Raw genomic sequence first — 72,089 nt, 5'->3', positions numbered from 1 at the left:
AAAATATACAAAGTTTTCTCAGGTACTGGGTGTGACAGAGACAGATGAAGTAAACCTGAAATTAAAGACATAAAAAAACAGCTTCATTTTTATTCCAAGTATTTGTGAAAAGATCTCATGAAACATGAAGGTGACAGGATGCATTTTGTAGAAGAAAATAATGTATTTAAATATTTCTACATAAGTTAGCTTTTTAAATGTAGAATTTTGGGGTGATCTCTTTAAAAAATATATTTTATATACTTTTTAGATAAAGAGCTGTTTCTTAGTCTTTCAGAACTCAGGTGAACAAAGGTTAAGTTAACAGTAAATTAAAGTTCCATAAACTGTGACCTTATGCTGAGATTTCTGTGAAAGGTTCTATAACTGCGGCACTGTTCATTTACAACTCTACAAATCACATTGCAATTTTCAGCTTTATATAGCAAAACTTCTATGATATTAGAGACTAGATTGCAGTTCTTACAGCAATACTGGCATTACAAGTTTCTCTCTTCTCTTTCATTTTGTAATTTTTAACTCATGGTGACTAGTGGTAAAATGTTCTCATAATATAGCATAAGATTTTTTTTTTCAAGCAAGCTTTAGCAAGTTAGAGCAACTGGTATTACTATATGCACAGATTTGGCAGCAACTACAAAATTCTAAACAAATATTCATGAAACAAACTAACAACTTTTAGTTACATTCTTCAGTATACTGTCTGACATCAAATTGGTCGGGAAATACAGTAGCATATTCTAGGTGCAGTTGCCTGTAAAACTTTATCTTCCTGGCTGCAGACAATAAAGGATGATCCAATATGCTGCAACTGACATAAGGAGTTTTCTACTTGACAGCTAGTCCACATTTCAGTTGAAGTGATGCACTTTCTCTCATACTGCAAACTGTAAAGCAGTTTCAGTTTCACACACACAATGTGTTTTAGATTTGTGGCTTGCTAATGTTGGAAAAATATACTTACAATGGTACAGTGTGATGTATTGTGGTTTCAGGTACTACGTAACCTTAGTTAACCCTACATGTTCTTCTACAGTGTATGGTAATAAATCAAAAAGCAGTCTTCATTTAAGCTTCTTCTCTTTCAACAACCTTATTCTTGCTCTTGCATTCTACATAGCCTCTCACGGTACTCTGCTTTTCTCTCTTGGTTTTTCCTTCCTCATTTTCTTTTTTCTACCAGACACTACACTGCAGTTACTTCATACTTTTTTCTCTTCTGGTCCTCCAAAGCATGTAGCAGAGAATGATTTTTTCTAGCTTGTCATGGTTTAACCTCAGCTGGCAACTATGAACCACACAGTTGCTCACTCACTTTACTGATGGATGTATAGGGGAGTGAATTGTAAGAGTACAAGTGAGAAAACGTGTAGACTGAGATAAAGACAGTTTATTAGGCAAAAAAAAAGATACACACATAAGCAAAATAAGACAAGAATGCTTTCCCCACTTCCCATGGGCAGGCAGGTGTTCAGCCATGTCCAGGAAAGCAGGGCTCCATCAGAAGTAATGGTGACTTGGGAAGACAAATATCATCACTCTGAACATCTCCCTTCTTCTTCCAGCTTTATCTGCTGAGCATGACATCATACAATATGGGATATCCCTTTGGTCAGTTAGGGTCAGCTGTGTTCCCTCCCAACTCCTTGTGCATCCTCAGCTTCTTTGCTGACAGGGTGGGGTGAGAAGCAGAACAGGCCTTGGCTCTGTGTAGGCGCTGCTCAGCAGGAACAAAAACATCCCTGTGTTATCAGCACTGTTTTCAGCACAAATCAAGAACATAGCCTCATACTAGATACTTTGAAGAAAATTGGTTCTATCATAGCCAAACCCAACACATATGTGCATGAGAGATAGCCTCTATTGAACATACTAATATAAACTAGTCCCCTCAAGTTTTTGTTTTACACAAAAGACAGCTTTTTGTCACATCAAATTTAACTCATTTTGACTTATAGGGCTGAACCTCATAAAAAATACTTTGAAGAATGATTCAGTATCTGAACACTTTCTACCACACATCACCCAGAAATCAAGTGTACATTTCAACTACTTTTCTGAGACTGCATGGTTGCTAAGTCTTATGATGTCTGTACTTTACCAGCTGATGTGCTTATTGCAATGGAGTAGTTTTCACTGAGTTATTTCAAGGCTTCTGTTGAGGTCTGCTACTCATATGCCAATAATTCTGCCTCCTAAGGCCTCCTCTTGTCATGATCATGCCTATGAAGCCCTCACCGTGAGAAAGTGGAGAAGAGTTAGCTTTCCCAGTTCAAGTTGTATTTTTTGTATATACGCTCTGAGCTGTTGGTAATATGATGTCAATGCAGACAGAAACTTAAGGTTGAGTGGGTATAAAGGAAATAAATCATAAATAGTTTAAGCTTCATACTGGAACAGACTTGCTGTCATTAATCATTCAGTCAAGAGACATTAACAAACATTCAAGACCTGAAGGAATAACCAGTGCCAAGCACTGTGTATGTGCCAGACTCCCTGGTATCTATCCTGCAGCAGAATAATTCAGGAGCACAGCTATGATAGAATCCAATGCTTACCAAGTAGCTGAAAAGTTTAATTTAGGGTACATTGTATTTATGTATGTGGTTGGTTGGTTGGTTTGTTTGAAGAGCAAAATACAGGTTAGATGCACACAGTTAAGAGAAAAGAATTATTTGAAAGAGAGAATGCAGTCACTCTGGACCTGCCAACCATTCCAGGACAATATAAAAGCATGCTACAAGAACAGTAAAATATAAAGAAAATAAGAAATTTGAAGTAGAAGCCTCCTTGTAATCTGCAAGATCGCTAACATGTAGAGATCTATTAACTGTGAAGGAATTCTTATAAACATTATTACGGATGTTCTGCTAAAGATAAAAACATTGAAGGGAACATTGAAAAGAAACCATAGTTTAGTTCTCCACTGACTATGATCTGGGACATAACATCTGTTTCATGCAGTTTGAGTACTCACTTTTTCTGATGTACCATATAGGCTGTATCATCCAACATAAAAGTACTTCTCATGAACAATGTCAAGTTTACTGTATACACTGGCGAGTATCTCTCTGTATTAAGGGGTAAATGGAGATCTTGTGGACCTGGATTGAATACAATAATCACTATGCACATGTGGAAAATCTAAATCATGTAAAGCACAAGTTGTATGAATGTTTTAGAGAATCAAGATTGCAAAGAGACTAAAGAGATGGTTGAATGAAGCCAGAAGTAAAATCAAGACTTAGAAAGTGTCCCTGTAAGCGACTGATCTGAGATGGGACAGTCAGGCATGAAAATGTATGTGTGTGTATATATGTATATACATATATATATATGTGCATACATGCAATAAGACCAAGTCTAGACAAAAAAAAAGGAAACTACAAGACAGATACAAGCACATTACTGATATCAATAAAGCAAATAATTACTAAAATATTCTCCTGGTTTCTCCTGAGATAAGGTTAATTTTCACAAGAAGCTTGGAGGGGACACAGCCAAAACAGCTGACCCCAAACTAGACAAATAGGAATCACATAACATATGATGTTGTGCTCAGTATAAAAAGAGTCAGGCTGGGGAGGAGTGGATGCTGTTTGAGGGTGGGCTGACCATTGGACTTGGGATGAGCAAATTGCATTGTATATCACCCACTTTGTCTATTCTTGTAGTTTTGTGTGGCTGGGTTCTGGTGGAGAAGGGTGGGGGTGGTTTGCAGGAGTGTCACAGAAGATACTGTGACCCTCGTTGGAGCAACCCTCTGACAGATGGAGGTGTTCATGGAGGACTGTCTCCCAAGGGTGTGACACCATGCTGAAGTAGGGTAAGGGTGTGAGGAATGGCCCCCCAGCTGTGAAGGAAAACAACTCTTATGGAACTGACTGAAACCCTGCATTCCCTGTCCATTTCCCAGCCCTCCCCATGACACAATGTGTGCGTGGGGGGAAGAAGAGAGTGAAATCATGACTAAAGTGAAGTCTGATAAGAAGGAATAGGTGGGGGGAGGTGCTTTAAGATCTGGTTGCACTTCTCTTTATCTGGATCTGGTTTCACTGGGTGTGTAGTGCAATAGTTTTCTTTCCTTTATTCTGTGTGAGTCTGTTTTGTCCATGACACTAATTGCAGAATGATCTCTCCCTGCCCTTATCTTGACTCCTAAGCCTCTCAATATATATATTTTCTCCCCTGTCCAGTTAAAAAGGTGAGTGATGGAATAGCTTTGGTGGGGCGTCTGGCCTCCAGCCAGGGTCAAACCACCACAGTCCTTTCATAAGTAATGTTATTTTTCTCTTTCTTTGCTGTCCTAGTAAACCGTTCGTATCACAAACCAATATTTTTACCTTTTTTTTATGATTCTGCTCACCATGCCACTGGGAAGCTGAACACTAAGTGAGCGGTTGTATGGTTCTTAGCTGTCAGATGGGGCTAAACCATGACAAAGATCAAGAGATGAACAAGCTACCAAAGAATCAACCAGTTCTTTAAAGAATACATGGAATACATATGATAATGATTGCAAAGGTCATTCCTTGAATATGAACTATAATAAACTTTTCTTCTCATTAATTTGCAACCATTATATAAAAAACAGCCAAAAATATCCTAACAAAACCATGATAGGATATATCCAGACAGTGTTTGGATGAGGTACCAGAAAATTAGTCTAAGTACAAAAATCAAAATACAAGCATACAGGTTTATGTAGTCAGTACCTAAGGCCTTTACTGCCTTTGCTGGTAAAATAAGAGAAATTACAAGAGGCAACGGTATACTACTGAACATGGTTTCCTTCCCATCTGCTTTGAAGCTTTCTTGTTGCCCTGAAGACCTCTTTTCCTGGAACTACTTTTTGTTCCTACTTTCCTTTCTGTGCATTTTCTTTATTCTTTTCTTTCTTTCAAAGCAAAGAACGACAATTAGTATCCTTGTGCTAGATAAGAAAAATTGTCTGACTTTCTCACTTTAAACTTGAACTGATGGGGTTTGAAGATGAAAATTTCCTCTCTTGAAATATGACAAAATTGTAAAGCAGCATATTCACTCCACTAGGCTGAATGAGGACAGATGACCTATTAATCAGATTCAGACTGCTAGTGGTGCTGTCAAATACTGTCTTCCTTTTGAAGAGTATCTTCCTTGTCTTCTGCAGTGGTCATTTCTTTCAGAACACAGACTATGTAGATGCATGTACAAATTTCAGTCAATGACAAAACTTACTTAGATTTCTTGGGGTCATAATCTTCTTCTAGATGGACATAACAGAGTATGAGGGCTGGGATGTTAATAAATGCCAGCCTAATTGCCATATTTTACTTTTGTGGATCTATATAGAAACAAGCTGATACTTGAAACCTTGCAAGCATACTTTTGTAGCTGAAATATTTCTGACACTTTTTGTTCAAAGTGCTTTCAGTGACAATTGTGATAAGAGTGTATAATAATTTTATGTTCATAGGTATAATCCTTATAATAGCTTTTGATCCATGAGGTACTTGGGTTTTCATAAATCAGACATTCTGTCTCTAGGTCAGCCTTAAACATAAGCAATCTGACACACAGTAATCTGACTCTGTAATCTGAGCTCTTTAGCAATAGAACCCCATCAAGCTCTTATACTGTTCTGATTTAAAGTCAAAAGCATTTCTCTGGTGGCTTTAGCCTTTTCTCTAAGACAGGGCTACATGTTTCTTCTGGATGATCTGAGGCACTCTTCATTTGCTGAGCTATGAAGAAAAACTGCTTCAACAAGGTGAAGGCATCCCTCTCTGTGAAAAACGCTGACCTGCCAGTTTGGACTAAGAACAAGGAGTGTTATATCTGGTAGTGTTAGATATTCCAAAGGTAAAGGCTCATAGTCATCCAGGTATGAGTTTTAGGCTGTGATCACAACAGTCTAACTCTTAGATTAGAAAAGAAGTAGATATGTGTTTGTACAAGTAGGCCCAAAGGGAAGAATTAAGAGTTTACTCTAGACCAGGCTTTGTCTCAGACACCTCTCTCTCCATCACAGACTTTTGGCTGAGAATGCAGGAAAAACAACAGCAAGCTGGAACATCCAACCTGTAACTTTCTGTACTGGAAGTGACAAATATCGTCCCTGTTACTGTCTGGAATTCATATGTGCCTAGCCTAGCACAGATAGAGCTCTAATATATATAACACCTAATTGCACCAGCCCAATTATCTTGACTGTCATTAGTCAGGAAAAATTCTCAGCAAAAAGGTGTAGCAGAGAAAACAGAGTGAGCTGCCACAAGCATTGGAGACCTGATTCCAAGTTCTACTCTACAACTTTTAGAGTGGATAAGTGATAAAACATTGTATAGAATATGATTTTAGGCACTGATGTGATAGAATGTATGTAAAATAAAACCGATAGCACTAGTGGAAGTTTAGAGAGAGAGAATGTTATTACTTATACTGTTGCCCACCTGTATGGCTTTTGTTGAGATACAAACTGTCAAAACATAGTTTTACCCTACTCTTGTTTGCATGCCTCAGGAAAATGATAGCCACTTGTTAATATCATAAGCAAATGAAGTCCGGGCACATAAGCATACATGAAAGAATTAGCACACTGTCCAGGCAAGTCCAGGAAAACAGTAAACCATAACTAAAGATCTACTGTCAGAAAGTCCAGCTCTCCCAGTGATTCACCAGTAGTTAGTAGTTATTTTACTTTGCATTTTGCAGAGAAACAAGCTTAAACCAACAATACCATAGCAAATAATTGTGCTGTTTATTTTTCTTTGAGGTTTGTTTTTTTTTTTCATTTTTCTAAATATCATTGATATTTTAAACACATGCATACAATATTTCAGAACTGCACACATTGTTAAAAAATAATTTTTAATTTCAGGCTTACACAAGTTCAATCTGATTTTTTGTAAGTTCCCACATTATTAAAATATGCTTAGGCAGCATTTCAGGCCTTATGATTACATAACAATTGATTGCCACCTTTCTAGTTAATTAAACCAATCTCTGATAGCTGTGTAAGAATGCGAAAAGATGGGACAAAAACGTTAGACCAGGGATTTAACCTTGTCTCTTTTATCCAAGAGCACAAGCAGATGTACTTATTGAAAAGTGTAAGAGGACAAATCTAAAGTGATTACTTGCTCTATTGTACCTTTTAACTGCTTGCAATAAGCAAACATTCATAATAATCTTGATGTACCTTTTTCCCATTAATTACCTTTTAATTTAATTTATATTTCTGAGACTTAAGACACTAAGAATGTGAAACACATTATATGAAAATTTACAATCTTTTTATTTTAATTTTCTCCTATAAATTTCATTGTGTGTGTGCTGGTTCTTGCATTTGAAGAAATACCAATTGTTCTGGATTCAAATTCTTTGTAACTTTATTGATTTTGCAGACCAATGTCACATCTCCCTTTTTATTCATCTATTTTATTCACCATACCCCATTTAATCTTAACTTAATCTTTACTGATCCTATACTTTCAATTATCTACCTTACCCTTCTCTTTGCTTTTGTGGTTCATTGTCTCTCTGTCCTTGGGTGACCTTGGGAGATGAGATAAGAAGAATTACATTTGATATTCAAGATGTCAATGCATTATGGGCTTATATAGGGAAAGGAGGTTTGTGGGGAGTTTGTGTACACAGTGGACCAAGTTGTCTTCTCAGAAGATTACCTCTTTATGATATAATAAAAGAGAGGAAACTAAATACATGGTAATGGTAAGAGCAAGTTCTTAACTAGTTTTTAATCAGATCTTGTGTCTTAAAAAGCAGAATTTCTTGTGAAAGAACTGAGGGCAGGATGTTAATGGGAAATAGAGTCTGGTCTTCTTACTTCACAAACAAAATCTGTATCATAAACAAAGTAATAATAATGGTCAGTGACCTGAATGCACTTACAAAAAATCCCATGGACTGTCTGAAGAAACTTACATGGTAAAAGACAACATCCACATTCAGAAAAAAAACCAGTTTCTTACCTAAGGACATATAAAATAAAGAGTAAAATGCATCAAATGAGTAGAACTTACTTAGAGTTACTGCAAATCCAACTTAGGTGAACATCAAGTGAATTCTCACTAAGCCCATATCTTTCAGAAAATGTTTCTCTATAAGGACATATACGAATACTTAATATTCAAAATATTATCACAGAATCACTAGAATGGAAAAGACCTTTGAGATCATTGAGCCCAACTTCACCTGTCCTGTGTTAAACCATATTCCTAAGCACTTCATCTACCCATCTTTTAAATACATCCAGGGTCAGTTACTCAGACCCCTCCCTGGGCAGCCTGTTCCAATGCCAGATAACCCTTTTGGTGAAGTATTTTTTCCTAATGTCTAACCTGAACCTGTCCTGGTGCAGCTTGAGTCCTTTCCCCCTCATCCTATCACCTGTCTCTTGGATGAAGAGACCAACACCCACCTCTCTACAACTTCTTTTCAGGTAATTGTAAGCAATGATAAGGTCTCCCCTCAGCCTCCTCCAAGTTAAACAACCCCAGTTCCCTCAGCTGCTCCTCGTAAGGTTAGCCCCTTCAGCAACCTGGTTATCCTTCTCTGGACAAGCTCTAGGACCTCAATATCTTTATAAACATAAATATCTAACATGTTTATATTAGATATTGACAGAATATAAATATTGACATATGATATATTGGTTAGAGCCCTTTTTGTATAATACTGTTGTGTATTTATGCAAAATCTTCATGTATATGCACAACATATTCTTGAGCACTCGTGGACCAAGTAGTAATTTATGTGAAATGTAGCAGTGAAATTACTCTAATGATCAATAAACTCATTTAACCCTCCAGTGTTGACTGAGCGGTAGCAGCTTTGCTGCTTTCCAGCTGGTGGAAATCTCAGCTGGCAATATGCTCCCTCATTCAGTGTGCACTTTCTCTTCAGGTGTGTGATGCCAAAATTGGTGCTGGCATTTGGATTTTCTCTGCTTAGCGCAGGAGGGAAATGAGATTAGGAAAGATTTCACAGAGGGATATAATGTTATGCTGCAGATGGATTTCACTGCTCTTAAGGAAAAAGTATCCCAGCAATCAGAGATGACTCAAAAGAAACTACCTTGACTAGAAGGTTCCACGATGAATTTTATAAGACATCAATTGCATATTTTCATTATTTTTTCCATGTTTATTTGGGTTTTATGCAGAAATTGATCTTCATTGATGTGATAAGATCAAGCCACATTTTTTCAGTGTTTCCACCCAGTACTTCCAAAAGTGTGGTGGTTTGACACTGGCTGGAGGCCAGATGCCCACCAAAGCTGCTCCATCACTCACCTTTTTTAGCTGGACAGGGGAGAAAATATATATATACAGGGAGAGATCATTCCTCAATTAACATCATTGGCAAAACAGACTCAATACAGAATAAAGGAAAGAAAACTCTCTAATTTATTATACTACACTACTCACCCAGTGAAACCAGAGCCAGATAATGGGAAGTGGAACCAGATCTTAAATCACCTCCCCTCACCTCTCCCTTCTTATCAGACTTCAGTCATGACTTCGCTCCCTTCTTCCCCCCCAAACTTTGTAGCACGGGGAGGGTGTTGCAGAGGGGATAGATAAGCACTTCACTCTTAAGAGAGGCAACAATATGTTTACTGATATAAAACAAAGGGTGTAATGATGTTTGATGATAAACATAACAGTGATTAAGGTTTGATGGTAAGGTAATCTTGATTATTTAGTGCATAGAGTATAGGGTCATATGAATCTGTTAGGGAGATCCTCACATTGAGTGCTGAGGTTCAGAAAGGACCCCCTTGCTTTCTAAACTCCTTCTCAGAGATGAGCCTAGGTGTGGCTGGATCCAGTCTTAGTTCCAGACTTTGTCAATGGTTTATATCTAAAGGATTAGATATGCAGAATCAATCCTTTATACTTGTTAGCTAAGATCACGAAGTGTAGTGTAGTTATTCCCTTACCGAGGTTCTGTTGTGGCAAGGATTCTCTTGACCTGGAGGAGTAACCTTGAGAGGAGTCCCTTTCAAGGGGAGATCCTGACATGCAGCCTGCTGTCATCTCAGGAGAGCTCAAAGGGCTCTTGAACTGCTCAATATTAATGGAGTAAGATGGTTGGCTCACAGTCATATTTACATACCAATAGGTGCCTGTGAACACTGCGCAGTGCTCTGTCCAGGTGGGCAAATTATCATAGATAGCCCTTGGCTATTGTGTTATTATCTGTCTTCCCCAAATCACTGTGAGACAGATGCAGACATCACAATCATCACCAATGGTTATCAATTAATCCAGATTTACAGGAAAAAGTCTAGCAAAGGTGGGGGCAGCAGGGGAAGCATACTGTCACAGAGGGGCAGGGAATGGGGAAATGGGGATTTCAGTCACTTCCACATGAGTTCTTTTCATTCTTAGCTGGGGGGCCATTCCTCACACCCTTCCCCTGGTAGCAATGGTCTGTTGACAGGCTGAAAGTACGAACTCTGGTAATACTCAGCCATGACTTTTATGTCCTGGAAGAACTGCACCTTTCCTATGGGACCCAGTATGGTCATTGCAAATGCTGTTCTCCCTGAGTCCTCCCACACCATGGGGAGAAACTACAATGGGGTACAGGTTAAAGTAGTGAATTATTTCATGAGACTCATGAAATTTAGCTTAAGGTAGCAGGGAAATGGATTTGCTAGGGACAGAGATGCAAAAATGTATAAGCAAATAACGATCAAAGCCACTGACTAAATAGCTTCCCCCTGTGTTCACACCCCATTGTAAAATATATGGAATAGATGAATACGTAAGCTACACTTTTAAAAGTTATTGACAGATGTTTTCAGATGGCCTGAAAAACTTACAGTTTTGTTCCTGATAAGGAATAGCCAAAGTCTTTCTTAGGCCTGCAGAGAGCATTAGGTAACATGACTAAAGCATGCCAGGGTCTGACGCCAAAGGCACAGAATCATAGAATCACAGAATGTGTTAGGATGGTAGGGACCTTTAAGGTCCTCTAATCAAACCACCCTACAGTAAGCAGGGGCATCTTTACTACCTCTCTGGGCAACATGTTCCAGTGATCCACCACCCTCATATTGAAGAACTTTTTCCTAATATCCAACCTAAATCTACCCTTTTCTTGTTTAAAACTGTTACCCCTTGCCCTATTGCTACCCGCCCTTATGAATAGTTCTTCCCCAGCTTTCCTAAAGGCACCTCTTAGCTATTGGAAGGCTGCTCTAAGGTGCCCCCTGGAATCTTCTCTTCTCCAGGCTGAACAACCCCAACTCTCTTGGCCTATCTTCATAGCAAAGGTGCTCTTTAATCTTTTTGTGACCCTTCTCAGGATGCGCTTCCATCAGGTCCATGTCCTTTTTATGTTGCGGGCTCCAAAGCTGGATGCAGTACTCCAGGTGGGGTCTCACCAGAGCAGAGTAGAGGGACAGGATCACCTCTCTTGATCTGCTGGCCACACTTCTTTTGATGCAGCCCAGGATGCAGTTGGTCTTCTGGGCTGCAGATGCACATTAGTGGCTCATATCCAGCTTCTTATCCATGAGTACCCCGAAATACTTTTCCTCATTGCTGCTTTCAAGCACATCATCTCCTAACCTGTCTGGATAACAGGGATTGTCCAGACCCCGGTGCAGGACCCTGCACTTGGCTTTGTTGAACCTCATGATGTTCACCTGGGTGCACTTCTCCAGCCTGTCCAGGAACCTCTGTATAGCATCCAGGTCCCTCTGGATATCATACTGATCTAGCAGAAGGGAACAGCATTTATAACCAGGGACATTTAGCTCCTTGTTTCCTTACCCCAGTAGCTCAGTAGTCACAGGCTTGGGGCAGCCTATAAAACAAATAGGTCAGGAGGCTCAGACTGAGGATTGATATCCTCCCTTCACAATCTTTTTAAGTAATACAGTTATATCAAAATTAAAAGCTTTCAGTCTTACTGTCAGAAGCTTAATGGCTGAGGTACAACTAAATCTTTGCTAATGCAAATGAAAAATTATAGTGTACATTTTAAATGCTTTTCAGCAGCTTTTTTGTGCATGTGCATATTGGATGTGTATGTTCCTATTGGATATCCATGTCCAGGTTTTGGCACTGGGGAGGCTGCAGTGGTCTCTCTGAGGAGAGGCTAGTGCCTGTCTCATGCCAGACACAACTGTTTCCAGCCATCTCTGATGGACCCACTGCAGGACAGAGCTGAACCCATCACCCAAACTGGTGGCACCTCTGTGGTAACATGTTTGAAAATGGGCCAAAACACTAGATAATAGAGAGGAAAAGAAGTATGAGACGGAACAGGGAAAACACCAAGGTCAAAGAAGGAGGAACAGGAGGTGCTCCAAGTGCTGGAGCAGAGATTCTCATGCAGCCTGAAGGAGGGACCACAGTGGAGCAGGTGCTTCCCTTCAGACTGTGGAGAAGTCTATGGTGGACCAGGTATTCACTCCACAGATCACTCTATTTTAATTGACAATGAATGAGATTAATTTTCCCCAAATCCATTTTGCCAGGTATGGTAATTTTTTACTAATCTTCCTGACTTCATCTTGGACCATGAACTTTTATGTCTTATTTGCTTGTCCTTTGGAAGAGAAGACACGAGAGAGAGACAGAGCAGCTGGGTGGGCATTTAATAACCCGCTCACCTTGTAAACAAGGCTTAAAACATCTCTTACAACCTAAATATTCACCATACAATTTCCAGCCTTTGCATAGCCATTCCTCTTTTGTAAAACTCCAGGGAGGAGTTCAAACATATTTTTAAAAGAATCAATCTGTAGACTGTTAAAATTCAAAGTTATTAATTATTGGCAGATGGCAAAGAAGAGGCAGCATGATTCTTTAATCTGTTGGGGATTCAGATTTTTTATCTTGACCTTAGTATTCAGTGTTTCTAATTGTGACTTGGATTTTTTTCCAGATTAGTGTTTAGTATCCTGAAGATTTTTTTTCCCCTAGCTTTGTAATAAGCTACTTTATAGGTATTATAGGTGTCACATTATTGAAGGACAAGAAACTAATAATAATTTTAAAAATAGCATTTAATTCCAAAACTTATATCCCTCTACACTAGTGACAACTAGTACTGCAAGTTTCTAAACAATGAGAAGTCAAAACTCTATAAAAAAACCTGCTTTCACTGTCCTTTGAGTTAAACCTTCCCATCATGCCAGTCCTGTTTTTTTTCACAAAGTAGGGAAGTCAGAGCTTTAACATCTATATTTGATATAGAATAACATTTTGATTCGTTATGGTATGTACTAACCCTATAATCCCTGGGCGTCTCTAAGTCTGGGTTCCTCCCACTTGATTATTTTCCCCATTTTTGTGAATGGAGTTTTTTCTTTGCCATCAAATTTGGCTAAATATTTATACTGTAGCGGAAGTTTATAAAATACACAAGTGAAGGAAAAAGTGCTGTTTTACAACATGCTGTTTTGTAATAACTATTTCAGTAAGAAAAATGTGTGTGTGCCTTTATATAATACATATACATATGTCAAGACATGTATTGTCCTGATCAGTGAAATTTTAACCTACTAGGTCTGTCAATATGTCCTATTCCATTCTTTGTGAAATACACTGCTCCTATCAGTAGGTTTGATAAAGATTAATTTCTATATGCAAGTATTTTTCTAAAATATTTACTTTGTAGATATATCTATCCAAATAGAAAGAATTTCAGTTTTGCTTACTGTTAATGTTTGCCTATTTGTATCTTAAATTTTATAGTATTGTAAAACACACAGTAGCATACATAATCAGGAATAGAGTTTCTTTATTACAGATTTTTGCATTTTGTTTTAGATTCAAATATATCCCGAAGTCACTCAAAGTGTCTCTTTCATTGTCCCTAATTACCTTGTGTTTGTCAAATTAATATGTTGCTATAGGAACCACTGTGTTATCAAAAACCACGTTCTTTTTATTTCAGCATTCCTCTATAAAAAAATCTGTTTGGAATGAAAGAGAAAAGCTAGATTTGAAACTGAAAAGAAAAAAAGAAAGAATTGTCTTATACCTACAGAAAATAATTTTGTAAATGTAATGTTTCACTTTCAGAAGTGATTGGATTAACCTCAGTTTTGTCTTTTATCTCTGTAGCTGAAATATCCTTTAAATGAACTTTGATTGATAAAGTGAATTTGATTTATGTTTTGGTAATACTAGAGTAAGACAGTACTGCTGATAAAAAGAAAAAAAACAGGAAGCAGCTCTGCTATCTCCCTTCAAAGTTATTTTCAAAAGATAAGATACAAGCATTTGTACATTCTATAAAGTGCACATTTTACTAGTTAATGTGGTTCAAATAACTGAAAAGTTTGATATTTCCCACGTGCTTGTCCATCCACATAAATTAAATATATTTTAGTTAAGAAATACATTTCAGAGCCTGGTTTGCAGAGTATTGGTATTAAAAAACAGGGGATAAGAGCTTATTCAGCATACAGTCACATTTCTGTACTATACACCTCTGCAAAGTCTTATAAAATTCTATTACAAGGCTATCAAATTTAATCAGCCAGTCAGTTTTGAGCCAAAGTCTTGCACTCCCTACATCTTAAACCTGTCATACTAATAGAAAACAGGCACTAGCTGTTTCCATTTTTGAAATCTTATTTTGATCACATAAATAAGTAAAGCTAAAGATTGCCTTAAGCCAGGCTGTCTTTCTTTCTTGCTGTTAAAGCAACCATTTCCCTCCAATCTTCCTTTTCTTTACAACTACATTGAGACCACACAAAGATGTGGAAAAGTGCATATGACTTAATGCTTTGATGAAGGGATACAAGATTTTTAGGAGGAGAGGCTGAGAAGGTGAGGAGGAGAAGCTGTCCTTTGTCTGGAACAAGCGTAATGCATGGAGGGCTGCCTCCATGATGCCTCCAGTAGTTAGTCAAGACCTTATAGGTAGTGTGCAATCACTACATGGGTGCTATTGTAGTAAATATCTTCTATAGACTTCTTGATCAGGAAGAAGTAGGTATGGCCTTCTTCAAAAGAATGTAAGGAGCATCACATTCACTGGTACTGGTCCTTAAGGAGGAGTTAAACCACCCTGGTTAATATTGGAGCCAATACTGTTCAATCGTTTCATTATTAACCTAGATAAGGGGATAGAATGCACCCTTGGCAATTTCACAGATAATACAGAACAGAGGGAAGTGGCTGGTACACGAGGATGTTGTGCTGCCATACAGAGCAACAAACTGCTTGGCAAGTTGGAGAATTGGGCAGAAAGAATCTCATGAAGTTCAGCAAGGCAAAATGCAAAGTCCTGCATGAGGAGAAATAACCCAAGGCACCGGTATACACTGAATAGGGTAATAGTTGGATAACCTTTAGGGCAGTCCCTTTTAGATGAAAACAGTAAAATGTTCACCAATATTGAAGTGTCTTAATTGCCTCTCTAAGTTGATCTGCTTAGCTTTAAGGTAGCAATGGTCTTCTGTTAATTGGATACATTAGTGCGTTGTAGATCATAAAAGGAATTTGTTAAAGATCTTGCCCTGTCCAAAGTTGTTCATACCAAACTTAATAGATATGCAAGGATGTTAGATTATCCCAATGGACAATGAAAACTGTGACACAGATTTCATCCTAGTTAGATCTCTGTTTTACTCAGTGATGCCTAATTAAAATATATATTTTTAACACAACTCTGGAAACAAAGTTTCACTTGATAATAATTTGCTATATACTTGGTCAGGAGGAGAGAAGAAGGAACTAGCTGCAGAGTTCCACACAGAGATGAAAGAACTTTTGGAACTTCTTTTGTTCTTTCTCATTTTCCTGTCCTCTAAGGCTCTAGCTCAGACACCTTTCCTATATATTGTATTAGCAAAAATGGGCAGGACAATAAGTGATGGCAACAAAATGTTAATTAAGCACTTACCGTTCTAATAACTGATTTGATTAAACTTGATCAAATCACATCCAGTATGTTCACCACATTCCTGTGCAGTATGCAATCCTCAGTTAATTATCCAAGGAAGTCCATGCTGAAGCAGTCAGGCCATCAAAAGGAGAAAGCCTAGGTTAGAAAAGATAGAGCTGTGAAAAACATGTTAAACGATGAGCTACTCAAGGATGCAGAGAAGGAACAAAAGAGCTAAGAGGAAAAGGAAGAAGGAAGAAAAAAAATCACTATACTAGAATAGTGATATTGGAAAGTATGTATTATTGTCTGCTAGGCACGGAAACCTAGGAAACCTTGCAAATAAACTTATACAACAGCTGTTCTTAATCCCAGCATTTTAGCTGCTAGCCAGACTAAATTTAAGACTGCATGTTATCACACACTAAAGCATCCCCACCCATACTGAAAAATATGTAAATCTGAAGGTGATGCTTCATATCATGTAATAATGTGTGGTCTGGAAGCAGAGAAGATGAAATTGAAGCTCTCTGCATTCTCAAATTTAACCTTAAATCTAACCTGAATATTATGTGAGTCAACCACAAAGAGGATTTATATCTGTCAGCTCCTTTGGTCTTATTTTTCAGCCAAGCTAAAGTATTCCCAGAATACCTATTTTAAAACGAGTATCTATTTTTTACTTAAAAAGAACACTTATCAACAGTTTTGGCTATCTATGCTCCTTTAAAGTCATACAGCACTAGTCACCGCAGCTCTAGGGAAACAAACAATTATTAGTTGATAACATCTCTTGGGTCAGTTATGGTTTGGGAAAAAGAATTTTCATACCCAAGCAAGCTGTGGTAATCAGATATTTATGCTACCGCGATTTTATATTCCAGTCTTATTTCTGCCTCTATGAGGTATTTCTTAGAGATATGTGAGATCTGTAGAACAGTTATTGTTATCAAAATATTTTTAACATACTAAATAAGTCTTAATTACTTAATGCTGATTTTTATCTTCTGAGGTCTGTTCACTCCTTAGCCAATTGCAGTAAGAACACATTTCTTCTCCTGAGAGAAGCATAACTGTCTCAAGGAAAAAGTCCAAAGCCTTCAACATCATGCTGTCGCTTTAGATTCACATAGGCAGAAAAAACCAGTTATGACAAGAAAATTCTTTGAGAGGTATTAAGGGTTTCAAAGACAATGTTAGTACCTAAAAGAAGAATATGACTCACTCAGTCCCTCCCTCCCTCCCTCCCTCCCTCCATTCTTCCTTCCTTCCTTCCTTCCTTCCTTCCTTCCTTCCTTCCTTCCTTCCTTCCTTCCTTCCTTCCTTCCTTCCTTCCTTCCTTCCTTCCTTCCTTCCTTCCTTCCTTCCTTCCTTCCTTCCTTCCTTCCTTCCTTCCTTCCTTCCTTCCTTCCTTCCTTCCTTCCTTCCTTCCTTCCTTCCTTCCTTCCTTCCTTCCTTCCTTCCTTCCTTCCTTCCTTCCTTCCTTCCTTCCTTCCTTCCTTCCTTCCTTCCTTCCTCCCTTCCTCCCTCCCTTCCTTCCTTCCTTCGATTCACACTTGTCCTCTACATGCTCAAGGTGTACACAGTAGGTCTAATTCTCTCTGACATTTTCCTTCACCCTTCTCTGAAAACTCTCAGATAGCCTTTCCAATCTTTACTTCTTTGTTAATTCCTTAGAAATATTTTTGAGACATTGTTCACTTACTGTATGTGTAACCCAGTTGTGCCAGACTATCACAATTCTCTTCTAAAAGCAAACAAAGATTAATATGCAGTGATATTTAAGGTTCATTAGCAGAAATTTCTGCAGAATTCTTACTACAATAATGTATCTGTCAGATCCCCTCTCTCTCACTTACATTAAGTTATGTTGTCTGTTCTTGTTCCTTGCATTGAAATAAATGGCTGATCTTATTATCAAAAGGACCAATGGTTCTGTGTAGCAATGTACTTTAAATAATTTTTTACTTTGCATTAGCTACATTCCTTTTGGGTCTCTCGTAGTACTTTCTTTTTTTCTCTTTCCACAACCATTTTTCCTTAAAAAACCCAAAACTGTGTGTTGAGGTTTCTTGAATTTTCTAGAAACATTTGTTTAAAGCAAACACAGTTACAAACCAGCTATTTATTATATCCATGATCCAGCTCCAGTTATTTTGACAGCAGATCAAATTAACAATAAGTGTTTGAAATGGAAGTCATTATATGTAAAATAGGAAAGCTGCTCCATAATACAATAAGAAATAGATAAAGCAATATTAGAAGCAGTTGCTGAGTTCTGAAAACAAGCTTTACTTAAATATATATAATTATACATTACATTTTTATGAGATAGTTAAAGAAATGTCTATCAAAATCTCTTATTTCCTCGCATCCTATTCTGTGAAAAACTTAGATTATTCTATTTATTAGTTTCTCTTTGGATATGTGATTGAGAAAAAAAATCTAGAGCTTCAAAACAATCATTGGTGTTTCTGTGTATAATTTTATGTAATACATTAATGCCTTTCACTACTGCCTGCTCTGAACATGTATTTTTTACTGCTTCTTACAGCATCAATGAGGAAAGAGATGGAGTAATTTTGAATTTTCTGAGAATTCCACTTTATCTTTCAAAAAGTGAATCAGCCTCTTTTGTGTATTATAAACAAGTAGAAAGTGTAAAAGGGCTGATTTCTAAATAGATCTCCACCTTTTCCCTTTTCTTTTTGATACTGCAAGTAAATATGTTTACAAACAATGCCGGATGTTCTCTAGCATTTACATGTCTAAATATCAGATTGGGCCCACCAAAGAAGTAATTAGTCTCAAATGTACAATAATATGAGCCTTCAATTAGTTACAGACATAAAAAATACAAAGACAAAAGTGGAAATTGAGCTACAATACTATTGAAAATGAGAGAGAGAAAAAATCCTTATATGGTAAACCAAATATTCCATTATTTCTAACCACAATACTTTTATTTAGACATTCCACTTAACAGCAAATAACCACAAAGTCCTATCCCAAGATTCTTCCAGGAAAATAAGGATCTTGAATATCATAACAATAAAACTTAAAACATAAATAGTCTTGGCGTTCCCATAGGACCATGAACGATTCTAGCTAGAAACATTGCAATTTTCCCACAGTTCTCAGCAAAGTGATCAAAAGATTGGATTCAGAAGCTCTATGTAATGTTTTTATTTCCCTGTACTTGTGAAGTTATTGCCATTTCTGCACAGTGGTTGTGCAAAATTTTCTCTTCCAACTCAATTGTATTTTGTTCTTGATTCATATGGTTACTAGGCAAAGGATACGACACCATACATACCTTCCGTGCATTAGTTTTGTATCTGTAAAGGGACACAAAATCAGCACTGTTCTCTGAGGTACAGTACTTGAATTAGAATCCTTATCTATAGCAGGAGGTTTCTGCTTTGATCTGAGGTTTCTCCTGTTTATAATCCACTTTATCCTCAGTATCACCTATGATATGAGCCAATATATTAATTTATCTGCTAGTGTTTCAGATGTTTCTTCTTTTGTAATCACTTTGCAAGAAAATGTTGCAGTTTCTTATTTCTGCAGAAGAATTTCTCAGGCTGCTCTATTACTGAATGATCACAGACTTGCCATGCGAGCAGACAATATTAGCTTCCTTAAGTATCATCCTTAAAGGAAGTTATTATAAAGTTATTGTTGTTTTATAGCATCCTGGTTACCACATTTACTTCCTAGCAACAGAATAATATTTCCCAGTGAAGTGAAATCATCATCTTCAGATGAAGAAAGATGTAAGATATCTGTATCAGACAGACTAAAAGATTTAAGAGCAGAAGCCACACTGACTTCCTATTGCTTGTTTTCAAAAAACTTCCCTTACTTGCTCATAATTTTCCTTTGGCTCAAGACTTACTGCACTGATTTTCTTCTGATCATTTGCCGAGATTTCTTTCCTGCTACTCCCACCACTTCCTTGAACAGTTAAAAAGTGTGATGTGAAAAGAGAAAGGCATTTCTCAACAAAAATGTTTTTTTCATTAAATAGCAAGGAAACGTCAGCTCTAACTTATGGTGGTAATGTGTCTATTTTCACAAAAATGCCACTAAGAATACTTCACAGTATTTGGACTCAAATTTTAGAGCAGAAATAGAGATAAGACTCTAGAAGAGGGAGTAACCTAATGATCAGCGATAATATGAACATAGCCATGTGGGTATGGGCATTAGCCTTCTGCCCCATTTATCACTGGCAGCTCACCTCAGCCCAAGTTTGCCCCTAGCATACCAGCCAATGGAGCAGGAAACAAGCCCCTGGCTGCAACACTTTGTTCCCACCCCTCTCACATTACACAGCTCGGGGCGCGGGGGTGATTTATTCCCCACGTCTGGTCTCAGGACTGGCTCCGGAGCACGCAGCTGTGCAACCCTTCACACTGCAGCTGTGGACACCTCTGATGAAAGCACTCCTTTTGGATGGGACTTGAACTTATGTGTGTTGTATGCCAGAAAAATGGCTTGGCAAGAGAGATACTAACTGAGAAGATGGGAGGAGCAGAGGAGGCAGTCTCATTTGCTTTTTTTCTTTTTTGGGATGCTATTGAGAAAAATAGTTTTCTGTGATACCTGAGGTTTGGTTTTGGTGGGTCTTTTTTCCATTCCTGTTGTCTACGCAGGTATAATTCATATGAAAGATATTCCAACAGCCAGAACTTCCTAGACTTTCAAATTCAAAAAAATAACACTTCATGCGCTATAATCCCCTTAAAACATATCCCTGAATTTATGAAATATTTACACTCTGCCATGTTCTCACACTGAAAAAGGAATTGCTATACTGGATTTGGATGATAGATACCATATGTAGAGATCCATCTACAGGCATCTTAACTTCCTAAAACTACCGTGTTTTACCTACGTGCTCCTTATAGCGAGGAGCAGCTTGTTGATTCAACTGCTCTATTGCCTGCAAGAGCAATTTGTAAGGTATATAGGCCTTGATCCCAAGACAGAAATCAGAAGCACACTTTCCACTGAAATCAACAGGCTTTAGCTAGTGTTCATTGCTGACAGAGAATCTGGCACAACAAATTCAAATGGAAATGGAAAGTTCGACAGGGTCTGGTTAGAAATATATGAATAACCTGTGGAAAATGCAAAATGCTCCAACTGACTGTGCCAATAAGCCAGATGTTGAAGTTGGAATAAATTTCATTATTACTAACCAAAAGAAGAAAGGAAGGGAGAATAATGCCATTGATCCAACAAGGCACTTCAAAAAATCAACGCAATTTTCTAGTCATTTTTTTCCAAGATGTTTTTATAAATAAGCACTATTATTATTTATATACTGTGAAGATTTTTCCTCTTCCTAGTCTATACTTTAAGGATATGTCAATGTAAGACCAAAGCTTCTCACTCAGAAAACTGTGTTGAAACATGAAGACTTTGTGTTTCAAGGGCACATTGATGCAGAAGCCTAGTGCAGTGCTGATGCTGAGATAAAGGCATTTGCTGAGGTCATCCACCTTGGCACAATGTTATCCTATAAATAGGGAATCATGAATAATTTACTTATGTCTGAAGTAGCTGAAAATCTCTAACTGTAGATGTAAGTGCAAGTATGTCTCTGATGCCATCTGTTGCTGAACATTGATTGCAATTATTATAAGATGGTGGTAGTAAACCCAATGCTTGATATATTTTTTAACTGTAAGACCAAACACTTCACCATAAATACATATTTTTTAAGAATTAACTGGTAAAAACAGCCTTCCCAAGTCACTAGGTGTTTACATATTTATGCATCTATATTTTCTGTGTGGAACATCCATATTATACCATCACTGAAACATTCATCTTATTACAGACCTGTGAACATCCCATTCCAGGGATGTGATTTTCAAATCTCTATAACAGCCAGTTAAAAGGTTGAATCTGGTCTTTACTTGGAGCAGTGGATATAAAGCATGATTCACGGTGCTTGATGTTTATATGTATATAATTATATATATACATATGTATATATGTTTATATACATATATGTGAGTATATGTGTAAATTTAATTATAAATTTAAACCTAATGAACAGGGCAAAGCTGATTTGTGGCTACTTAAAGCAGTATAGGGGTACTATAGTAAGTTCTAGTTATCCAGGATGACGCTCTTGCAATTCACATCAATTTTGGTACTCTATAGTTTGTTTCCATGTTAACTCTCAGTCCCATCAGCCCTCTATATTAAACAAACTTAGCTATTGCTCCTCCAAGGCAGGGCTACAGACTTGTCCGCTCTCCAACTACTTTGAAAGAGCTCCTCAAAGGAAGTCCTATGCTGTAAGAGTGAAGAGGATATAGATTTTGGAGGGAAAGAGAAGAAGGCGTAACAACAGAAGGCATTAGGTGCAAGAGTATCCATCTGTAAGACAGTGTTTGGGTTTTTTTTCTTCTCATTTCTGATACAGCAACATTTCATTTGCCAATCCTTCTCAGAAGTTTTGAGTTAAGCCTCTGTGAAGAAACAGAACTAAAATAATTTGCTTAAATATACTTTCCTCTTTATGCAGAGTTTTATAATAAAAATTAGTACTTACTGTCACTGACATAACAGCTGTCACTGTGAATGGAAAAGTAATGTTAGTCTGACTGTGTACAATCCTATTGTACTAGAAAAGTTGGTGCATTTTTGTACAAAACATTACTTATAATAATAAAAATATCACTTGCAGAGAACAACTAATTCTGTTGTCCTTGTTTTGGCTGAAATAGTATTAATTTTCTTTCTAATAGTCAGTGTGGTGCTGTGGTTTGTATTTAGTATGAGAATAATGTTGATAACACACTGATGCTTTTCATTGTTGCTGGATAGTTGTAGTGCCTACATTAAGGCAAGGACTTTTCAGGTCCTCACACTCTGCCAGGTGCACAATAAGCTGGGAAATCACAGCTAGGACAGCTGACCCAGCCTGGCCAAAGGGATATTCCCTACCACATGGTGTCATGCTCCATATATGAGTGGGGGAAAATAGACAGGAGGTGGAATTGTTGCTTGGAAACAGGCTGGGCATTGGGTTGTTTTTCCCACAGGTGGTGAGCAATTGCATTTTTACATAGCTTTAAAAATATTACTATTATTATTATTAATAATAATAACCATCCTCCTTTGCTATCCCATTAAATTATTTTTATCCCAGCCCATGAGGGGTTTTTTTTCCATTCTCCTCCCCATCGATCTGTGAGGGATTATGGCTGTGTGGTGCTTAGATACTGGCTGGGGTTAAACTGTCACATCCCTACTCTTTATACAGCAGTCAACAAATAGGTAAGACAGAAAACCAGTATCATACAAGCAGAGCTCTGAAATAAGTTTTCTGTTCAGTTTTCTACTGAATCCATAGCAATGGACCATTGAGAGATTTAAAGAGGAACAGCATAACTGTTCTGTGGATGTTTGCTTACAGGGACTGTAAATCCTTATAAGAAGACAGAGAAAAATGCACAGTGCTACTTCTCAGGAAATGGAAAATCAAAGACAGCTTCTTCTAGGGAGGGGGAAAGAGTGTATCTCTGTATTGTATAAAATAGAATTTGCAGTGATTAGGTTATTCAAGGTCTTAAGACTAAAAACTAATGAAAAAGAAAAAGGATATGTTTCCTAGATGAAAACACTGAGGTTTTTCTGCTTTTGTCCTGTTTCCTTGATTTAAACGATGAGCTTTAAATAGACTGAGTCAGTTTTCTCTACAATAGTGAAACACATTTTTGGGTATAGATTTGTTCAGGGAAAGCTTGCTGCAGTATTAACAGCTGTATTTTTAGGGACTGAAATACCCAAAGGAATTTGTAAGCAGAACTAAAATCCTGTCATATGCCCTTTGGCATGCCAACATCAACAATATATTTCTAGTTTACAGTAGTGCTGAGGCTGATTCTGGGCTAAAGCCAAAAATTTTAGGTGTTTTAGCTCGATGTTTATTTGTTCATATTTTTGGTTATTTTCTTCTACATCTTGTGTAACCTGCACATGCATTCACCTAGTCTGAAGAGAGACAAAACTCCAAAGAGAAATAAATTCAAGTTAGAAATGATTGATAAATGGAAAATCAAACTACTTGGCATGGGGACTCTTGGTATTTTTCCCTTTAGCTTCTTATTTATAAAGTCAAGTTAGCCAAGTGGACAATGTTAAAAGGAAAAGGAGGCAGAGACGTCCTTGCAAACTGAGGAATGTCTCCACAACATGCTTTCTGCCATATGAAATTTGCATGCATCAAGGAAGAAAATGTCATAGCACGAATAGCTTGTGAAGCACCATTTGCTGCTGGCATGTTCTATGATGTAGAAAGTGTCATGCACTACAGCTGTAATTTTAGAGGCTGGTGGTCTCAATATTTCTTAGACTTTCATGGCTAAGAGAGTGATGGAAGTTCAAGGACAGAAAGACACTTAGAATTGTTCTTACATGCCATTTTAGGCCAAGGTTTCCTTCAGGCTTTACTTCCTTGTCTCTTTGCTGTGCTTTTACCAGTTCCTACACTCCCATCAGAGTGCTGCAGTTTTTCTCTAGCTTTTCAAGATGTAGTGTGAGATCTGGGAGATCAGCTAGCTGGTGAGCTACACAGGCATGGAAATTTTCAGAGCAGGAAAGATATAGCACTGTGCCACAGACAGGAAGCATTTGTTTCTCTCCAGTTGAAGTCCCACAATGTATTTTCCCTGTATTAGTGCACCCAGAGGGAAAATACAGCCACTAGTAAATGAAATAGTATGACTGCAAAGATTCCTCTCCCTTACTCCCTCTGGTATACTTCCCAAATTAAGTTTCTCCCAGAACCAATCATACTTCTATCAAACCCAGAGCACAACAGTCTTTGTCTCTCTGCTTAAATTTGAGTAGTACTATGCAGCATTTGGGATTTCTGTTGGAGTAAATATTTATTCCTGTCTCTTTTTGCTTAGAAGCATATACAGCTTCTTTATGTAACCATTTTTCATTATACTTCAGCATGCATAAATTTGTAGTAGCTCCATTTATTTCAATTAGACTAAGGAAGAGGGATGTTCAACCTTTGGCTTCAAATGAAATTTGTTTCCTGATTTGTTCTAAGTAATTTCATATTATGCAGAATTTTAGCAGAATATCAAAGGTAAATTGTCAGGTTCTTAGGTCAGGAACTGTACTTATCCATAAAATATTTAACACAATAGAGGTCAGTGATCTGAACTGCACCCTGAGGCACTATCAGGACAAAACCTCTAAATAATAATATGAGCCATGTTTAAAATCTTTCTGTAGTCAATAGAAACATTCATACTAACCTCAAGAACTCTTGTTCACTCTTGTTTTTAATGAGACAGTACCTTAAATTACACTCACTTAAAAGTACTGTGTATAGCGCTTCTGGCTGTAACACTTTTTTTTTTCCTCCTTACTGATTCTGCATTTGTCTGCAAATCATAGAGTATGTTTAATAAATAGTGATGAAATGTTAACATATACAACTTGACTTCCTTTGGCCTTCCTTTTCTCCATTGTTTAATTTGATTTAATTATCTAATTTTAAAAACAAAGTCCAGTATTGTGATAGAATAATGTGAAAATTCCTCCAGAAAATGTCAAAATTTAATGAGGGCTGGCTTTCATATGACTATTTAAAATTGCAGAAGATGACCATCTTATTAGGCGTGCCCCATTCTCTTTTAATGGCTGTAGGAGTTTTTTGTCTATTAAATCAAGACATGAATAAAGGTTTAACTTTCTGATATAAAACATCCTTTAGAAAAAGACAAAAAGCAGATTAAAATGAAACTACACCAGATCCCAGCTCAGAATTTAGTTTGCTGAGAAGAGAGCTTACCATGATAAAGTTTATCAATATTCTACCAAAGCACCATATATTAAAAGATTTAGCATCCAAAGATCCAGTGAAAGAAAAGTAAATCCCTTGTTTACTCCAGTAGAAATAAAAACACTTTGAATTTTATGCTGACACTAATTTAAAGATTTACAAAAGCACAAAGTATGGTGGGCTTTCATTTCATATGATGCTTAAATCATAGAACCACTCTTTTGTCTAAATGGAAATCATAGAATGATCTTTGTTGGAAGGGACCCCAAGGATCACAGAGTTCCAACACCCTTGCATAAGCAGGGCCAACGACCTCCAGGCATGATCTACACAAGGTTGCCCGGGGCCCCGTCCAACCTGGCCTTGAACACCTCCAGGGACGGGGTATCTACCACCTCTCTGAGCAGCCTGTTATGCATCTAACCACTCTCCATAAAAAACTTCCCCCTGATATCTAATCTAAACCTTTTCCCCTTTAGCTTGAATCCATTCCCCCTTGTCCTACCATTGTCTACCCTTTTAAAAAATTGATTCTTTCCTGTTTATATGCTCCCTTCAGGTACTGGCAGGCTGCAGTGAGGTCCCCCCATAGACTTCTGTTCTCTAGGCTGAACAAGCCCATCTCCCTTAGCCTCTCTTTGAAAAGGAGCTATAAAGAGAAAATATGGTTCCCCAAATGCTCTATCCTTTCACAGTTCACTAACTACTCATACACAGAATAAGTTTCTCAACCTTTCCTCATTATTAATATATACAGACTGTATGGCCTGGTAATTTCCAGATTTTCTATTTTTCATTCTGAAAATCTGTTGCTTTGCTTTCTCGGTCTCCTCACAGACAGAAGGTTGACTTAGCTCCTTTATATTCCTTTTTATTTTGACAGGCACAGGTTAGAAAGAAAAAAGTCTCACATGTCTTAGAGTTGTGCCCATTTGGAAAGGGAAGTAATATTCCTGAATTTTCTACTCTTTGTGACTAAGATTTAAGAGACGATCATGAGTGGCAATTTCTTTGGTGTGAGGTCCTAAACTCTCTTGAATGTTCTGCCTTCCTTCAGTATGGTTATTTAGTCTTTGGAGAAGACACTCATGCTTTCCCAAAGGAGTGTCCAGATCTGAAATATATGTTTTGATATTTTTTCCAACTAGATTATATCAGAAGAGTAGCTGGTTAGTGGGTCTTAAATGCACTTAAAATGATGGTGCTTTGTCTGAGAAAGATATATGGAGTCATATGTTCCACAGGGGACAACTAAACAGAATTTGGCTCTGGTTCTCATCAGCTACTCATAAACCTCTGAGTATTTTACTCTTACCCAGGTTGAGCCTAGTCCTTGAAACCCAAATTCAAAACCATCATAACGCCAGTTGCTGTCCAAGGCAAATTAGGACAGATTAAGATTTTATTCAAAGCCAAATGAGGTCTTAGTCTTAAATGACATTCAGCCTTAGCAAATAGCAGCCTATAAGGCCTCACTGTGTTTCTTGCAAACGAAACTTTGCCTAAGAGATTATATATCTCACTTAATGCTATTCAAAAAGTCTATATCAGAGATAAACTGGGAATACAAGTTTCCATTAACCCTGGCATCCAGTGGCAAAACTAGAGCTTTTTTTTTTTCTAATCCTAAAAGTAGTGATATCTTTATCTGTAGTATAATAACACATTTTACTATATTTTTAAACACAATAATACAATTTTATTTAAATACAACTTTTTCATAGATGTCTTTTTAACCATGCATAGATATCATAAAAGGGGATAAAATAAAGCTTTCAATGTCAGTATTTTATGAACCATGATAAAACTTAGTTTAAATTAAAATTTATAATGAGATTTTAAAATCATGTTGCAACCAAAATGCTATGTATTATCCAAAATGAAATTTATATTACTTCTTTTGACATATGGAGAAATTTGGGGGTTCTTTTGTTTTGTTTTGGGTTTGTGGTTTTTTCCCATTTAAATACGTGACTAAATTAAAAATCCCCAAATTAGCGATATAAAGGGAAAATAATTTTCTGTCAAGCTTTGCAAACATCCTTTAGATTCAGAGTGGTTTCATTTTTTGCCTATTTCAATATGAAATATATTCTTAAATCCTAGATATATGCATTATAAATAGAACCAGTACATTGCTGCAGGTCTAGAAGAGGAATTAAGGGACTGCTAGTTTCTTAAATCGGAATATATTGGCTTGTATGGTAATTCATATAGTTTTTATAGAAATCTAGAGTCACAAAAACATATACAGTCAGCCATCACTATTGAGTTAGTGAGGGGGAAACAACTGAAGAAAGCTTTTAACTTTCTCAAATATGATTCTTACAAGACAAAAAAAGCTGTCAATAAATAAATGTTTAGCAAGGTCATATTTATTTTAAAGAAGCAAAAGGACAAAACAGTAAATGAATGGTAGGATTTTTGTAATTTTTTTTGGGGGGGTGGGGGGGAAATAAGCTTTTCCTTCTTGAGTTCCCATGACCAATCCTTAGTTTATCAGGATAGTCCCCACTGATGAACAAAAACACAGATTCAAATACCAAGCTTCAACAAGACAGCAATTTTAATTGAGGTTACATGTGTTCTAAATCATTAATTAAATGCTTCATTATCATTGATCGGGGTACTCATGGTTTGGGGGGGTGGGGTTTGGCATTACAGATGTAGCATGTTTCTTTCTATTGCTTGTCATAATTTCAGCACAAAGTAACACTCCTGAAATGATATTATTTTCACCACAGGCTTCTATTATTCCAAATGGAATTGCTTTGTTTTGTTCATTTCTATCAGATAGTAAAAAACCTAATTTTTCTAGATGCTCAGCCATGCAAAGTTTAGTGAGGCTGTGAGGGCTTAATATTTACTTATTCAAGGGATGTTAATGACTGGATCTAATCTCAGTTGCAGCTTTTTAAAATTAAATTCCTCCCATAAATCTGATTTTATGGACATCAAAATGAAGACTTTGTTATCTGAACAAAGTTGTTTTTTGTAGTTTGACTCAAAAATTATATTTTCAAAATTGCATTCTCTAAAGCTCTCAAATAGTTATTGAGTCCTTACTTAAATCTTAAATAATACATTAAGAAGAATAATACATTTGGTATGTGAATCTGTTATAAAAGCTGAATATTATAGACATTAAATCCCTCTCTAGGTTTTAGAAGTATAAGCAAATCCTATATTGAGCAATGTAAAATGATGCAGTAATTTTATAATGCTATTCAAAACAATTTACAGATAAATTAATGTTCTTGGATATTTCCTACATAAATTAATATTCTTTTTTTTCTTCAGAACTAGAATCAGCTTTATGCAAAAGCTGTTGAATGAAATTAAGATCTGATCCTGAACTGTGCACAGCTTGTCAGATCTCCACTGACTGAGTCGGAAGTGCAACAAATAGCAGCTACCTGAGGACCTGTCAAACACGTAAGCAGCCAAGTTTCGTCCAACTCATAAAGTGTGGGGTGCAATACCAGCTTCTTCCAGAGCTAAAACGGGAAGGGAGCATCACCAGTATCTGAACAAAACAGATGTAAGGGTCACAATAGTTAAGTGGTCATTCACAGCTTGCATTGGTTAAACTCTGAATTTTCATGCCATGGAACACCTTCAAATTAAATATTTTACATCATTCAAAAGCAGCAGAATAGTTTTGTGTTGGAAAGAAAAAATAATATTTAAAGGTTTACAAACCAACTCTGTATCAACTCGAGCTCAGGGAGTCACTGAGGTGCCTAACTCTTCTAAGGAAGCAACACTTTATGCTTGCCTCATTGTTTTAATTACACACCTATTAATGGGCAGTGCTGGAGACAGCATAGTGACCTAACTTAAGTCTTAGCTTCACCCTATATGAATGTTCTTATTTTCTTATGAACCAAGAGTGCTTTAAAATTCCTAAGACATGACCTGGACAGATTTCAGGACAGGATAAAACCTTGGCATGCAGCACACTTCTGCTCTCCAGGCAGAGACAGTGTCCAGTAATGCCAGCCAATTCTTCTTACAGCCTGAATAGGGAAACAGAGTCCCAACATGTTCCTACTGGTCAGGTCAGACGAAATTAGACATAGTGTATAAAATTTTGCCTCACTGAGTCACAGGATGGCTCCACCTTCTCTGCTTCATTCATCGGGTTTATATACACATGGATGAAAGTCTCTGAGCCTTTTCTTACCCAGGCTGAGCAGTTCCAGTCCTCTCGGCCTCTCCTCAAATAAAAGATGCTCTAGTCCCTTAATCATCTTTATGCGCCTTTCCTAAACTCACTCCAGTATGTCCTGCCTCCCTTGCACTGAGGAACCCAGGCCAAGTCCCACTGGACAGAGCACTTCTGATGCTAGGGAGAAGGGAAAGATCACTTCCTTCGACCTGACTAATGCATCCCTTTGTGAGGCTGTTTGCCTTCTTTCCATTGCTGTTTCCTCATCCACTTGTCCACCAGGATCTCTGATTTTTTTTTTTTTTTTTTTCTGAAGGTGCTTTTCAGTCAATTACTCCCAGCATAAGATGGGGCCACCATGACTTAACATTTTCCTTCCCTTGAACTTCATGAGATTCCTGTTGGCTCATTTTTCCATTGAAGGCTGAGAGATATGAGAGAAATAACACATATGAAGAAGAATCTATTGAAAACTGAAGTTAATGGGTTTGTAAGAACTGATGTATATAGAATTTTTGTTTATACGTTTAGGAACTAATACATTAATTCCAGAACAACCTACCTACAGAGTGCTGGGAACTTTCTGAATTTTCAACTATAGTATAATAAATATATGGGACATTCTGTCATGTGTTTGTAAGAAGTAACTGGAAGTGGGATATAATGATGCAGAACCTCTTTATTTTTTAAGATTATTAGGTCACAATTGATTTCATCTTCACTTTAGACCAAAAAAAATGGCAACTTTTTCCACCTCAAAATCCAGTCACAAGCTTTGATCTGATTTTTTTCTACATTTTTCTGATATGCATTTCTTGAGAAACACTGTAACTAACTACTGTTCTTATGTAAAAAAAAAATCAAAATAAAAATATGAGCCCAAATTCTGAAGAAAAAAAGATAGTTATTCTGTTAATAGTATCAGTATTGTAGTAAATGGTGTTAGTTTGGTTTGGTTATTTTACACCAATATAGGTAGATATTCGAGCACTGGTAGCAGAAAAAATGGGTCTCCACTTTTAAACCTCAGAAAAATGTTACATTACTACTTTAAAGCACTGATGCTTTATTTTTGTCTCACTCTTATCATCATAGCCTGGAATCTGATACAGTATGACTTTTAAGATTTTGTATTTATTGGCAAGTTCGTGATGACTTTAAAGATATTTAAGTTGCCAACTTTTTTTTTCCTTTGTCTTGATGAATCACTGTTCATTAGCAAGTTGTTAAGATTCTGTAAGAAGAAACATTCAGATCAAAACTTTTATGGGAGTTTCTCTACCCATTAATTTATTTTCAACTCTAAGCTTGTCTGATGTGGGAAAAATTGAGGCATTTGTATTTGTGTAGATTTTGCACCCATGATGCAATTTAGTGCAGTCTTTGACAACTGCATAGGGAAAATCCTCTTTCAATGTCTCATCTTATGTCCTTGTTATGGGAATTTGTTTTTTTTTTTTTTGGTTTGCTTGGTTTTTTTAATTAGAATTACATGCTTTATTTTGGTAATCTTGTGCTACTAGATAAAAACAACATACAAATCTTCATTTAAGTATAGAAATTAGAAAAGAATACCCATTCTTACATTCTTGGAAAATCTAACTAGAATCTAACTGGTCCCATCAAAGTTTTTGGGTTTTTTTCTCTTTACCATGAAAAGCACTGTAGGATCACATAATTTCCTTTCAGGACATGCAGTTCAGCCAAGATAAGTTCTCCTATTCATCATCAGCACAAAACAGCAGTGGATATGAATCACTGAATTAAATCTTATTAAACTCTAACAGCTTTTATTCCAATAACACTTACACTGCAATTCGTAGTGCATAATCCAAAAGAAGTAGAATAATTGAATTGGTTTAGAGTGTCAGATACTTTGAAACTATCTAAACATCACTAATACTGTCAGGACTTTGAAATTCAAGGTGTCTGGTTTCCCTTCGGATAAAAAATTTAAAAACAAATTTGCCTTGAGATATTTTTTTTTAAAATGCATTTGTGTTTGTGAACATTTTCCAATGCAGAGTTTATAACCTGGTTTCAAAACAACTTCACAAATTAAAAATCATAGAAAGACTTAGTGCTTCCATACATAATTTCATACATTCACAAAACAGGAAGAAATATTTTAAGTTGATCAATAGTCAGAGAACTCAACTCAATTCCCCATGGGGTTTTTGTCCAGTTTTAAACCACCAATAAACAAAAACGTGAAATGGCTACATATAATATTCAGTGTTCTTTTTTTCTTTGCAATAGATTGCTTGTACCAAACCATTCTTTGGTATCTTCTGAAGAGCTCAGTGAAAGATCCAAAATATGTTTATTTAACAAAACAGAAAGTAATTGTTTTCTACATATGCAAGTCCAGAAAGCTGATCAGCAACGCCCAGCTAACTACTTAGGTGCCTAATAGTCTGCTGGCAACAAAAGCTGTGCCAGAAAAAATGTTAATGCCCAAAGTTTGGCAGTGATACATACTTAGAGGACCTGCTGTCTTGGCTGAACCAAGCAGCTCAGGACTCCATCCAACCTTAAGTTGTTTATGATTCATAAAACTGGTGCTGTTGGGCATCAGGCCCAAAGGGACCTAAGCTGATATGCACACTCTTTGCACATTTAATATTCTCTGACAGGATAAGTCATAGTGACAATTATTTTCATTAAAAATAATGCCCCTGGAGGAAGGGTTGCTGTCTACCTTTTTGATGTTAGTTTAGAGGTTATCACAGATGGTAACAAAAAACATTGTCTGGGTCCTTGATCATCTTTAGCCTACAGAGCTAAAGCATTTACTTCATAAAAGAGACATTTCCCATGTTCCCATTGAAGTTGTACCGCTTTTCAGTTAAAAATGTAAGTGAAATTCAATAACTGTAAGGAAAAGGTGCAAAAATTTAAAGCCTAGAGGGTAATAGATTTCTTTGCAAGCTTCTATCAACACAAAGAACAGTCACTGGTCCCATCTCTTGTCAGTTCTGGGCTTCAGTTCCATACATCAGGACTCAACTACATTATTATCACTGGACTACTCAGCTTTCACATGTTAAACTAGAAAATAAGAGATCACAAAATCACAGAAGCACAGAATGTTAGGAGTTGGAAGGGACCTCAAAAGACCAACCTCGCTGCTAAATCACACAGAAATTAGACTAAATCACACAGAAACACATCCAGGCGGGTTCTGAATTTCTCCAGAGAAGAAGATTCCACAAACTCTCTGGACACTGTTCCAGTGACATCACCCTCACAGTGAAAAAGTTCCTCCCTATATTCAAATAGAACTTCCTATGCTTCAGCTTGCACTCACTGCTCCTTGTCCTATTGCTGGCCATCACTGAGAAGAGCCTGGCTCTGTCCTCCTCACTATCACCCTTTACATATGTATAAACATTCATAAGGCCCACCCTCAGTCTCCTCCAAACCAGGCCCAGCTCCTTCAACCTGTCCTCATAAGGAAGGTGTTCCACTCCCTTAATCATCCTGGTGGCCATGTGATGGACTTTTTCAAGGAGTTCTATGTCCTTCTTGAACTGAGGGGCACAGAACTGGACACTGGGGGGGGGGAAGAGGTAAGGAAGGGAAAAGGAAGGGGCAAATAACCCCAAAACCAAGAAATTAAGAGGCCCATGGGTTGGGATAAGGATAGTTTACTAAGATAACAGAAAGATACAATATAACAATGCTAAAAGGACTTTAGAGCAAAAATATATGAAGCTGTTGATACACAATGCAGTTTCTCACCGAACCCACAACTCAGGCTGTGCCACCCAGAGCCATCCCAGAAGCCGACCGTCCCCCAAGAACCGCGCGTCCCGGCACTGCCCCTGCTCTTCCTCCCGTCAGCCCCCGATATCCTGGGCAGGACGTAACTGGCGTGGAATACTCTCTTTGGTCAGCTCGGTCACCTGTCCTGGCTTCGCCCCTCCTTTCTCATGAAGAGCTGAGAAAGTCCTTGACTGTCTGACAGCAATTAGAAACATCAGGGTGTTATCAGCACTACTCCCATTTTAACTCTCAAACACAGCACTCCATCTGCTGCTACAAATTAAGTTAACTCCATCCTGACCAAAACCAGGACAATGGCAGAGATAGAAACTCACTATTTCTTAATGAATTTCTTAATTGGGAAAATCTACGTTCACAACATAGACATGAATAGAGTAACATTTACACTGGCTAATCACATAAACATTGTAGCAATGAAACCTGGATCTCTGCTTTAAATGTCTTTTTGCTTATATTTGTACTAATTTCTTGTTTCATTAAAGATATCCATGCAATGATCTAGTAAAATAGTCACACAGAGATATCTGTGGGAAATATAATTTTGGTTCAACATGTCAGATAATCTGTCACCTGGTATCCTCTCTGCTAGGAAATTTTTTATGATCCACTTATACATTGTAGGCATCTAGAGGTGAGACGGTCTTCATGACTCTTTCCTTAATCCAGGAAGAGAAATAGCCCTGTTTACAATCAGATTAATCTCATTTTACTGCTGATGCCTACATTGAAGCACTGCAAAAAATACCTGTTTCTCACAAGTAACTCTAATTTGAATCACCTTGCAATGATAAACTCATTCCAGATGAATTTGAGCCCAGTCATCCAGTCTGTTTTACAGGTGTGGACAAAAGCGTATTGATATCTTCCATGTAAAAGTCTTTGTAGTATCCTATAATTCTTATGCAATTTAATCCTTTTACTGCAAAAAATAAAGTGTTTTCTTCAGACAGCTTGTAGCAAAACAATGAGGTGAAATTTGTACAATATTTACTCCTACATGTTTAAGGAGCTTTTTTCAAATGTCATTTTTGATTCGTCCTTACCTAAAATTAAAATACTGTATCAGAACACACTGTTTATTCTTGCAGTGAGATTTTAAGGTTTTACAAACTACCCTCTGCTGTTGGCAGATAATGTTGTTCAGTATGTTTCTCTTTCTCAGTGTTTAGCAATCTTAAGGCATAGGCTGGTAACCTGGGGAGTGCTTTGTCTGGTAATGAAATATTCAATGTATTGCCATAAGCAGGCTGCAAACCTCATTGTTAGAAAACACTCCTTGAGCAACAGTTGTTAATGTAGGACATCATAAACATTTTTTCAGTCAAGAAGGCAAGACCTGGGTTTGTTAACAAGACTCCTCACAGTGCCTTTCTTCCGCACACTGTCTTCAGAAAGCTCTTTGAAAACCAGTGAACAAAATGTGTTTCTTGATGCAGAAAATCTTAATCACCAGCATTTGTCCTGTTGGAATATTGCCATTGTAGTTATCAGGAAAGGAAGCTTTAAGCTTATCATAGACACCACGGACTGAAAGTATGCCTCTGCTCCATGTCTTGTGATGTGGAAAGAAATCATGACATTTTATTTAAAAACAAATGTGTAGTATATCAACATAATATGTACAGTCCAACCAGAAGACAAAGCATTCTAATCCTAGAATGAAGAATGAACCATAGAAAAATGTTCATTTAAACAAGATGAAGTTATCTAACCTGTAAACTAATGCCAGATGGTGTAAATGCTCTCCAGAGATCACCTGTTCTTCTCTCTGCAAATCAAATGCCAAGGCAAAAATGACTGTTAGCTTTTCTACCCTCAAAGATATAATTCATCTCTGCTCTACAACACACCATTTTGCTGTTATAGTATTGGATACAGGACAAATAAATGCAATTTTCATGCCTGAATCTAGTCTTGAATTCCTGCCATGGCAAGACCTGAAATTCAAACAATTGTGCAGAGATGAATAGAAAATGATATCTGTCTAGTATGCTGACCACATCACAAAGCTGTTAAAGAACAAAAAAACATCTGAACAAATAATGTTGATTTTTTTCATGTTCCTCTTAAAATCAAATGCGTTGAGAGTACACTTGTGTTAAAAAAAAAAAAGAAAAAAAGAATTTCAGAAGTTGATTTCTTCAAGGACTCCATTTCAGCTGATTTGGAATAAGCTGTTATAAAATAAAGGGAAAAGATCCATTATTATATTATACATTAGCAAGGAACTATAATTTCTTTTCTCATACCATTCTCACTGCAGAATAACTTCATCAAATTTTAAAGATTATGATTTGACTGGGTTAATCTAACTATATGTTGGTGACTGAAATGTCATCTGAAATCCCTTACTTCTGGTAAACTGCTGATCAGTGTGGAAGCTAAGGTATAATTCACATCATTCTATATTAAACTTCTTCATCTGGTCATCATTTAAACCTAAACTTCAGTCAATACTATACCTCTGTTGTCTATAATGGGAAAATAGGCAACCAATTCCAAATAAAGATATCTAATCTATTGATATCTAGGTCTGACTGAAGCAAATCCCACCCAGGCATGAATATGAATTCATATATCTATTCCATGCCATGACAAAATAATTAAAATAATTGCATTATAGCAACCACATATTATTTCCCTACTTCAGCATGCATTTCTTTTGTACTGCCATTTTCAAAAAATGTCTGGTGGAAGATCAAATAATCACAGAATAACCTGAGTTGGAAGGGACCCATAAGGATAATCAAGTCCAACTCCTGGCTCCACATAGGGACAGAAAAGTCAGAGCTTGGGACTGAATGCATCTTCCAGATGCTTCTTGAACCCAGTGACCACTTCCCTGGGGACCCTGTTCCATTTACTGACCACCCTCTCAGTAAAGAACCTCTTCCGACTATCTAGCCTAAACCTCCCTTGTTGCAGCTTCATACCATTTCCTCAGGCTCTATCACTGGCCACCAAAGAGAGGAGATTGGTGCCTGCCCCTTTACTCCTCCTCATCAGGAAGCAATAGATCGTGATGAGGTCTCCCCTCAGTCTCTTTTCTCCAGGCTGAACAAACCAAGGAACTTCAAACTCTCCTCATAAGTTCCCCTGCAGACCCTTCACCATCCCCATTGCCCTCCTCTGGACACTTTCCAATAGTTTTGTGTCCCTCTTGTACTGTGGTGTCCAAACCTGCACATAGTACTTGAGATGAGGCCACACCAGCACAGTGTAGAGCAGGACAATCACCTACCTGGACTTTCACTGTCATGCCTGACACACACTGGGATATGGTTGGTCCTCCTGGCTGCATGGGCACACTGCTGGCTCATGTTTAACCAGACAGGGAGCAGAACAATATTCTTGATTTTCTGAAGGCCCAGTCCTGCAAAGTGAATACATATCCAATCTGTTTCTTGGCCATTCACTGATTTTTTTCCAGCTTTGAGGATCAAGCTACTTCTGTTTGAGTAACTGTCTTTTAACTAGGGATTTATTTACCCTTCCTAATTTTAGGCAATCATATATAAAAATTTTGGACATAAATCCTTATTTAGTAACCCAAAACCATTTTAAGTATTAATGTACTGATTTACTTACTGCAGTAAAAAAGCATCTTATGTGGGCAAGCCTGAAAACTGGTTCTTTAATGCCAATGGAGCAGCAAGCTGAAGCTAGCCTTTTATGTTTATGAAACTATAAGGCAGCTGATAGAAGTGCTGCTTTTTCGGAGGAAAAACAGCCAAGACACTGCATTAAGCAATTCCCTTTATTAATTTATTTAAGAAACAAATTATCTTAAGTATATGAGATTTTTATTACAGTATTTTTAAAGAGTTCATTGAAAACTGACACACTGTGCTGCTCTTTGGCTTTTTTTACTGGTAGTTTATCTTTAGTTGAATTCAAATCCATTAGCTCACAGGGGAATTGAGACACAAGATATAGCCAATGTGCCCTGAATTTAAACATCTGTTAAGGTTTCTTTTATAGTGTTACAGTGAAAAACTCCATGGGCTTGAGGAAAAGACACCTTCCACATAAAAAGCATTTTTATTCTATTTAGAGATGAAAGGATAATAGGGACTGATTCAGCAATGTGATGAGCACTGGTCAAATTTCTCAGGGTCCCAAGGTCACTAAAACCCCTTCTTGTCCCTCTCCAGACCCACCTGGGCCTCACCCCACCCTGCCTAATCAACACTAGAAGTCCCAGTTACTAGCCCTGTCCCTGTCCCCTGGTTGGACCTCCAGGCTCTATACTGTAGCTCATCTCCTGTGCATCAGTGATGAGAGTACAGCCAGAGTGGGGTCACCCTTGGTGCCTGGCTTGCCCTCCCTCATGGGGCGGGTTGTCCCTCAGGTCTCCATCACACCCTAGTAATGAGTGTGTCTGTGACATGAAGAACCACTCCTGCACATCAAACATTGCTACTCCTTTGGATACTTCAAACAATGCCATGTATGAATAATTTTGTTACAAAAATCATGTTTTTAAGTAAAAACTTTTACACCTATTTTATTGACACTTTCTGAAAAGAAAAACAAGCAGGGAAAGCAGTGATGGTTCATTTAACTATGTTTTGCTCTTACGATGAAATGCAATTACAGCTCAGGATTCAGGTTTTACTCATCATTCACTGCAACAGAATTCACAGTGGTAAAACCTGTTTGTCATACATATTATAGAGCTTTAGAGTAGTATATTTTCCAGATGAAACAGCATTTTTTTGAAGTAAGTTTTACACTGAATTATTTCCTTTTTGTCTGTTAATAAATATGCCAATTTTTAATTAAAACAAAAACCAGGCAAAACTATTTCTTAGAAAACTCAATTTATTTACTGGGTTTCCTCTTCCTAAAGTTCCATGTCTCCATATGTTTTGGGTTTGCTTGCCAAGGTTTCGGTGGGGTGGAGGTCTACAGAGATGGCCTCTGCCAGAAGCTGTTAGAAGTTTCCCCCAGGTCTGAACATACCCAATACCAGCTGGCTCCAAGACAGACCCTCTGTTGGCCAAGGCCAAGCCAATCAGTGATGGGGGTAGCACGTCTGTGATACATATTTAAGAATGGAAAAAAAAAACTCCAAAACCAACACTTGTTGCAGCTTTTGCAGTCAGAAATAGGAGTGAGAAGATGTGAGAAAATTCACTGACTCCACAATTAGTGGAGGAGGGGAAGGAGGTGCTCCAGATGAAGGAGCAGAGATTTCCATGTGGCCCATAGAGAAGACCATGGTGATGCAGGCTGTCCCCCTGCAGCCCATAAAGAGTGATGTGGAGTAAAATTTCCACCTGCAGCCACTGGACAACCCCACACCAGAGCAAGTGAAGAAATCTGAGGAACAGTGTGACCTTGTGTGAAGCTGGTCCTGGACTAAGTGTTTCTAAGATTTTATTTCTCATTATCCTCCTTTGATTTCCTTGGTATTAAATTATATACAATTTTTGTAAGCTGAGTCTGTTTTGCCCATGAGAGTACTTAGTGAATGATCTGCCTTTTTTCTTATCTTGATCCATGAACCTTTCATGGGGAATGGTAGATCGGCTGTGGTGGGTACCTGGCTTCCAGTCAGGGTCAATCCACTGCCTCATATTTTCTGCCACTGGCAGATATAAAAAAATTTTTGTGATGTATGTAATAAATGTTTGCTGGTGTTTCTGATACACCTGGAAAAGAGATGGAAAGATAGTTAGTTGAAGTTAGATAGAGAGGTGAAGACTCATTTGATTCAATACAAATCTGTTATCTCATTCAACCTCCCAACCATACCTTGTATGTCAGTATGCAATCTATCAAAACACACATAGTCCAGGTCCATAAAATGCTTACTACTGTAAATATTGTAATTGCCCTAGGTCCAGGATATAATGAGTTGCAGTAAGATCATCATGAAAGGAAGGGTAATTTGGTACTGAGAATGATGTTATTCGGTGGACATGATTTCCAGTCTCCTGATGAGTCAAAACTAAAGTAGGCATGGTGTTTTTGCTTATTCACTTGTAAATGATTTTTTCTGTTCCAAGAAATAAAACACACTATCAAGAAAGTAATTTGAGGTTACCAGTAACTCAGTCTTCCTTGGATGGTCATCCTGTCAGATGGTCCTTCTGCTGAAACTGTTACACGTTTTAAAACATGTAAATGCCCAGGGAGCATTTAAACATAAGAAAATTAAGATTCAAAAACCCTTAGAGAAAATTTAGTAAAGCAGAACAGAAGAAGGACAACCAAGCAGCAAAGGAAAAATAACTCTCATTAAGCTAAGGATTTTCTGCTTCTCCACCCAAAACCTGTACAAGCCATCAAGTATATAAAACACATCATAGGAAAACATGAGTGGATGTGTGATAAATCTGATTACAGCCCAGTGTTAGGGTTTCACTGGTTGAATAGATTCCAGCATTTCTGTAAACATCAATGCAAAGGAACATTTAAGTGTCTGAGATTTCACTTGCTATTTCAGTACATTAATTCCTTTAAGTTTTTATTTTATTTTATTTTTAGATTTTGCTCAACAGGATAAACTTTGAAGAGGTGATGTTATTCTTTCCTTAGTTGCTATTGCAACTAAGCCAATATTTTTAATATTGCTTAAAAGAAAACCATATGTATAGCTGTTATTCTTCTATACATTTTCACAGTATTCCTGAGCTTATTTGCCCTTTTCTAGCTTTTCTACTGCATTCCTTATTCTACAGTCTGGTTATGCTTACTTTGCCTTGTTCTGAGCAGAAGTCTAATAACAATAGAGAATATGGTCTTGTCTCAAGGAAAATATTTTCACTGAGAAAAAAAAATAAGGAAATCATTTAGAAAGGGAAATTTAACAAAATAAGGATGGATTTTTTTTGCCTTCAAATTTGTACAACCATACATTTAGAAAGTAAGAGCACCTTATGAATAAGACTCTGAAGAGGCACTTGGATAGTGACAGAGATTAATGCAGAGAAATCAGATTGTAAATCAGCCTCCAAAGAAAAATCACCACCTCCATATTATAGATATTATTTCTTTCACCTTTTATCACACTGATTAAGTGTTGCATACAGATCTCATCAATTATTAAACACAGACCATCTGCAGTTGTAGTCTTGCATTGGGTGAGTCTGTAATGGCAAATTAAAACTGTAGGTAACTGTTCTTGGAACTTATGACCTTGTAGAGCCAAATGTTAGATCATTTTATCTATCTCCAGTTTAAACAATAGTTGATGTAATAAATTGTGATTACACCTAGGAGCAGTTAGTTATCAAATCATTAACTATGTGACCAATCAATTACTGAGCAGAATTCTGGAACTTCAAGGCATTATCAGTTTTTGCTGTGGTTGGTTTGTAAACTATATGTTGTATATTGCATATTTTATTTATGGCATTAGTATCTGAACATATCAAAGACACTAAGAAATTTTATCAGCACTGCTCCTTTTTAATGGAGATTGCAATAATTCTCAGGAGGTTTTGATGTTTTCTTTTGTTTTCTTTAGTTTGTTTTCCAATAGAGGATGGAGACAGAAGATTTAACGAGCTGTCCAAAGTTACATAGGAAACCCATCCAGACTTAGAGAGACAGATCTCTTAAGATTATTTCATTCACTGTCTAACAACAAATCTATTGATCTTTAAAATTACTGTAGATTTACTAAAGACTAAGACTAAGAGCATTCAAAAAAATAATGTCAGTTTTATGATTCTAATTCTGCTTTTTCTTCTTTTATTGCATCTTCTACTGGTGAAGAAAGTGCAGAAGCCAAAAGGGTGACTTTTGAAAGGCTAAAGCCTTATCCCGTTGCTCCTCCTGAAGCCTAAGAAATCTACAGAAGCTAAGAAGCCCTTACCAAATCTACAGAGACCCTGATGACAAAAGTGCTAAAATATAACATTGATTTTAATAAAAGAAAACCCATACAAAATCACCGCACATAAACACCCCCCCACACACACAAAATCCACACAAAGTCCAAATCTACAATTTCAGGACCTTCATGAAATAAAATCACAAACCAGAGTTTAAAAATATTTTTTCAGAGTTTTTAAGTTGAATGCATATAAGGAAATTGTCAATATTTAGAAAGACTAATAGATTCCAAGTTATTCCATCTGATCCAGTTAAAGGTGTCCTTGCTTACTTTAGGGGGCGTGGACTAGGTGGCCTTTAAAGGTCTTTTTCAACTGAATGTATTCTATGATTCTATGATTCTATGAAATGGTCCAAGAAAGGGAGTTTGCTTTAATGGTCAAAAAGAAAACAAAAAACTACAAAACTTATTTCCAGGATGATAATTAAGTGACATTATTCTGCTGTAGAGTTCTTTCATACCTGTGAGTACATGTCAAAACACAGTCTTGATATTTTAAAATGTTTTTCTTTCATGCAATTCAAAATTAAAGTAATTTCTACTTCTTTGAATCTATTTATATTTTGTCAGAGGTGAAGAGTTACAGTAATAGGGAGCCAGGAGAATTTTACAAGTCTTAGAAAACACCACAAAAAAATTAATCTTTTTGTTACTTTTTTTTTAAATAACAAAAATGTACCTTTTCCATAGTTCTCATTTCTTAAAACTGAAAACTTTTTCAATGACAATCATAGCATCCAGGCTGAATGAAATAAAATTGCTTTAAAGTGACTGAAGCTCCATTACTGGTGAATTTGTCTCCTTGTATCATTCTTTAATTTGTTCCTATTGTATACTAGTTTTTCTAATCTTAAAATAAATCAGAAAAGATTTAGATAATCTTTTATTGTTAAAAATAGAAAGTAACCTATTGAAATACTAGTATATTTTATAGTGTTTAATAGTGTATTGTCATTCTATTTATTAAAAAAAAAATATAATGTGTTTATTTCTTCTGGAATACCATTTCAAATAACAACATAACTGTGGTAACATCCACAGCATGCTTGTGGTTACAGACAAATAAGCCCTGGTCATTTTTATTTTCAGTAGATGTAGTTTGGAAGTTCAAAATATAATTTACTAACTAACTTGGGTTATGCTATTAGTTAACTGCTTATTTTCAGGACTACATTTTTATATTTCTCTCCCTTTTTTGGCCAATTCATCTTTACCTCAAACAGGAAAATTTATAATCCAGTGTGAGTAATGACTTTAGATACAATTCCCTGAAGAAAATTTGCCATCCAACCTTGAGGAAAAACCTCTATTCTTACAATTAATGTTTTTGTTTGTCTTTTTAGATCTACATTTGCATTTGTTTTATAAAAATGTCAACAAATCTACTAAACAACTGCAAAAAGGAAGTTTTATTTTTGTCGACTACACCAGTTTATTTTCTCTCTTCTGTTTTCTTCTAGTCATTGATCCCCTATTGCTTTGTTCAAGCTCTAGTGATTTTTTCACTTTTTTGTTATTCCCTTGACATTGATTATTCCTTTAGCTCTGTTTTTTGGTTGTGGGGTGGGGGTTTTGTTGTTGCTGTTGGGTTTTTTGGGGTTTTTTTTGCTAGACTTGGTAGCTTCTTCTCCCATATAAAACTTTTCAGACAACTCCTCAGGCCCTAGTATTCTAATTAAAACTGTGTATTGATGTACTTCTTAGTTTGTTTTAGTAGTACATCAATAAAGAAGAGAATAGGTTAGAAGGCAATGTGTCCCAGAGCATTCTGCTGTATTTTGTATTGATTTAAGCTAATTTCCAAGGAGTAACTTTGTACTTCATCTGGTACAGGTAATATTATACTCCATCTAGAGTATCAAACGTACAGACAAAATTCTGGTCATACTTGCAATGGGAGAATGCGTGGAAGCATACAGGTAATCCTGTCTCTCTTTTCCCTTTCTGAGGCAGCCAAAATCTTGTACACAGGGAAAGAGTCATTTTATGACACGGGGAAAAAATCCACATTTTACAGGTTGCCAGGATTGTGATATAAGATTACTGGTATATTATCTACATTATTATATCAATTAATGTGGGGTGCATTCCCCTAAGATCTGAGTGAAGTGAGCGACAACTTCTCCTGACGAAGGAGACAACAGAAACCCCTTTGAGCAGTTTAACAGTTGCACAGAAGATGTATTTTACCAGAGACTTAGAGCTTAATTGAATCAATGTTGCACAAGCCAAGATAGGAGAAGCTTCTATCTCATTGCTTTTATACAAATTGTTGTCCCAAATGTGGGATCATTTACCTGGCATGTGGTATGCCACTATACACACAGGACAGAGGTATTTGATTCATTTCATGTCTGTGCAGTGTTGGGTGCTAGATGCTAAATCCACAAAGCTGGCACACTAGCACATGGAATCTACAATGCATTTACCTTGTTACAGGATAAGGAAAACCCATACAAACCTATGCTATTTGGTTTGTAACTACCAAATCATCTACTATTTGTCAAGCATACTTAAATTAGCACCATGTTCCTTGAAGGTGTGGGAGGAGTAATTTGCATAATTTTTTAATTGGGTGAGTGGTCGTGAACTTCCCCTGCCACTTTTATCTAGTTATTACTGATTTTTGATTTTTGTTGATTGCAGACTTCTCTGGCAATCACCCAGCTCTCTGCACCTTCTGGGGTTGGATGTTTCTTTCAGCTTTTCTTCAAGGATGCTTTTTAGCAAAGCAAGCTTCTTATCAGTCTTTTGGCTTTGCTTCAAATATATAGTCGTTAGCAGAGCAAGATAGTACACTTAAACCTAAATTAGTGTCTAAGCACTAACTCAAACACCTTTCTGTACATGTAAAGTGGAAAATCCTACTTTATAGATATCAGTGAGGACTCTGACATTTACAGGTCTGGAATCCAGACTCCAGAAATCAGTGCCAGGTTTGTATATGGGCTACCATCTTCCTGGTTTCTCTATTCTTTTTATCTTCTCATATCTACTGCAGCTGGTACTCTATAGCAGATGCAAATAGGTGTACTAGACCAAATTTAGGGGAAGAGAGAGGTATCTGGAGAACAGGAAGAGAAAATAGGACCACAGGTATCATAAGAGCTAGGATTAGAGAAGTTACAATATAGAAAGTGCTCTATCATTCCTTACATTAAGAAAAGGGTTTGAATATAAGAAAATAAATAATAACTTTCACATAATGTTCACCTTGTTATGCATTCAGAATACTTCCTGTCTGCAAGCAAAACTTGTACCACTATGAAATATACTGCTCTCATTTATTGACTGAATATTTACTTCTGTTTCTTATACCCACCAAACCATCCATCCACCCGTCCATCCGTCCATCCACTTTTTCACCTTTCTTGGGAATCCCTCATCACACTGCAGACTTACTAAATTCTGTTTAGAGTGGACTTGATGTCAGGCTCACATAGATCTGGCAGTCTGATAAAGCCCAATAAGGAATTGTGTTACAGAAATTATCACTCTTCCATCTGGCTTATATAGGTTACTTTGAGATAGGACAGAAGTAAAAATGATTCCCCAGAGTAGAATAACCCAGATAGAAGATGCCTATATCAGTACTATTCTGACAGCTCTTGTAGCAGTTGAGGAAAGGATGCTGCATTGAATCAGCCTGGTTTGGAAAGACTTAGATGAAACAGTTCTACAGGTTTGTTTTGAGGGTGGTAGTCATGTCAGAGGGCTAATTTCTGCTCGATGGGCAAGTCTTTTCCCCACATCCATCTCCTCAGCAGAAGAAATTCTAGCAATATATGCCCTCCCACATCTCTTGGAGAGTGCACAGCTTTCTTAAATTTAGTTGTTCTCTTAAAGTGCAGATGAAGTAAGTTATGCTTATTTTTTAGCTATTTGGTAACTAAACTCTTAGAACATGATCTTTCCATGAACTTTAGTTTCATTACTAAAATTGTGAAGATGCTTTTATAAATAACACATGAATCTGCATAGCAAAGGTTATACTTCTGAACATCTCTTCTGCCAGTACTTTTTCCACGCTGAAAGTGCATTTATGGAAGTTCATTTTAGGAAAATATATGAAATACAGATTTGACTAGGAGACTGATTGGATTAGGAACTCAGCTGGATACTTTGTACAGCATATTTATGGTTATGGTGAAGCTAAACAGAGTGTCTAGTTAGAAACAGAGTGATTCCAAAATTTATTCCATTATCTGTAGTTTAAGGTTCCCAGACAAGAATGACTTATCGTCCTCTGTAAGGTCAATTTCCTCAATAGTGAGAATACCCATGGGAAAACCGTAATATAGTGGGATTATTTATAATGTTGACACAGTAATTTGTAAAAGTAATCTTTCCTTATATAGTAATAACAAAGATACTGAGGATTCTACTGAAGTAAATGCACTGAAAATGCACTAAAATCAAAGCCCAGTGACTCCCTGTGTAAAGCTACTCATCTACTTTTTTCACAGCATTAGAGGATATACAAACAGTCCAGTTGGTCAGTTTTCTGAATATTTCTGATCAATAATATTAAATAATTCATTATTTATATAGTAGAAAAAAATTAAATACATGATTCACCACTTTTGCTTCAGTTTTTCCTCTCTAAAATGTTTTAATGTTTGACCAATTAGGAGATAGACTATAATTCAAGTTTACAATGGATATCACTGTTTAATCACAGTGGTATCATCAAAGAGACCTCAACATAATTAATTAATTAGACCTGTTTCAAATATTAGGCTCTTTTCACTTTACTAGTGACTTCTACAGGAAGCCTTTGTTTAAAAAAACAGATATTATGATGCATCTACTGAGGTGAGTATCAAATTATGTTAAATGTTCTGTGTGGTCTTGGGAGAACAATAAACAGATTAGTCTTCAATATTTACTGTAAATTCCAGGCACTAGTATGGCCTGTGCTGTATTTATTCACTTTATTTATTCAAATAAGGGCATGGCTTCTGAAAGTACAATTGATTATTAGAACAGTAGAATGCCAGATACTAGAATTATGTACTGGTAGGCAGACATGTGTTTATGAGCTATAAAAAAGACTACATCATATGCATGTTAAAATTTGCCTACAGATTTTATAGAACAAAAAAGTATGATGCATATTAATATAATTATTACTATTTTCTGTGCTAAACTTTCAATATAAAATAACAGAAATTAAAGGAACTCCTTATATATACATACGTGCAAGCATATATATGTGTAAGGATATATGTAATGCACATCTGAATATACATCACAACTAAGAAACCTTGCACTGTAGGCAACTCTGCAAATGAGAGTGTAAGCAAAACTTTGTGGTCTCCAAAAATCATAAGACAAGTTAAACCTTCTGTGGGAACCAAAGCCACGGTGGGTTCTACATATGCAATACTGCCTGATGGCAAGGAACCTGTTTTGTAGTTTCCCCAGATGTATTTCTCAGTAACCCATTATTTCTTCCTTAAAGTACTCAGCCATATTATTCTTTTCCTATTCAAAGAGAATGATGCAAGAACGACTTTATTTTCATGACAGTTTTTTTTTTTTCCCAGAAAGGCTATTTCACATAAAAAACCCCAAATCTCAGTGTAATTGCACTAACAGCTTCGTATCAGTTGCTATGTTATCATCCATATATAGCATATATGTAACTAATAGATGTGTTGTTGGCTTTATCAACCTAATAACTCCTTCAGAGCCAATGCAATGCATCTGTATACATATGTCTGCAAACCTTACTTGAAATCAAGTTATTAAAACAAATTAAAATTGTGTATTCAACATTAATATGTGGTAGACGTTGTACAGTGTTTTGTGACCTGTAAAATTTGTGAATACAAACCAAAAGTACCTCCCTTTTGTCCTGTTAAAACTTCAATTTGAGGTTGTCAAGTCTGACCTAGAGAAGAAGGAAGCAATGATAAAACAAAGGAAAAAAATGAAGGATTCCTTCCATGTCCTAAAATCCATGACTTTATGTCTGTTCTCAGGAAAGTGAGGAAACAAACACACACACAAAAAAAGTCTTCACAAGTTTCTATTGTTTATTTCTTCTATTTCCAACAAATATTTGGGCTAACAACTTGCAGATTATGCATTGTTCTAGTGCAACTGGTTCTTTGAAAATCAGAGCTTGAAATGGAATTTGTTTCAGTCTTTTATATGTAGTTGTGGGAAAACATAAAAGTAGGATTTTTTTACAGTTATGCGGTTGAGAAGAACAAGACACTTGGAGTTTACTGGAGATTTCCTTTTTTTTTTTTTAAATTTGTTTTCAGAAATAGGTATTTCTTGTGTTTTCGAATAGTAGGATCATAGGCAACAGTAATTGAAAATGTCCCAAATTAAAACTATGCGGTTTTATTAGTCAAGCAATGCTTCAGTCCTTTTCTTTAAGATTTTTATGTGACAAAAACCTCAGTTATTTTAGACATTTTGATTTGTGACACCAATATGAGAATCGCAGCTAAACATAACTAAAACTTGATTTCACTTGCCTGTCTCTACTCAGGGATACCTACAAAATGGACTTAGATGAATGAATCTAACCTGAAGAGGAACGTATCGATTAATAAGAAATTTACGTAAATTCACTCATTACTTAACTGACTTGGATGGAAAGCATTATCTACATCAAAGGCATAAAAACTTACAAAAGGACATCTTTAAACTATTTTCTTAATGGTTCTTAAAATTATACTTTCCATTCATTAGCTTCTAATCCAGCAATATTTCAGTTGGCAAACTGTGTGTTGGGTTATACTCTGTTTCTCTTGCTTTTGACAAAATTCTTCTGACCACAGAGCAGTTACATTTGCCACAGATGTAATTTAAGATGAAGCTTTCACCTTGCTTAACACTAAGTATATCAAACTGCATAAACTCCCTAGTCCTTTCCTTGGCTGGTAGCTCTTCTAGTAGAACAGGATAAATGTTAATCAAACACTTTGAATATTACATAGCAAGTGAATTTATCTGAAGCATCACATTTGTTACAGCTTCTAAATTTCTCAGCAAAAAAGCTCATTACTCATATCCAAATTAGACAATGGACAAAATGATGGTTGGCCTAAGGCAGCACTAAATACCGTGAAGCCTGAAAGTTCATGCCAGACTTCCATTACTTCCTCGCTTAATGGTGATGATGAGGCCTGCAATATCATACTGTTTTCTTGAGCTAAGATTGAAACCTTCTTTTATATGTTCTCTTGGATATTAAATGTTAGAACTAGCTTGATTCTCAAAGGCTTTGTGTTGCTTTTTGCATCCAAACTGATTACCAGATGTACTGAAAAAGACTGGACTATTTTTAGATCCTTCCTACAAAAAAATTCCTCATGCTATATTCAGCTTCCTTATTTATTTTTCAGCTGAACAACAACAGAAAAAAAACATTATCAGTTAGGATTCAGAGGAGACTGAAAAAGGACTCATTTAAGTTTGGGTTTGCCTCTTGTTGCAAAAGGGCAGTAGTTAGTGAAAGTCAAAGACCTGTACCACCAACCTAATGACAGTTGCTTTTTTAGATCAGTTTTGAGTCTTTCTCAACATCATACTGCAACTTTTCTTCTTTAATTGTTAGTCAATATAAACAGGAAGGAAACATGTTTATGTAATATATCTTGGTGCTACAGTCATTTGACATGAATGGACTCAGAAAAGATAATTGATTACAATTTTAACAACCTTATATGATAAGCCCAAAGACAGAATGTGAAGTGCTGTCACTGAAACTGCAGGGAAGATGCTGCATTACAAGATCTCAGGAAGTGTAGCAACCTTTAGTTCAATCACAAAGACTTCCCCTATAAAAATCTATTACTTGTGCAAATTTATGAGAATGTGTTTCCTTAAATGCAGGGGACATAAAACACCATCCAACCAGGACTGCAGAGGAAAACACTATTATAAGTCTCTCCTTTCTGCCTTTTTCTATTGAGCTGTCCCACTGAAACAAAAAAAAACAAACAAAAAAAACCAAACAAACAAAAAAAAAACCAATAAGGTTTTGTTTGTTTCTTTGATTCTTTGGGGTTTTTTAACAAGTTTAAGAAGGTGGTCCTGTCTTTGGTGGAGAAGAAGGAGCAAAACTCATCAACTGCCTCTTCAGGGTCTCCAATTTCTCCCACATACACCCCTTGGGTTATTTCCTCAATATCCTTTATATCCTAGTCTTAGCTGTTCTCTCACAGGGGTGACATTTAATGTGATTTGGGTGGAGACACAATTACTGTAGTCATATACTATAGACATATACTATACACTGCATGTAGTACTCCTTTATTAGCATATTATTATATTATTTTAATATAATAATTATATATATATATATCTATATACATACACACACATACATATATATAAATATTAATTTAACAGTTAACAAAGTAAAAGGTCTCCCTCTGGGCACTGTGGCTTTTAAAATTCTGCATAGAAACCATCTATCTGTTTATCTCACATTCTCAACCCAAAACAGGGCCATCTCGCCACTGCAAGACCCCCTCCTTCATCTGCTTCTCATACCACCTTTGCAGATGTCCATCCACAATGTTTGCATAAGAAGAGACAAGCAGACACTGGTGGTTTTAACTTCTGAGGTGTGATTCCCACACCAGATCAGCCAGGACTGATGACAAATGATGGAAAGTGGCTTGCCTAGCATTTCCGCCAGCTCCCTCTATACCTTTGGAGGGTGTGTGTCTAAGTGGTGTAGCAGATTGCTAACCATTTTCCCTTTGATTATGGGGGCTTCATTCTTCTCCCTGTCACTGTATTCCAGCTAAGGGGGCTGGGTACACAGACAACTATTGGTTTTACTATTAAAAACAGAGGCAAAGAAGACATTAAGTATCTTTATGAAAGTAGACTTTCCTTCATCTTTTGTCACTATTTTTTCTCCTGCATCCAATATGGATGGACATTTTCCTTAGCCTTCCTTTTATTGATAATGTATATATATAAACACTTTTTATTGTCTATCACAACAGTAACCAGATTAAGTTCTAGCTGGGCTTTGGCTCTTCTATTTTTATCCCTGCATAAACTCATGATATCCTTGTAGACCTCCTGAGCTACCTGCCCCTTCTTCCAAAGGTTATAAACTCTCTGTGTTTTCCCTGAGTTCCACCCAAAGCTTTTTGATCAGTCAGGCTGGTCTTTCCCACCAGCTTCCCTTTCAGCACATGGGGATAGTAATTTCTTGCACCTTTAAGATTTGACTCTTGAAGAATGTCCAGCCTTTTTGGACTCCTTTGCCCTTCAGGACTGCCTCCCAACGGACTGTCAACCAAGCTCCTAAACAGGCCAAAGTCTGCCCTCCAAACTCTAAAGTAACAGTTCTGCTGATGCTCCCTCCCCTCCTTACTTCTCTGAGAATCACAGACTATTATTTAACGACTGCTATGACCAAGATGGCCGCCAACCATCACATCACTCACAGAGACCTTCTCTCTTCATAAGCACTTGGTCCAGTGGGGTGGACTCACTCAACCACTTTGTTAGGAAGCTATCTTACACACACTCCAGGAAACCTCTAGACAATTTCCTCTGCTGTATTGTCTTTCCAGTTGTTCTGTGAGTTGAAGTACCCCGTGAGAACAAGGACTGGTGATTATGAAACTTCTTTCAGCTTCTTATAGAATATATTTTCTGTCTCTTTATCCAGGTTGGGTGTTGTATAACATACTCCCACCATGATATCTGCATTTTCATCCTTTCCCCTAATTCTCAGCCCTGTAGTCAGGCTCGAAACAACCAAACACCCCCTAACATACTGGGCTATGCCAAAATGACACTCAAGATATGTACACACTGAACTGAAAGTCAGGAGAAGTCTAAGATGCATTATCTGGGAAGCATGAGAAGGGATTCATGAGAGAAGATTGTCCTGGTTTCGTCAGGATAGACTTAATCTTCTTTCCAGCAGTTGGTGTAATGTTGTTTGGGAGTTAGGATGAGAGCAGTGCTGATAACACACTGATATTTTTAGTTGCTGTCAAGCAGGCAAGGACTTTTCAGTTGTTCATATTTCCCTGTTGACAAGAAGGCAAAGGGGACCCAGAAAGATGGAAGAGGACACAGCAAGGACAGGTGACCAAACTGGCCAAAGAGGGTATTCCACGCCAATTACACCATGCTCAGCATAAAGGGGGGCTGGCTGGAGCACTCAGCTCCAGGACACAGAGTTTTTGGGGACTGTCCAGCTTTGGGACAGCTCTGAGCTGTACAGCCTGACTCATGCAATTCAGTGCGAAACTGCATTATCTATCACCAGTTTTGTATATTCTGCTATAAAGTCTTGTTATTATTATATCTATCTCTCAGCTATCCCAGTAAATCATCCTTAACCCAACCTGCGAGGTTTTTGTCTTTTTGGGGGTTTTTTCCCTTCCTTCCCCCAAGCTCTGCCCACCTCGACTTTAGAGAGAGAGCAGCTGTGTAGTGCTTTGGCTGGGACAAAACCATGACAAAGTGGGAAAGAGGAAAGGAAAAAGCTACCAGACTGAGTATCCAGTCTACTCATAAAGGCCAATGTGTGCTTTAGAGATCTAAATGTGTATGCACCGTGAGTGGAAGGAAAGGTTGCTTGAACATAAACTATTCCATTTAGCCATGTAACTTTTTATGGAATTATGTGGTCTCAAATGGCAAATGAGATAAAAGAAAAACAAGCCTGCAACACTTCTGAGCACTTTACTAAAGTAGCCAAAAATTTTTAAATTTGCAAATATACCTAAAAAGAAAAATAAATCCTGAATTCAGGACCAGGAAGGAGATTCTCACTTTGCACTTACAATGCAAACTTGGCTATGTTTTCATAAGGTTTCACACCACTTCACCTCACATATCTGTATGTCCACCAGGGATAAGAGAGAAAACATGCCTTTCTTTCTGTCATGAAGGTACATTGAGGATTCATATTTGAAAAATAAAATTATTTTGTAAATTCCTGTCCTGGTTTTGGTCAGGATGGAGTTAATTTCATTTGTAACAGCAGATGAATGCTGTGTTTGAGAGTAAAATGGGAGTAGTGCTGATAACACCCTGATGTTTCTAATTGCTGTCAGACAGTCAAGGACTTTCTCAGCTCTTCATGAGAAAGGAGGGGCGAAGCCAGGACAGGTGACCGAGCTGACCAAAGAGAGTATTCCACGCCAGTTACGTCCTGCCCAGGATATTGGGGGCTGACGGGAGGAAGGCCTAGGGCGGCTCCGGGACGCGCGGTTCTTGGGGGACGGTCGGGTTCTGGGACGGCTCTGGGTGGCACGGCCTGAGTTGTGTGGTTTGGTGAGAAACTGTATTGTGTATCAACAGCTTCATATATTTTGCTTTGAAGTCCTGTTAGTATTGTTACATTGTATCTTTCTGCTATCTTAGTAAACTATCCTTATCCCAACCCACGGGCCTCTTAATTTCTTGATCTTGGGGTTATTTGCCCCTTTCTCTTCCTTTTCCCTTCCCTTACTTCTCACACACACCCCCCCCCCCCCTTCCCTTTAACCTGCTCTTTTCCTTTAAGGAGCAGGCAGCTGCGTGGATCTTGGCCCTCAGCCGGGTGGAACCACAACAATTCCTTATGCTATTTTTCTCATAAATACTTTTGTGGTAATGTGTGCTTTTATAAGTGATGAAAACATTTAATATATTCGCCATAGGAAATTTATAATATGTGTCATCACAACTGGTCTGTTGCAATTGCATTTGGTAGAAATAGGATGTGCTTCAGCAAGTCTCAAAATTAGACAGGTAATACCATCTGATTATACACAAAGGGATTCTTTCCTTTTCACTAATGTATTTTTCAATATAAGCTTAGTTTAGGCACCTAGTGCTATTACTTAAAAATAATTTCTTTTTTGTCTTTCTTTGTATGTTTCAGAGTCCCATCAGACACTTCTGCTGTTCAAAACCCAAGCTTTTCTTGCATTCATTGGACATAAAAATAAGCAAACTCTGTCTGAGATTTTTATGATCCTGATGCTTTGTGCATATTTCCTGTGGAAAACAAGTTATGCTACAGTGACAAAGCAGGGTATCAGCATGACCTTGCTGTTTAATACAAGTTATCAGTGAGAGCTACCACGAGAGAGCCTTGGATGTGATTTGGAAATTGTTGCCGTAAATTACTTAAAGCATTAGTCTGTACATGCATCATGGTACTAAATAAGAGAAGTGAGTATTTCTTCATGTAAGCATTTGGGGTTTTTGCAACAAAATAATCATAAAATTGCAGATAACTGGAAGGTAATTTGCTTTCTTCTGTTTGTATTCTTAGGACTAAACTTCTCCAGTAGCCCCTGGTGGGCTTTATTGAGCAAAACTGATGGTGACCTTGACAGTATCTCAGGAGGTAAGTGCTAAGATGGAAAGTCTGCATCCTGATGTATTTAAGGAACATGTGACTGGTAACAAGAATATATGGAAGAAAAGACAGGAGAGGGGAAAAAAATAGATCTCTGATTGCATTTGGTTGATATTTTTGTCTGCAGACTGAGACAATGTCACAGTATGTGTTGTTGCATAAAGGCTGTTGATAGCAACTGTATGTCATAAGGTTAGCTTGTCCCCTGTGGACACACAAATAGACTCCTGATCAGAGAATGTGTGTCTATTTTATACCACTTAAAACAGCGTGGGAATTCGATAACCTTTTGAATAGCAGTTTTTGAGTAACTGAGGCATTTTTGTTTGTTGAGAAGTGTATGTGACAATACAGGAAAAAAGAGTAACTCAGATATCATAGAATCACTTGGGTTGGAAGAGATCCTTCAGATCCCACCATAGCCTAATCCTGACTAGTCCACCTCTAGATCCTGTCCTTAAGCACTTCATCTACATGCCTTTTAAATACCTCCCTGGGCAGCCTGTTCCAATGCTTGACTACCCTTTCAGTAAAGAAATTCCTCCTCATATCAAACCTAAATTTCCCCTGGTGCAATTCTAAGCCATTTCCTCTCGTCCTATCACCTGTCACCCGAGAGAAGAGACCAATCCCCAACATCTCTGTACTGCCTTGTGGTAGTTGTAGTGCCTCCTTTTCTCAAGACTAAGAAGCTTCAGCTCCCTCAGCCATTCCTCACAGGACTTGTGCTCCAGACCCTTCACCAGCTTCATAACTCCTCCTCTGGATGTGCTCCAACATCTCAATATCCTTCCTGTAATGAGGGGCCCAAAATTGAACACAGTATTCAAGGTGCGGCCTCGTCAAAGCTGAGTATGATGGAACTATCACTTCCCTACTCCTGCTGTTCACACTATTCCTGATACAGGCCAGGATGCCTTCTTGGCCACCTGGGCACACTGCTTGCTCATGTTCAGCTGGCTGTCAGCTAATACCCCCAGGTCCTTCTTCACCAGGGAGCTCCCCAGACACTCTGCCCCAAGCCCATAGCACTGCCTGGAGTTACTGTGACCAAAGTGCAGGACCCGGCACTTGGCCTTGCTGAACCCCATAAAGTTGGCCTCTGCCCATCAGTCTAGCCTACCCAGGTCTCTCTGTGGAGCCATGCTTGCTACCTTACAGCAGATCGACACTCCCACACAATTTGGTGTCATCTGCAAACTTACTGAGGGTGCACTCAATCCCCTCATCCAGATCATTAATGAAGATATTAAATAGGGGAGGCACCAGCGCTGAGCCCTGGGGAACACCACTTGTGACCTGCAGCCAACTGGATTTAGCTCCATTCACCACAACTCTCTAGGCCCGACCATCCAGACAGTTTTTAACCTCATCTTAACTATTAAACAAGCGTCACCACACAATTGCGGAGATTTCTACAGTTCTCTAAATGGTGCATATACTCAAGACAGATGATCAAGCAGCAGTATCAGAGATGTTAGACCTTATGCTAAATGTCAGAGAATTATTCCACTGCCTCTGTCTTATTACAAAATTCCCTTGTGCGGAAACATAAGGTAACTTGTTTGCATGCAGCCTGCCTTCCTGAACAACTATGTTTCTTGTTCTTTGGGCAGATCAGTCACATATGCTTTGGCAGCGGGAGAGGAAGACGCTTAAATTCCTGAAAGAACCATAGGTCTTTGTTGCTTCACATTCAAGATTCAGTGGCACTGAAATTATTGAAATATACAGCTGAAAGGATCATTTTAGTTCAGAAGTAGAAGGAATTGTTTCTGATGTTGTATGTTACCTGTGGCGTATTGAAAGGACATGGTGGATCGAAGACTTTTATACCCTCTCGATGGCTGAGGCAGCAGCCTGGAGTCAGATTTCAGTACTTTTTAATTATCACAAGAAGCACAACTTTCTTATACAAAAGGTTGTTCCATCCTGGCAAACTCCCCCTGCACAGGCATTTTCCTTAACATTACAAAGCACACCATGCCACCTCCCTGCTAAACAACACACAAATTTATATCTCTACAAGACCCTCCATCTCGTGCTTTACTGCTTTTTCTCTTGCTTTCACAGCTTCCCTCCAAGAAGCATAACGATGTCTCTTTTCCAGGGCCTCTCTTCATTTCCCACGGTTACACTATTGAGAAAGTATTCTGAGCATAAAATGAAAATGACTCCACAGCCCAGAATGGTCCACACCATCTACCATCTATCAGGAGAGTGTCTTCACCATCCCACTCTGAAAAAGACTCAGTTAAAAGATACTATAAAAAAATTATATTTTAATGATAAAATCTATACTATGATTTAAAAAAAATAATCCTGGGGCATGAGAGAGTGAATGAATCAAGGGTGCTCTACTTTGGCCTAAAACAAAACTGAGGTATGTGTCAGGCGGGCTCGTACTCTAGTTTAGGAGGTGTCTATTTCATGCACTTTGAGACTATTCTGCAAAATGAAATGAAAAGTTGAAAATAATGAGGAGATTGATTTCAAAGGCATGCAAACTAAAATGTTCTATAAATTCACCCTTGGGTTTTTTTAACTATGAAAATTAACATTATTCATGGAATGGTAGAATCATAAAATCACAGAATATTTGAGGTTGGATCTCTGGAGGCCACCATGTTCTGGCCCTGGCCACTGAGCCAGTTTTCTATCCACTTCACTGGCTGCTCCTCCAGTGTATCAGCTTCTATATGAATACGTTATGGGACACTGTCAAAAGCTTTAGTGAAGTCTATGCAGACATTGAATGCTGTGTCTTCATTTAGCAAGCCAGTCATTTAATTGTAGAAGTTCATCACATTGTTCTCCATACCAAGGTGTGGGAGACCAACTAGAGCTTTAAGGTACTTCGGATCCCTCATCTACTTTTTAGCGTTTACACTATCCTCAAAAGACCTGTTTGAAATATACAGGAATGTAAAAGAGGAATTCTTGCAGTCAAGCTTTGAAGACAAGGGTACCCAAAGTGAACTAAAGATGTCTTAAACATTTACAGACCATAAGAAAGGGGATTGCTTTGTAGCAATGTATCTTGAGAGGAGTGGTCTTGTGGCCCATCCAGACTGCTTGCTGCATGTGTCTCTGTTTGCCCTAATGTAATCAGGCCGGGGGGAGGTCGAGCTGAGACATGTCAAGGCATGATCGTTATGCAGTAACAGAAAGCAGAAGCCTGTTAGAAGGAGATAAGAAACTGCAAGAATGCTAATAACTGCCTTATAAGGAATAGCGTGACTGTGTAGCTTTAACCAATTGTTAGCAACACTGAGGCGCATGTAAGGCATGTGAACAGAGCATATAACCAACAGCAATGTAATGTAACTCATGTACTGATACAGAAATACATATAAGCTGTGTGTGTGTTTGAATAAACGAGCTCACATTGATCCGAGTTGAGTCCGCAACTTTGGCTCCGGCACTGCCTTAGCACTCACTCAGCAAAACCCACAATATCTGGGTGAAATTTAAAGGTGGTGGAGGGAAACCAAAACCACTGACCCACAGACCACAACAAACCCAATGACTCCCAGCATCTCTGTTTTGAGCATGCTTGCTAGTTTACATAAGAAGTGTAGAAGAGATGAAGCTTATGCAAATGAAGAAAGGAATGACAAGCATGAAAGAACAATGCAGAGACTTCAGGTTCAGGTTAGATATTAGGAAAAAAAAAATTACTGAAAGAATTTTCAGGGCCTCGAACAGGCTGCCCAGGGAGGTGGTTGAGTCATCATCCCTGGATGTGTTTAGAAAAAGGGTAGATCAGGTACTTAGGGATATGGTTTAGCATAGGACAAGTCTTTTTCAACCTTGTAATTCTGTGATTCTGCGTGACTTGGTGGGGGGCACTTCACATGGAACACCTCCTTTGTCTCTCCTCTCATCTTTCTCTCAAAACTGTTCAGTAATACAAAGCCTACCTTGGTTCCCCATAAAGCCACATTCACAGGTTCACAGAATCGTAGGGGTTGGAAGGGATATTCAGAGATCAAGTCCAACACCCCTGCCAACGCAGGTTGCCTAGGACACCTTGCACAGGTAGGCATCCAGACAGATATTGAGTATCTCCAGAGATGGAGACTCCACAACCCCCTTGGGCAGCCTGTTAAGTGTTCCATCACCCTTACTGTGAAAAAGTTCTGCATATTGGTGCAGAACTTCCTATGCTCCAGCTGGAGGCCATTGCCCCTTTTCCTATCGCCACAGACCAATGAGTAGAGGCTAGTTATTTCCCTCTGTCTCCCACACTTCAGATATTTATAAACATTAATAAGATTCCCTCTTAGTCTTCTTTTCTCAAGGCTGAACAACCCCAGTTTGTTCAGCCTTTCCTCATAGGGGAGATTATCTTGAATAGATCTAACTGTGAATGTGCCAATGTTAATATTGCATTTGTTCTCTGTGTTCCTATTAAAGTTAATATTTGTGTGCTGTCCATTACACATAGCGGTATCAAGAGACTTAAAATGTGCCTGGAGAGGGCCTGTTTAAAATCTGCCAGATAAAAATTAACTCTAAAATTTCGATATATTCATCATTTGAATAGTCAATACTGCAGCATCACAGGTAATAAGTCCCAGCAAGGCTGTAGAAAGAAAAAAAAAAAATCCTATTTTTCTATCTCTTTTTTAAATTTTTTTCCCTCCACAATATAGCTTGAAACTGCAATTGCAGGCAGGGAGTAGAATTCTCAGCTCTATCTAAAAAAATAGTCACCAGGTATTACATTTCCATGTTTATAAACTACAGATTAAATGTTCATAGGCATACAATCATGACAGTTCATAATGACTGGTGCCAACTATGTGAAGATTCAGTTAGTGTGATGGAAAATATATAGCCTCCACATTCCACCCCACCGCCACGCTGTCCTTTATCCCCCACAACCTTCTGTTCCCTCTATTTCAATAGCTCCTCTATTCTGCTTCCAGTTCTCATTTGGGTTATCTTTGGCTTTGTTTTCAAATAAACCTCCAGCATAAGGGGTAGAAGTGCAGTGAAGCATGTATCTGTTGCAGAACATGTGACTCAATGCCACTGAAGGATGCAACATATTTCCTTTTGATTTCACTTTTCTGCTCTCTTTCAAGGTGGTGTGGTTTATCTAAGGACTTTGTGCCTACAAATGAAATCGTTAAGCTGCTCTTTATTTCATACCTCACTACTAAAAACTATTTTATTTTAGAAAATTATTCTTCACTGACTGTAGGGTGCCACCTATTGAACTACAATCTAATAAAAATAGCTTCAACTGTGTATAGTTTAGAAGAATACAAATTGGTACAGTGGCAGGAAAAAGTACCTTGGCTCTGCTTTTTGAAGTTATGAGCAATGATGTTCTAATGCTAGCCCAGTCTACATAGCTCATTATTATTGTGTTGAAAAGCCAAGAGTAATAGCAGAGTCTTCATGTCTGTAAATAGAACCACAATTCCACAGACAAGTTCATTATAAATTATAACTGTTTAGTTTATATTGTATGGATTTAAAGTTTTACAGTGAGACCAAGTTGAAAAAATACAGTAAAGAAAATAAATTTATATTGTTAGCAGAAAACTGAGGAGGTCCAGTGATCTCTCCTCCTATGAGGTTGTGCACCAGAGTTTACAGAACCACATGAACTCTTGAGGGAAAAATGATTTTTAAAAATCATCGAGTATGTTAGTGGACTCAACATTCTGCTTCAAAAAGAATTTTTATTTATAGTAAAAGCAAACATAAGACAAGTAATAAGCAAGATATATGTGTTTTTGGCTGGGCATCAACCTTGACTTGCAAAGAATTTCATTCACAAACTTTCTTGAAGAAATAAATCTTATGCCTGCTGATACCTTAGTACTTTTTGTGTCCAAACACCTGGTATGATATAAGGATTATGTCAGGGTGTAGTGGAGGGTAAATTTGTGAAGGATTGCATGATCCAAAATGAATGAGATGGTTCCTTTTCACTTCATCTGGCCTTGGATCAGGCTTAGGATAGGTACTGCTTGATTTTGTGGATACCAGCAGAGCTTCAGAATTGCATCATTTGCATATGCTGTCAGGCCATTTTGTATTGAACTGAGAAACCAGCTAAAAGAAGATATTTCTTTTGATCAATTGAACATGTTAGATGGTTCTGGGTTTTTATGCAGACAATACTTGCTCAAGTTCTTTTATGCTGTGCTGAATAACAGTGCGAACTGGTAGGATCAGCGCTTACAAATTTTGTGAACACTTAAGGAGACAAACTGTAATGTTGAGCATGAAGAATGTAAGTACTTCGGTCTAACAGCAGCACATTTCTATTTGCAAAAGGGAAGCTTCTTTTTGTAATTGGGAATTCACTTCTTTGTGAATCTGCCTTTTAAATGATGATCATAAATGCGAAATTACTGACAATAGTTCCTCACAAATGCATACTTAGGCTGTGTAATTATCATTTATATTTTATTTCTGTAGTTTTGGATCTTGGAGAAGGCTTTTTTCAACAAAAACAAAACACAATCATCATTCTGTTCAGTGGTTACAAGTAATTTTACAATATTTTTTAAGTTGAGCCCTCAGTGCTTTATTGTCTCTCTTTAATTATGCCATAGTCAACAGTAGCGCACATGGTCTTTACAGCATAATTGTCTGATCATTCCCAGAAAACACTGGGGATGCCTGAGCTGCAACCATAGGCCAACATTTCCAAACCTGCCTGTCTGCAGTTAAGTCTTTAAATCCATATTAAGGCTCATAGATAAATATAACCTAACCTCCATTCCTCTAGCTCTTGTCAGTTGATTCATGGCCACTGACTCTCTTTGAAAAGCAGGCCAAATTTAAGTAGAAGTATCAATATGGATATAAAAATCTAATTTCAGATGTTTAGCTATGGCCTAAAAGATTGTGCTGTGGTTCCCAATTTTAACATGAGCATTGTTACAACTGTCTTTTGGAGGCAGGTCTACTTCTGCTAAAATCACTGGGACCTGTGCCAGTATCCAGTTGGGGCAGGATTTGGCATGTTGTAAGGAAAATGTTTAATGGTAAAAAATAAGGAATTGAGAACTACAGTACAATTTGTGGTGTTCCAAGGAAGCAGGTAGATGAATTTTGTTTTTTATGTTTTGGCAGTAACAGAATAGCTATTCTATTAAACTTTTGTGTGATCTATTCTTCATCGGGATGTCAGTTTTTCTGAATGAATCTTCATTTGCAACCCTGTGTATTAATACCCACTCTTTTACAATTCAATCTGACAATTACTCCAAATTCATAGATTGCCCTGTGAGAGGCTTCCAGGGTCAGAATCCTTCAAAGCACTGTTTGTCAAATTGCACTCACACACTTCCTGCTGGCAAGCCTACTTGCATTGTGCTAATATTCCATTACAGAGCCATATGACCTTGAAAACTGATTGCAGGCTGCAGTAGAAATGTCAAAAAGCTCAGGTAGATGAAGGTAACTGGTGAAGATGGTGGCAGGGAATCTGTTATGAGCCACAGAAAGTTCCTTCACAGGAAGCAGACATTGCACACACATTTCTGAAGTCACTTATGGGATGTTTAAAGAGCAACAAAGTTTGTGGCACAATATGAGAAGCATACATTTTTGTAATATGTCTGTGAAAGCTCATGTTGAACTCATGAGATTTATCACATAAGTCCCTGTTAGCATTGGTATGCCTCCAGAATTGTACCTAGACAGAAAATACTTTCAATGAGAGCACAGAGTGTGCTGGAAATGAAACCTTTGTTTTAACAGTAACTAATGTTGTCAGGGAAATGGTCTGGTATATCAGACTTCATTTTATGTTCGTAACTACCAGTATAGGTCAATACGTAGATATGTTTAAGTTAAAGCATCATGCAGATCCAAGTCAGATCAGAATTGAATCCTATTTTTTAACAATTAAATACAAAGGAAATCTGAAGTCATACCTGGAATTGAATAAGCTGTTGCATATAGAAGGAAAGACACATTTTGGACTTAAAATTTTGGTAAACACTAATTTATTATGGGAAATCAAAGGACCTTGGAAATGCTCTGTCTGCATTTTATACATCTTGCAATGCATGCTGGCAAACCAAATGTGGTCACGCAGTTTCTTCTTACTCTAAGACTCTCAAAAGAGATTGTTTCCAGAGTTTGAAATGCCTGCTTGTTTCAACAAGACCAAAAATGATTCAAGTGAGATCAAAGCAGTAAAGTGAATATTTATGCAGCAAAACACATGCTTAAAAAGTGAATCATCAGCTAAAACACATACAATTGCTTCTGGGTATATTTCATAGTAGAGGCATAATCAATATGACAGCCTAAGTTAGACCTTATACTAACAATAACTTCAGAACTTTTTCTGAACATTCTTTGTTAATCTGTATAGCACATTTGACTCAGGCTGCTTTTGGTTACATCAACACAAATAATGCAAGAGTTTTAAAGGAGATTTATGATTCTTGGGTAAAACAAATTAAATTGCCAAAAAAGTTATTTTCTGTTTTTCCCTTGGTATTGTTTTTTAAATAAGCCCAAAGGTAAGTCCATATTTTCAAATACAAACTCTGAAAATTCACCTCTCATTTTATTTGTTGATGTTCATACAAGGTTTTCTCTCTCAGCCTTGCACTTTATCTTTTTTTTTTCGTAGCTCAACACCTACGGTTTCTTAGACTTGAATGCACACCTGCTAAACTCCTAGAGTAAAGAAAGTAACTTTGTATGAGAAAATGTCAGGAAAGTCAGAATCTGAATTTTATTAACCAAGATATGGCAAATGTAAATGTCAGCTTGCATAACTCTGGGTACCTGGGGTTGCAATAGATTTTTCAACTGTCTGGGCAATGAAAAAGTGAACTTTTATTTCAATGACAATGAAATAGCACTATACCTGATATAGGAAAATGCTCTCTAGCTAGGGTATTTTAAAACAAAAATAGTTTATACTTACTTATGCACCAAAGTTTTCATATTAAAAGTAAAGTTAATGTAAAACACACAAATATATATTTTTCATGTTCTGTCATTCATAATTTACTTATTTGCAGAAATGAAGAGTAAGACATACATGTCAGTATGTGTTTGCATCAAATGTATTCTCAAATCTTACCTGTAAACTATGAAATACTGCTGAATGAGAACTTCAGAACAACTCAGACCCAGGAGAGTTTAATGACCATCAGTAGTGACAATAGAAACGGTCGATAAGTAACTTCTCTCTCCAAATTCTGTAGAGAGAAAAACAGAAAGTACAAGTTTATTATAAAATGAACTCTGAATTTTGTAGTTAAAAATCTTCCTTCTGTACAAGAGTGTCCACTCTCAGAAAGTACACCAATGATACAAAGATGGGAGGAGTGGCTGACATGCAAGAACAGTGCGCTGCCATTCAGTGAGACCTTGACAGGCTGGAGAGCTGAGCAGAAAGGAACCAAATGAGGTTCAACAAAAGCAAGTGTTGAGTCTTGCACCTGGAAAGGAATAACTGCTGTATCAGTAAAGGCTGGGGGATGACCTGTTGGCTATGAGGGCCAATGGGATCCTGGGATGCATCAAAAGCACTGTGGCCAACAGGTCAAAGGACATGATACTCCCCCTCTACTCTGCCCCGGTCAGGCCCCACCTGGAGCATTGAATCCAGTTCTGGGCTCCCTGGTACAGAAAAGACAGAGGGCTCTTGGAAAGAGTCCAGTGGAGGGCCACAAACATTATTAAGGGCTTGGAGCATCTCCCCTGTGAGGAAAGGCTGAATGAATTGAAGCTGTTCAGCCTTGAGAAAAGAAGGCTAAGAGGAGATCTTGTTAATGTTTATCAATATCTGAAGTGTGGGAGACAGAGGGAAATAGCCAGCCTCTTTTCAGTGGTCTGTGGGGACAGGACAAGGGCCAATGGCCTCCAGTTGGAGCACAGGAAGTTCTGCACCAACATGCGGAAGAACTTTTTCACAGTGAGGGTGACAGAGCCCTGGAATAGGCTGCCCAGGGAGGTGGTGGAGTCTCCTTCTCTGGAGATATTCAAGACTGGTCTAGATGCCTACCTGTGCAAGGTGTCCTACGGAACCTGCTTTGGCAGGGGGGTTGGACTTGATGATCTCTTGAGGCCCTTCCAACCCCCACGATTCTGTGAATCTGTGAACAGATGGAAAAACCCCCAACAAAACAACCACCCAAAGCCAGATGTGAAGCACAGGGTAATATCTACCAGCACTGTATTTGTGGGTATATGTTCATGGTTTGCAGTGTAATCTTCACTTACAGAGAAAAGAGACTTATTCAGAGCAAAACATCTCTTCTGTGTCGTCACTTCAGTGAGTGTCAGCACAGACTTTAGTTATGGAAACATCCTCCCATGGAATGAAAAATTAGTCATGGTTCAGCCCCAGCTGTCAGCTGAGCACCATGTGGCCACTCATTCATATCCCACCTTCCCGCCTGATGGGATGGCCAGGACAATGGGGACACAAAGGCAAACCTCATGGCTTGGGATAGACACACTCCATAAAGGAGACAGTACAGGGAGAGGGAAACAATGCTACAGGATTTACAACAGAATAGAAAAGTGGTTGTGCACAGTACAGTTTCACATCGAACTGCACAACTCAGACTGTACAGCTCTGAGCTGTCACAGAGTCAAACCATCCCCAAGCCACACGTCCTGGAGCCACACGCCTCTCCCTCACTAGTCGCCTCTTTATGCCGTGTATGACATCATGGTATGGAATACCCCTTTGGTTAGTTTGACTCACCTGTCCTGACTGTGTCCCATCCCAGCTTCTGGCAAAAATTAACCCTATCCTAGATGAACTCAGGAAAAACATCCAACAGAAGAACAATAGTGACAGTAAGTGTGGTTACTATTTTTTCCTGCTTTACCTCGTATATTACATTTGAAAAACAATAGAACTGTGAACCATTCACTTTCTTTGTCTAACTTGTCCTTTCTCTCTCATGCACAAGCATATACACATCATTTACTATTTTGTAAATGCATGGTAGAATTTTCCATACAAATTTTTATTTAACAGGTATATGTTCTTGTTGAAAGTAGAATGATCATGAAAAAAATGTTCAGAATATGACATGAATTGATATAAGTGAAAAATATCACAGGTTATGTGCTCCTTTCCTAATTATTGACCTTTGATTACTGCCATGAGTTTCATCATCCCGGTAATGGCAGTGATCATCCTATTATAGTTATTCACCTTTCAGAGCTTGGCCTTTTATTCAGTTTTTACAGCTGCTAACATAATTCCATTCCAACAAAGAGAAAAATAGTGAAACTAGGAGTTTAGTCCTCACTGAAAGATAAAATAGATTTTACAAACAGCTTTTCTCTGGGCAGAGCTATACGCTGCAGTTGTAACAATACAAAAGAAACTATTACACAGGTTGGAAAGCTGCCCACCTGTATACACTATAAAGTATGCACAGATGCACATAGAAAACAACTTCTAAAGGAAACTTAGAGTAGATGGGGTGGTATTGTTCAAAAGTTCAGTTCCTCTGGCAAGAGAATAAATGTCATTTTCAACTGCAATTTACTGCTCAGTGGAGGAGCATTTCTGCTGGGTCATAAATACATCTTTATTCTCAATACTAGATCAAAGAGAACAGCTCTAGTTCCTCAAAGCAAACAGAAGCATTTTAAGGTAATTGAAGTCACACATACTTCCAAATAATCAATATTATATACAGAAATATTTTTTTTACAACAAAAAACCTATATCAGGTCCTTTAAAATTAATTTGAAAGAAAATTTATATCTACTATATACATTTGGATGCCTCTTTAAAATAAGATGGGTGATGGCAAGTACAAACAAACATACACTTTATGACAAATAGTACCTATAATAAAAAATTCATTTTCAAGAGGCATTCACTAAACAATTCTCACAAATGGATGACTATTCCCATTTCACATCTTCATAAACCAAGGCAATAAATGTAAGAAATAAGAATCTATAACAAAAATAATTCTTAGAGTACTCACAGTAAAGATAAAAGTCTGTAGTGATAAAGTACTGTAGAAATAAACATATGATAGTAACAGTTCAATCATTTCTCTTCACTTCTTTCTAAACTTTCTGGCTAATAGCAATGAAAATGTTACAGATTTTCATTTGAAATGGCCAAGCCTAACACTGCACTGTATGTCAGTAGACTCTATAATAATTTTTTTTTTTTAAATAGCTTTTAGCTGTGTGTGTGGAAGCTGTGCCACATTTGTGCTTCTCATTTGACACTGCCATTATGTTCTGCAAGACCCAAAAGAAAAAAAGGTGGGGGGCAAAGGAGCAGTCTACAGCCTATTAATATCTTGTGAATCACTCCACTTTGAGACTAAATGGCAACACTTTCCGGCATTAAATTAGGTACATGATTAAGAATTAGACTCAAAATTGAGCTGGCCTGAGAGCAAGGTGGTAATTGAGATACCTTAGATAGTCATTGAAACCAAATCTACTGATAGTTATGATTATGTTCAAACTAATTGACTATGCATCAGAAGTAGGGACAACTCTTTAATGCCTCAGCTGTAGCTTTTTTCACTGAGCAGTAATCAAAATATTTTTAAAGAATTCATATTTCCTTCTTGAGGCTAGAAGGTACATGATTACACTTGGAGCCTGTCATGGTACTGATGTGCTGAGAAGCAGCTCAGCCCCCGCAGTGGAGTTACACAAAAGTACACCTCATTCCTTCACCCTGAGTAGGCTAAGGTGCGGGTTGCCAAGCTTTTAAGATAGCAAGTTTAAATATAGGCAACTCAATTCCACCTACATTCTATTTTGGGTATCAAAGTCCTCTGTAGGTTTGAGTTTCTGGTGGAACTGAGATTACATTTGCTGCAATCCTTTTAATCTTAATTAGAGTTCTTGCCTGAAGAAAGAGACTATCTGCCTATACTCAAATTAAGGCTCAAAAAAAAGCTCAGGAATAACTAGTTTAAAAAAAAAAGCTAACAGAAAAAAAAAAACAAAAAAAACCCAAAACCCCACACAAAACCAACCAATGAAAAAAAAATACCCAGAATAAACTGAAACTTTCAGTTCAGAAGGGAAAACTGTAGGCTGATTTAAGATGTTAAAGAGAGTGAGGACAACAAGCCTGTCAAATCGTATTTGTGACTTGCCTTGTCTTCCCTGTGAAATTGTTGTCTTCAAATGCACTTTATTTTTGAGCATTCTGACAATAAAATTACATGAAAAAGTACTTCATTCCAAAGACCTATTTGTGAACTATTATTGTCAACACAGCCATCTCATGTTTATCAGTTTATTGTCTAGTTATTGAAATTCAGTAAGCAGTTAATGAACAACAAGTTTGTAGAAAATGGCTTAAAATTATTGGAAATAGCTGTTAGCACTGCTTATATAAAGAAGTTATTTTTATGCATCTTCTCTGGCACTATTTTGTTAGATCATAATTAGAAAACTCTACAGCAGAAAGATAACTTTACTTTTATCTTTTTGAATATTTGGAAAGACATAGTAATGAGAGTGAGAGCAGAGAAAATAGTTTGAAAAAATATTTTTAAAATTCGATATAATAATATTTAAAATCTGACTTTAAAAGATGAGAATTGATCACAACATACTTGTGGTTTATGTAACTTGATTGTTGAATTAAACACCTTTTCACTCATAGGATAACCCCTCTCATTCTTTTTTCATTCAAGACTATTGTCAACAACAATCAATTTAATTCTACATTTAAATTTAAATTAGATTTCCACACTTTTATGGGTTTTGTTTCCCAGGTTCCAATTAGATAATTTCATGTAAATTTCTCCACTACATTTTGCGTCACTCACGTAATATACAACTATAGTGTCCTGCCTTTAGTCACATTCACAAAATGTAAAATGAACAGGAGAAAAATAATCTTGAAGATGAAAAGAAAGTTCAGTAAATTCAGACGTACACTTACAGGAGACGGCAGTAGAACCAAGGTGAACACTAAGGATGGTTTTGGATACTGAAATCATGTTGCCATTCATCCCACAGATGAAAAGCTCAGTATGGTCGTCTCATAGTCTTGGATTGGGCAGCATTTCTGGTTATTGACTCACAAAATTGTCTCTGCACTTGCTATGCGTAAAGGAGAAAATGAAAGGTCCAAAATTTCAGCAATTTTAGTCTTAATCTAACACAACCAATTTGACAGCTGAAATTTCTGCAATATATTTTAATATATTATATATATATATATATATATATATATTCATGACGTGTTAAAGAAGTCTTGAGTAGTGGAGCCAGAGACCTGAAAGAATAAAAGTGAGAAAACATATGCTCCTGAATAAGGAATGAGGTAATATAATTTCCACTTAATACATTTTTAGAACTCTTTCTAAAACAAAAAAGGGAAATACAGTTTCTGTATTCCTGTGTGCATATCCAGTGAGCATGTGGATGGTTTAAATATCACTGACAACCTTTGACACAATGCAGAAGACTACAAACTAAAACTCTCCAGTTCATTCCAAAGAATATCCCAGAAGATCTATAAAGAACCATGATGAAACTCTTCAGAAATATAATAATTTTTTTAAATTAATTAAATTATTTTATACTCCAGTGCTGAAGCAAACACATTATCCCTGGAAGACTTTTTCTGAAGATAGTGACTCTTTTGGATTGCAAATAATTAAAAAAACTTACAGACATAATTATCTTTCAGTATTATCACCTCTGCCACTATTTAGACATTATTTGTTTTAATCAGCAGCTACTTTTACTATGTATGAGAAGGCTGCTTGTCTTTATTTCATGACCTAAGCTCTGAAGGAAAATAGTCTTAGTTTTAGGAGGTCCAAAACAGTTTTAGATGTTGTTCCCAGCAGTAATTTCATCTGAGCAGATCTAGCTCAGCTGGAGAGCTCAGCACCTTTCCTAGGCAAGGTTTCTAGAGAACTCGGTGGTACATGTGCACAACCCCAGCAATCACAGTAATCCAGTGTAAAATTCACGACATGTGTGTTGGGTACACATTGGTTCTGGTGAGCTGGTGTGTACTGATATGCTGGAGTGGCAATTTTTAGGGCTTCAGTGACTGGCTTTTTATGGTTTGGCTGCCTAGGTTGCATAGAATCATTTCTGCGTTTCATATCAGGTTTTTTTTTTTTTCCACAGTTTCTACCACTGTATGTCCATCCATGTGTGAATATTATTAAAGCAGAAAAATAATACAGATACATAAATTGAGCATTTTTAGCTTGATATTAGTGTAATTACAGTGATGATTACATGGTAATAGTCATCTTGATAAAACATTCATATCCATAGCTAAATAATACCCAAGTAATATGACTGTTGCTGTGTGGATCAATGAAAATATGGCAAAATAGTATGAGTGGTTTGCAGTATAGCATTTTCTCATATTAACATTACCACTTTAGCACCTTTTTAATTCAGATGACACTTCACCTGTACCATGAAAATGCAAGCTAATGAACCAAAAGCACTACGCAGCCACTCACTTATTCTCCCCCAGCGGTATGAGGGAGAGAATCAGAAGAGTAAAAGTTATTTAAATTGCCCAAACCAAACCCGGCATATTAATTTAATTAAATATTGTGGCTTTTTACTTATTTATCTTCTTACTGCAGTCTTGTAATAGTTACCTTCTTTCCCTGTCTATCCTGTCTCTGTTTCTGTAGTGTCATTAGGTGGTGATTAAACTAGGTAGTGCTTAAATGGTGAGTATTGGAACATTTGAATTTATAACTATGAAGATGAAAATATTAAAATATAATACCAAGAGACAGAATATACAAACACTGGAAGAGACATAAGTGATAAATTCTGTATACCAACTGGGTTCCAACAGACGGAACAAGACCAGAATAGTGAAATATGGTTTTGCTCATATCCCTTTAAGGAACTCTTCTCCATACAAGTTCTACTTTTTTCACATTTAATGCATGTCTTTTTGCATTTCAAATTCATTCTGCAAATTTATTCCCTCTGAGCTTCTCCTTTTTGATCACTGTACTCTTTCTTTTGGTCCTTTCGCTTGTCACTGTCATTTCTGCTTTTTGTACAGTGCTGAAGCTTAGCTGTTCAATGTTGATACTTCACTTTCTGCCATTGTTTAACCACCAATTTCTGCACGGTGGTAATGAAATTAAAATTATTTTCAATGCCCAGAAATGTGTTGAACACAAACTCTGCTTTTTTCCCCAAGTATGACATATGATGTACTTTGTATGTTTCCTTACATGCAGGACATACATTGATTATTGATCTCAAAAATATCTTCAAGTACAGGCACATGGAAAGGAGGGGGCAGAATGGGACTATTTATCCACAGTAAAGAACTCATTCTACAAAAGCTGAGTTTACCATGGAAATAAAAGAGTTAGAGGTCTGCAACATCTAATAACATTTTATGAATAAATATCTTCTATGCATTAGCAGATCAATAACATATGTATGAGAAATGATAATGTTGGTTACATTGCATTGATAAATGTAATTTAAATTCGGGTTTGTAAAAGTTAACACTATAATAAAGTTGCTGGCTCATGACTAGCTAAGAAATCCCAATGTGTTACCAGATCTCTTATGGCAAACCATTTATTTTTAGTTAGGTTTCCTTTTGACTTTTTTCAGATCTACGGTGTTTAGACAATCACTTATCAAGGGAGAAGAAGGATTCTCATCCGCTAAGACAAAAAAAATCTTGCAAAATGAATAATGGATCCAGAACAAAGGATTATTTGTCTCATTTGAAGGTGATGAATTTAGCAGAAGTATTTTTTTTTTTAATTAATAATACATAAACCTGGAAACTTTCCAAATAATAATGTATGTCTGGGGTTTCTTGGAATGGAAATTTCTGAGCCATCTGTAAGTTTTAAGTAAAAAAAATGTTATAACTAAATGAGATTTAATTTTCCCATTGTGAATTAAAAATGTTATAAAATGTCACCAAGGACTACAACTATGCTCGCTCATAGCACTGGTTGCTAGCAGTAGTGAAACAATTTTATCAGTTTTCCCACTTAGGAAAACAGCTGACATTCCACTTGGCTGAGTGAATTGTTCCACTCTTGTCTTAAACTCTCACGATCTTTCCATAATGTGACAGCTGATACACCACAGATGAAACTCAGACATATACCTGAAACACCTCTGAAGTTAAAATTATTGTTATATTTTCAGGCTTTTTTCCCAGATATGGCATGGGTTTCCAGTTTTCATTTCAAATGTTAAGGAAGCCAGTCTATTACATAACAGGTAGAACCTATAATTAATGAATTTTCAAATTATTACTTTTTTCATATTTAGAGGCAGCTGAATCACCCCTTCATATTTCCATTTCCTTTGAACTCTTCCTTGTCCTAATTTTGGTATTTGCTTTGCTGCCCACTTTTTGAGGAGTTACTCCAGGTGCAGCTTGCTGAACATTGACATTTCTATATTGTTCTGTTGTTATAATGCCTAAGCTTTGCAGAATTTTCCACATATTGCCTGTTATACATAGAACTGTTTTATCCAAGATAGAATAGAGACAGCCTCCTTGTAAAGATGTTCCAGTATTCTGGTTAAAGTGGATACCTTGACATACACTTTGGTTTCAGTTAATTAAACATTCTTCTCAGATACACATCAGTCAGCTACTTTTTAAATAATGTAATTTTTAAATTACTTATTTCTACCATGTATGGTCTTCTGCTGTTTTGATTGTTACATTGGTTTTGTCATTGTGGTACTTCAGAAAGAAGCAGCCAAATTCTGGAGTTAGTGGTGTTAGTGGTTTTTCTATGGTAAACTCTCAGGGAAGATTAAATCTTTTTTATATAACTTATCCAAGCTTTAATAGCGAAGCTGGTAAATCTTTAAAAAAGGGAATATTTTTTATTTTTAATACCTTTGAAAATGTGTAAGCAAATGAGAAAATTCAAAACAAAACTCCTCAGACACTACCCTGCTGACAAATAAACATCCAAAGCCACTGCAATCCTCTTTCACTACACTCCTGTGAAGAAACAGAGTTTTTCAAAAGCTTAGTCTGAGTCAAGCAGAACTCCTCTTCAATGATTCGTGACTTTTTAAACATATCTGGACTGACTTCTGGGTTTATATTGGTAGAGTTAAATACTTAGTTTCTTGAGTGTGTAGTTCAATCTCTATGACCTCCGTATTTATATTATTTCACAATTCGATTTCTATTCCTCTAGACTATTTTGATGTCGCTTTGTATGAAAATTTCTACATAACCCATGTACTGATTTAATTA

The sequence above is a fragment of the Gallinula chloropus genome (assembly GCF_964237585.1).
Source record: "Gallinula chloropus genome assembly, chromosome: 2".
Taxonomy (NCBI): Eukaryota; Metazoa; Chordata; class Aves; order Gruiformes; family Rallidae; genus Gallinula; species Gallinula chloropus.
This window is presented reverse-complemented; position numbering follows the sequence as displayed.